Source organism: Coregonus clupeaformis, chromosome 27 (assembly GCF_020615455.1).
Source record: "Coregonus clupeaformis isolate EN_2021a chromosome 27, ASM2061545v1, whole genome shotgun sequence".
NCBI lineage: Eukaryota > Metazoa > Chordata > Actinopteri > Salmoniformes > Salmonidae > Coregonus > Coregonus clupeaformis.
The window spans coordinates 19,374,742-19,446,830 of NC_059218.1; the positions used below are offsets into that span (position 1 = coordinate 19,374,742).

Here is a 72,089-nt window from a genome sequence, read left to right on the forward strand (position 1 = left end):
ATTAAAAAACAAGAAAATCGTGCAGTCTGGTTTGCTTAATATAAGGAATTTCAAATGATTTATACTTTTACTTTTGATACTTAAGTATATTTTGGCAATTACATTTACTTTTGATACTTAAGTATATTTAAAACAAAATTATTTTTAACCTTTTACTGGGTGACTTTCACTTTTACTTGAGTCATTTTCTATTAAGGTGTCTTTACTGTTACTCAAGTATGATGATTGGGTACTTTTTCTACCACTCTGAAATGGCATCCGTGATTTCTGACACTCCCGAAAAAGGGGGAATAGAAGAGGAAAACTTTAGCAAAGCCATGGATGCGCTAAAATAAGCGCACAACCAATCTACCAATTTGGCTTGAGTATGGGGAAATTGAGCAAATTGGATAAAATTGGTCAGCATTTCCCTGCTGACGGAAAATTCCAATCAAATAAAGAACCCAGAGATGCTGTTGTGGTATGGAACAATGACATCAATGAGAAATCACAAGCTCAATATACAAGCGTTTTGATGTTGGTGTTTTATCAACAGAAAAGTAGAACCAATGAAGCTCAAATTAAAGATATGCAGGGTCATCTTGTCCAGGCGACTGGCAAGTATGAGGCAACTAGTAAAGAATTAGGAATAGCAGAAGGGCGGGCTCATAAATTGGATGAACAGAACCAGGACCTCGGGAGGTCCCTGGAAAAGAATCAAAATCAAATCTAACAACTTATGGGTACCCTCCAGTAGTAACAGAACACATATGGACAGGTATATGCTCTCACCACTTCCCCGCCGTTCGCCCCGGGATATCATGTATCCCAGGCTAAACAGGTCATGTATCCGCTATATCCCTCTCTTATAGAGGAAAAAGGGCGTAACGGGTTGAGAGAGGCAGAAGAGGGAAGTATCACCAGTGCAGACAAAATATTCCCGGACTGGATCATAGAGAGGTGCGCCCAGTTCGTACTCATGCAGTTGCGATGACTTATTATCCCGGGCAGATACTCCCAGAGGGAGGGAACCCCATAATCCAAATTCAACACCAACACCAGCCGCTGAGTATTGGTGGAATTCATAGCATAATGAAAGAAGCGTCTGACCCGGTTAAAAGATGGTCAGGAATATATCAGTTTCCTGAGGAAACAGGGACACATTTTTGGATTCCACGCTGGTGATTATGATCATGTTGTCCGTTCCCTATTGCCAAGATCAATGTTGGCACAATTAGTCGGAAACTATCGTACTCCCGCCTGGTCGTCCGCTCGTGAGGCATGTGACCCAGCAACCTCGCAGGAACTATTTGTGACAGCTATTGGAAATCTTTTGTTCCTCCCTGACCTTAGCAAAATTAGTAGATGCACTCAGAGTTAAAATTAGGGGTGTGTGAGTATGTTGATAGGATGGAAGATGCGTCGAGCACTAATCTGGCACTAGCAGTTCATTTGAAAGAAGATGCAGGAATTTGTACCTCCGCTCTGATGGCAGGGTTGAAACATACCGTCAAAACTGCTATTGCAGGGGTGGTGGACCAACACTCCACATGGGCGGAGATAGTTCAAGCCGCATTGAGAATGAAATCTAATTCCGCTCACTTTGCAGTGCGTGCAGTCACTGCTAAACATACCCCAGGACTTTGGTAATGAGTTCAAGAGTAAGAAAAATAAAATCAAGCAGAGGTAAATCTGACAACAAATACATTTGGCAGCGAAAAGCCACCGAACCTTGTCACCAATGCAGCACATTTGGCCATTGGGTGAGAGACTATACGGTGGTGCCTGAGCCCTCTGAACCAGCTCATTCCAGGTAAGTGTGGCTGTGCAGACATTTTCTTCACTGACTAGTGAGCAACAGCAAGCACTCCTGAAAGCGGCTGGAGTTGGGAGTAATGCATACGGGTATTTGGCCTCTGTGCGGTCGTCAAATTGGCTAAATTTACGACGGAAAAGTATTACATTTAGCGGGGTAACAGGGACAGAATCTAAAGCTATGCAATTACTACCCATGCTGTTTACAATAGGTCCAGTAATAATACCGGGCTCATTCTTTATGGTAGCAGGGGTAGAACCAATTTTCGGTTTGGATAATCTTTGCGAAATACCAGGGCAATGGATTCTAAAAGGTAACAAATTACACAATTGGCCAGACCAAACACTCCTCGCAAGCTCAGAAAACCTTGTTTTTTTATTTATTTAGTGAGACAATTTATTCCGTCTTATTCTGAAATAGCTTTACAGAATTGACGAAAGGGAGGAGGGGTCCTCACGAGAAATTATAGTGTAGTTAGGTAATATTGTGAACAATTGTTTGTGAGTTAAAGAAACAATTGTAATTGTAGAGTTTAAAAAAGCAATTGTGTCAAGCGCCAGCATTGGTGTTACCAAACCCAAAATAAATTAAAAAATAAAATTAAAATTTGAGCAAGAAGGGCATTGTAGTGCGGTGGTTACGCAAAATCCTGGGGGAAAGAGAGGAATGCCTCCGTGTCTGAGGGCAGTACAGGCGACAGAAATTGTTTTGCATAACACTGCTTTGATTACAATGGGCCAAAAAGTAGATCTGTCTCGATTTAATGCATATTAATCTTTAAATAGTAGACATTAATGAGTGTGACGCAAATAGTGAATATCCAACGGAGATTGGTAATTGGATATACAGTAAACGTTGGGATGGATTAACACACAAACGATTAAAGAGTGGGGGGGGCAGTGGCCTCCCTGTGAACAGAAGTTATCATGTTTTGTTTTGTCTGTAATTAAAACCTTTTTGTTGCTGGATAAGATTTAGCATAGTGAAATCTAACATAGGGTGTCCCTATCTCTCCCTTTGAAATGTTTCCCGAGGCCTGGTTCATCCTTGGGAGCAATTTCCAAATGCCTGAAGGTACCACGTTCATCTGTAAAAACAATAGTACGCAAGTATAAACACCATGGGACCACGCAGTCATCATACTGCTCAGGCAGGAGACGCGTTCTGTCTCCTTGAGATTATCGTACTTTGGTGCAAAAAGTGCAAATCAATCCCAGAACAACAGCAAAGGACCTTGGGAAGATGCTGGAGGAAACAGGTACAAAAGTATCTATATCCACAGTAAAACGAGTCCTATATTGACATAACCTGAAAGGCCGCTCAGCAAGGAAGAAGCCACTGCTCCAAAACCGCCATAAAAAGCCAGACTATGGTTTGCAACTGCACATGGGGACAAAGATCGTACTTTTTGGAGAAATGTCCTCTGGTCTGATGAAACAAAAATATAACTGTTTGGCCATAATGACCATCGTTATGTTTGGAGGAAAAAATGGGGCTTGCAAGCCGAAGAACACCATCCCAACTGTGAAGCACGGGGTGGCAGCATCATGCTGTGGGGGTGCTTTGCTGCAGGAGGGACTGGTGCACTTCACAAAATAGATGGCATCATGAGGAAGGAAAATTATGTGGATATTATATAGCAACATCTCAAGACATCAGTCAGGAAGTTAAAGCTTGGTCGCAAATGGGTCTTCCAAATGGACATAACCCCAAGCATACTTCCAAAGTTGTTGCAAAATGGCTTAAGGACAACCAAGTCAAGGTATTGGAGTGGCCATCACAAAGCCCTGACCTCAATATTATAGAAAATGTGTGGGCAGAAATGAAAAAGTGTGTGCGAGCAAGGAGCCCTACAAACCTGACTCAGTTACACCAGCTCTGTCAGGAGGAATGGGCCAAAATTCACCCAACTTATTGTGGGAAGCTTATGGAAGGCTACCCGAAACATTTGACCCATGTTAAACCATTTAAAGGCAATGCTACCAAATACTAATTGAGTGTATGTAAACTTCTGACCCACTGGGAATGTGATGAAAGAAATAAAAGCTGAAATAAATCATTCTCTCTACTATTATTCTGACATTTCACATTCTTAAAATAAAGTGGTGATCCTAACTGACCTAAGACAGGGGATTTTTACTAGGATTAAATGTCAGGAATTGTGAAAAACTGAGTTTAAATGTATTTGGTTAGGTGTATGTAAACTTCCGACTTCAACTGTATTTGGCTAAGGTGTATGTAAACTTCCGACTTCAACTGTACACGACCACCTGGCAGTCGAGCATGTCCCTGAACACCTCGTTCACGAATGCCTGGAACACTGACGGAGCATTGGCTAAGCCATATGGCATTACCAAGTACTCGTAGTGACCAGACATCGTGCTAAATGCAGTCTTCCACTCATCCCCCTCCCGGATGCGGATGAGATTGTATGCACTCCGCAGGTCCAGTTTGGTAAAGAACCGGGACCCGCGGAGCTGCTCGATGGCTGACGACACCAATGGGAGAGGGTACCGATACTTTGAGGTGACTTCGTTGTCCTCTGTAGTCAATGCAGGGACGTAACCCTCCATCCTTCTTGGCCACGAAGAAGAAACCAGTCGACGCAGGGGAAGTGGACGTGCGGATGAAACCTTGTTGGAGCGCCTCTTGGATGTAATCCTCCATGGCCTGGGTCTCAGCCACCGACAGAGGGTAGAGCGTCTGCGTGGAGGCGCAGAACCTGAAAGCAGGTCTATGGCACAGTCCCAGGGGCGATGAGGAGGAAGACAGGTGGCGCGGATCTTGGAGAATACCTCCCGCAGGTCCTGGTATACCTCCGGGATGTTGGGCTGAAGGGCAACCACAGGACTCTCAACCGACGTGGAGCCACAGGGGACAGAGAAGCAGGTCCTCCAGCATTCGAGTGACCAGTCTGTAATTCTCATTCTCAACCATGAGATGGTAGGGTTGTGGCGTTGAAGCCAAGGGAGGCCGAGGATGATCTTGTGGACTGGTGCACTGGTAATGAAGAAGGGAATGTTCTCCTGATGAATGGACTCCACGGTGAAGGTGAGTGGTTGAGTGATGTGGGTGACGGTTCCGGATCCTAAAGGCCGACCAGAAAAGGAGAGGAGAGCGGGTATGAGTTGATGTTAAGAGAGGAGGCAAGGGTCTGGTCAATAAAGTTCCCCGCGGCACCGGAATCCACTAATGCTGTAGACACAGTACATGAGGGACAGTCAGATAGTGTAATGGACACCAAAAAGAGCCTAGTAGACAGTGATGAAGATGGAATACTCACTACTGCTCTAGGGGGTGGAAGATCACGTGACCGTCCCTCTGCTCTTGTGGATCCTGGATTCGGACATGTCGGACACCTCTGGAGCTTGTGCCATCCCTCTCCACAGTACAGACAGAGCCCCAGCTGTATCCATCTGCGGGGAGACGAGTGACCCCTACCTCCATGGGTTCAGACTCTGATTCTGAGTGTTCACTGAGGGAGGGAGAGAAGCGATGAGAGTATCGTCGCTCCCGAAGTAGGTTATCCAGACGGATGGCCGTCGCAATGAGTGCGTCCAAGGAGAGGTTGTCGTCTCGACAGGCCAGTTCCGTCTGGACCACTTCACACAAACCTCTTCTAAATAGCGTACGAAGCTCCTGCTCATTCCATCCACTGGATGCTGCTACTGTCCGAAAGGTGAGTGCGTACTCAGCAGCCATCTGGATACCCTGCCGTAATTGCAGTAGCCGCTCACCTCCCTCTCTGCCCTCCGGGGAATTATCAAAAATACATTTAAAACAGAGCCATGAACCCCTCATAAGAATCAAGTCCCTCCTCTCCTCTCTCCTAGACAGCCGTAGCCCACTCCAACGCCCGCCCAGTCAGCAGAGAAATCACCGTGGCAACCTTTCGGTGGTGGGAGCTCCCGTCTGATGTGAAAAATAGAGAGAGCGCTGAAGTAGGAAGCCACAGCATTTTGATGGTGTACCGTCATATTTATCCAGGAGGGATACATGGGCATCGCTGACCTGAGCGGGTTGCTGAATGGGCTGATATGCTGGCTTGTTGGGTCGACTGGTTGTAGAGTATCCTCCGCTGGATGAAGACAACGTCTCCTGGGTGTGTTCGAGACGTTGCACACTGCGAAGAACCTCCTCCATAACCGATCCCAGTTGTGCCAGCTGGTCATGGTGTTGACGTAGAAGATAACCCTGTTCATCGACCGTCTGAGAGATATTCAAATTTCCTGCTGCTTCCGTGGTTTGAGTCGGTATTCTGTAACAATGACGCTGTGAATCGAGAAGCAGGTGAAATGTTTAATAAAACAACAAACATGAAACGAGACAGCGTAACAGTGGCGATATAGCATAAACACAGGAACAACAACACCTGAGGACTAAACGTAAGGGAGGGACATATAAAGGGGAGGTAATGAGGAAGGTAATGAAGTTCAGGTGTGAATCATAATGATCTGCAGGTGCGCGTAATGATGGATGCCAGGTGTGCGTAATGATGAATCCCAGGACAGGTGGTTAGTATTCTGGCGATGTCGCATGCCGGAGGGGAGGAGCAGGAGTAGACGTGACAATTTATAAGTAATTTCAAAGTTTATATAAATGTTGAACAGTATGGAGTTACTATTAAAAAAAGAAGGACTGTTGGATTCTAGCTTGAAATATACTTATTCATGTTACCATACTAGAACTTATAGATTACTTTACATGTATAAGGAATGTATATGATGGGGTCAATGAAGGGTAGATAGGGACTGGGTGTATGGAAAGTTACTGAGTGCAGAAAGTCTATATTCTGTTCCATGTTTCTAAGGAGGGAGGCAAATGGCGATAGTTAGTCTCTGATAAGACAGGCCAGCTGTGGAACTAGGGAGGAGCGAGGAATCCGTCTCGAGGTCACGTCAACAGATGAAGTGAGAAGAAACCTCTGGGAGGGGCCCACCACAACGGCTCTCCTACTACAGTCTTATCTCACACATACACTTCCACGCCCACAAAGGTTCTACAGTAGTATCAGGCAGGGCTATGACTACACCAGTGAGAGGAACCTAGCAACAGAGATGTATTGGCTGTATATACAGTATGTGTAAGGAGTTGACCCCGCCTATTAGAAGGTTATACATATACAGTGGGGAAAAAAAGTATTTAGTCAGCCACCAATTGTGCAAGTTCTCCCACTTAAAAAGATGAGAGAGGCCTGTAATTTTCATCATAGGTACACGTCAACTATGACAGACAAATTGATTTTAAAAAATCCAGAAAATCACATTGTAGGATTTTTTATGAATTTATTTGCAAATTATGGTGGAAAATAAGTATTTGGTCACCTACAAACAAGCAAGATTTCTGGCTCTCACAGACCTGTATCTTCTTCTTTAAGAGGCTCCTCTGTCCTCCACTCGTTACCTGTATTAATGGCACCTGTTTGAACTTGTTATCAGTATAAAAGACACCTGTCCACAACCTCACACAGTCACACTCCAAACTCCACTATGGCCAAGACCAAAGAGCTGTCAAAGGACACCAGAAACAAAACTGTAGACCTGCACCAGGCTGGGAAGACTGAATCTGCAATAGGTAAGCAGCTTGGTTTGAAGAAATCAACTGTGGGAGCAATTATTAGGAAATGGAAGACATACAAGACCACTGATAATCTCCCCTCGATCTGGGGCTCCACGCAAGATCTCACCCCGTGGGGTCAAAATGATCACAAGAACGGTGAGCAAAAATCCCAGAACCACTCGGGGGGACCTAGTGAATGACCTGCAGAGAGCTGGGACCAAAGTAACAAAGCCTACCATCAGTAACACACTACGCCGCCAGGGACTCAAATCCTGCAGTGCCACACATGTCCCCCTGCTTAAGCCAGTACATGTCCAGGCCCATCTGAAGTTTGCTAGAGTGCATTTGGATGATCCAGAAGAGGATTGGGAGAATGTCATATGGTCAGATGAAACCAAAATATAACTTTTTGGTAAAAACTCAACTCGTCGTGTTTGGAGGACAAAGAATGCTGAGTTGCATCCAAAGAACACCATACCTACTATGAAGCATGGGGGTGGAAACATCATCCTTTGGGGCTGTTTTTCTGCAAAGGGACCAGGACGACTGATCCGTGTAAAGGAAAGAATGAATGGGGCCATGTATCGTGACATTTTGAGTGAAAACCTCCTTCCATCAGCAAGGGCATTGAAGATGAAACGTGGCTGGGTCTTTCAGCATGACAATGATCCCAAACACACCGCCCGGGCAACGAAGGAGTGGCTTCGTAAGAAGCATTTCAAGGTCCTGGAGTGGCCTAGCCAGTCTCCAGATCTCAACCCCATAGAAAATCTTTGGAGGGAGTTGAAAGTCCGTGTTGCCCAGCGACAGCCCCAAAACATCACTGCTCTAGAGGAGATCTGCATGGAGGAATGGGCCAAAATACCAGCAACAGTGTGTGAAAACCTTGTGAAGACTTACAGAAAACATTTGACCTGTGTCATTGCCAACAAAGGGTATATAACAAAGTATTGAGAAACTTTTGTTATTGACCAAATACTTATTTTCCACCATAATTTGCAAATAAATTCATAAAAAATCATATGATGAAAATTACAGGCCTCTCTCATCTTTTTAAGTGGGAGAACTTGCACAATTGGTGGCTGACTAAATACTTTTTTCCCCCACTGTATGTGCTTGTGTAATCATACCTTGTCTTTGCAGCTGTATGACCCAGTGGGTGAATAAACTTGGTTTGAGCTTTTTCTAGTCGTCTGTTTGAGTTTTTACTCCGTTTGTTCAGAACTTAACAGCACAAAACGTATAAACAAAAGCATTCACTGTGAAAGTTGATACATGTAGGTCCGTCATACTATAGGCTATGCGCAGCACTTAGTTCCATTTATCAAATCAGTTATTGTTTTCTTGCTCAAACTGCGAAACTCAGACACCTGTCAAACTCAAGACATTTCTCTCAAAACACAGGGATGTCGATTCGCACGGGACTTGGAGTTTGGAGTATGCCAAAAAAACAGGTTATTTTGGCTGGAATTGTGACTCTCCTGCTATGTAAAAATGACTGCCATGCCAGATTTGGATGGGACTAAAATGACATGTGGTGTTTTGTGCTCGTTCGCATAATTACATTACCCGACCTCCCCCAGTAAAACGAATCCCGTCCGAATAGGGCTATATGTCATGGAAAGAGCAGGTGTTCCTAATGTTTTGTACACTCAGTGTAAGTACACCTATCATTCTATATAAATTTGCCCATAATCACAGATTTGACATCTGTGGTCATAAATCCTGCCTCCTGGGCCTCCTGAGTGGCGCAGCGGTCTAAGGCAGTCCAAGCGCTTTTCTGTCCTGTCATCCCAATGGTGGAACCAGCTTCCCCCTGAAGCCAGGACAGCAGAGTCCCTGCCCAGCTTCAGAAAATATCTGAAACCCTAACTCTTCAAAGATACCTTAAATAATCCTACAGCACCCCCTCCTCACCCCAGGCCTTTACAGTTTTAGCAGGAATAACTGGTTAACCTGCCTCCTATAACCCTTATGTCCCTCACATGACTCACAACACACTCCCAAACAACTGACATACAAGCAATGATATACTATACGCATTCTTGAAAGTCAGGAAAAAACCAAAACATTTCCCCATAACATTAACAAAATGTTAAATATTTGTATTTTATTTATTGATATTTCTATTGACCGAAGTACCAGCTACCACATCATGTAAAGGCGCAACAAGTTAACTTTTAAAAAGCTTTTCATTAAAATGCACTTAAGTGGATTTATGTCAACTCTGTAAGACACAATAAAAGGGATTTCGATGTATTGTCCAACAAGTGTTTAAAGGCCTTGATTGATTAATTCTAACACAATCTCCAAACGTCTCTTTCTTTTAATACCACTATATAATGCTCCAGCTCTAATTTCGTAACCACTGTGGCATGTTTCTCTTAATTCCGAACAACAGGTACAGTGTATTCGGAAAGTATTCAGACCCCTTCAATTTTTTGTTACGTTACAGCCTTATTCTAAAATGGACAAAAAAATATATATCATCAATCTACACACAATACCCCATAATGACAAAGCAAAAACAGGTTTTTAGAAATGTTTGCATATATTTAGACCCTTTTCTCAGTACTTTGTTGAAACACCTTTGGCAGCGATTACAGCCTTGAGTCTTCTTGGGTATGACGCTACAAGCTTGGCACACCTGTATTTGGGGTGTACCTATATTTCTCCCAATATTCTCTGTAGATCCTCTCAAGCTCTGTCAGTTTGGATGGGGAGCGTTGCTGCACATCTATTTTCAGGTCTCTCCAGAGATGTTAGAATGGGTTCAAGTCCGGGATCTGGCTGGGCCACTCAAAGACATTCAGAGACTTGTCCCGAAGCCACTCTTGCATTTTCTTGACTGTGTGCTTAGGGTCATTGTCCTGTTGGAAGGTTAACCTTCATCCCAGTCTGAGGTCCTGAGTGCTCTGGAGCAGGTTTTCATCAAGGATCTCTTTCCTCTGTTCATCTTTTCCTTCCCTCGAGCCTGACTAGTCTCCCAGTCCCTGCCGCTGAAAAACGTCCCCACAGCATGATGCTGCCACCACCATGCTTCACCGTAGTTATGATATTGGCCAGGTGATGAGTGGTGCCTGGTTTCCTCCAGACGTGACGCTTGGCATTCAGGCCAAAGAGTTCAATCTTGGTTTCATCAGACCAGAGAATCTTGTTTCTCATGGTCTGAGTCCTTTTGGTGCCTTTTGGCCAACTCCAAGCGGGCTGTCATGTGCCTGAGGAGCTGCTTCCGTCTGGCCACTCTACCATAAAGGCCTGATTGCTGGAGTGCTGCAGAGATGGCTGTCCTTCAAGAAGGTTCTCCCATCTCCACAGAGAAACTCTAGAGCTCTGTCAGAGTGACCATCGGGTTCTTGGTCACCTCCCTGACCAAGGCCCTTCTCCCGATTGATCAGTTTGACTGGTCGGCCAGCTCTAGGAAGAGTTTGGTGGTTCCAAACTTCTTCCATTGAAGAATGATGGAGGCCAATGTGTTCTTGGGGACCTTCAATACTGCACACATCTTTTGTTTACCTTCCCCAGATCTGTGCCTCGACAAAATCCTGTCTCGGAGCTCTATGGAAAAGGTTAAGGGGTCTGAATACTTTCCGAATGCACTGTATTTCCTTAGGTTTAGCACAGCAAATACTTTAAAGATTCAATGCAGCAGTTTTATCCTCAGTATCAAATCATTTCTGAGTAACAATGAAGTACATTAAAGTGATTGTTTTCAATTCATATGGTCAAAAATAAAGAAATTGCTTTTCTCAAGCAAGAATTTTGCCAGGACTGTCTGGGAGTGGTCTAGGGGAAAACTGAACATTTGCTGTTATTGGCAGAGAAGTTTGTAACTCTTTCTTATTAGTATATTAACTAATTTACTGTCTGGTGATGTCACCAGGCAGGCCAAAACTTCATCCCAACAAAACAGGCTGACATTTCAGGCTGTCTTTTCAAACAGCTCTTACACTAAAAGGGCATTATCATTTTCAGAATTTCACAGTATTATTCCAACCTCATAGTTATTAAATATATATAAAGAACAGGAAAATCACATTTTGACTGCACTGGACCTTTAATAGTTGATGCATAAACTACAGAACAGTGAATATGACAACAATTTGGGTAGCCATCAATGAGAGAGTTGACACGCCACTGACGGAGGTGACAGTTTATGACAACAATCGGAAGACATACAAATAAAGGGTTTTAGGTTTTTATTGCCATCCTACATGCTTTGCATTGCAATCATATTGCATTTTTGTGTCAGAAAAAAACAACAGTCTAATTTAAATAGTAAGAGAAAGGCTAAAGACTAAAAGTAAGACTATAAGTACCAAAATCAAACAGACATATTTTTACCCTTTAAAATCAATAAAACTGCATTTTAGAGCCGATTGGGTTTGGTGAAGAGAAGAGTGAAGTGTCCTATAAAACATTGAGTCTGGACTAGAAAAGGTCAAGGCTGCATTACCAGAATAACTCAAGTGTGTGGAATGCTACAATTAGCAATAGTGTGTGATTGCAGCCCGCAATTTGGGGCATTCCTGGAGAGGAGTGACTAGCCAGCTAAACATTTACAAAAACCCGGGGGAAGGAGAGCATGAGGGGTGCGTTGCTAAGGCTGACTGTCTCTCTGACGCCGACTAACCGGCTCCCATAAAGATCATCAACGCTTCCTCTGCTCTCAATACTTTCTGAACCGCTTCAACTCCCGGGGAAATTACCATCTATCCTTCAGCTCCCATCCTGACCGACACTTTTACAATTGTTTTTGTTTATGTTTCTTGTATTTTTATTGATATTTTGTATGTTCATATACTTCAGTTTGTATTTACTGCTATATGAGTGTAATAAAAAACTTGAACTTGATTTAAGTAAAGCTCTATAAGGACCTGGCAGCCTCTAAGTCCTGTTTGGTTAGATAAGGCTGAGTGGCAATCATATTGGAATGCGTCAGGCCACTGTGTGTGATTCATATCAAAACAAATAAATGTCCCTAAGTAACAGATACTAATGTTCACAACTTTCATTAAGTTTTGATGGAGTGGTGTGTTCAGTAAATATGCATGGGAGGGCAAAGTGGATGCATGTCTGTCAACTCGACTGGATAAGTTCAGTGGTGAGTTCAACAGGGTGCAGCACTGATCCATGTTGTGAAGGGGTAGCAGCCAATGAACCCAGCCCAGAGGGTTTAGCTTGACCAGCAACCTCTTGTGGCTGTTTTGTGCTATTATAGGACAGTAATAGGTACAGTACAGAGACACTGTGTCATGGGAGAGGTGGGTGTCACTGCACGTCACTCCCAAGAACAGGAGTACAATTGGGGGGTGGGGGGGTGCTGGAGATTGGTAAGAGGTGGATCCTGTCCTGGATGATGCAGTTGCCTGATGATGGTCCACTTGACTGGGACAACCTGGCAATCATGGAGGGTCCTTCAACTACACCGGTACCACAGGAATGAATAAATATATAGAGGGGGGGTAGACAGCGAGAGTGAGAGAGAAGACAGAAAAAGAGAGACAGAAAGAGAGAGACATCCATTTAAAAACAAAGATCACAATCCTATTATTCCACTCCATTTAATGTGTCCCTTTATAACAGTACTGTTATACCATAGAGAATAACTACTGGCTGGCCAATTATTAATCTAGCTGCACGTGCCAAAGGGGACCTGTGATGGGGACCTTGGATAGTCAGGGCTGGCACCAGACTGAATCAGTTGGACGGGCATTTGATGTCGATAGGTGGGCACGTTTTTTTCACGGGTCCGCCTATGTGTGCATGTTGCCATACTTTTTTGGCCAGACAGAATCAGATACATGGGCTACACATACTGAGAGGCGCATTGTTTCGCTTGCTCGGATGCTTTATCAGAGATTGGCGCTTCTTTCTGTCGGCGAGCAGGGAGGTATGGTAGAGCGGGTCAGGCCCCCTAAGGCCCACCCATAACGAAAGCCCTGTGGAGAGTACAGGTTCATGCTTTATCACAATAGCAGGTGCAGCTCTGAGGGTGGCTGCATGCCAATATTAAATTACCTGTAAGAAAGAATAACACAAACAGAAGGCTAAACATCTCTGTCTGACGTTAACCTCTTGAACGTTACGGCAAGATTTAGATTTTTGCCTAAATAGACTAGTAATGCTGCATAGTTCTAGAAAGTTCTGGAACTCACCTTTCTGGTAAAAAATTGTTATACATTGCTGAGGTGCACTCACTTTTGAAGACACAAGCTCAAATACACAGTACAAATATTATTAAAAAAATATATATTTTTTAAACATACAGTCCCTTCAGAAAGTGTCCATACCCCTTGACGTGTTCCACATTTTGTTGTGTTACAGCCTGAATTCAAAATGGATTAAATAAATTTTTCTTCTCACCCATCTACACACAATACCCCATAATGACAAATTGAAAACATGTTTTTTATAAATGTTTATCTCATTTCCATAAGTATTCACACCCCTGAGTCTAATTCAGACTTTGTAGAAGCACCTTTGGCAGTGATTACAGCGGTGAGTCTCTAAGAGCTTTCCACACCTGGATTGTGCAACATTTACACATTATTATTTTCTAAATTCTTCAAGCTCTGTCAAATTGATTGTTGATCCTTGCTAGAAAACCATTTTCATGTCTTGCCAGAGATGTTCAAGTAGATTTAAGTCAAAACTGTAACTCGGCCACTCAGGAACATTCAATGTCGTCTTGGTAAGCAACTCCAGTGTAGATTTGGCCTTGTGCTTTATTGGATTTCAGGACAAAAAGATAATAAGTATTACTTTAGTGCCTTGTTGCAAGCAGGATGCATGTTTTGGAATATTTTTATTCTGTACAGGCTTCCTTCTTTTCACTCTGTCAATTAGGTTACTATTGTGGAGTAACTAAAATGTTGTTGATCCATCATCAGTTTTCTCCTATCACAGCCACTAAACTCTGTAACTGTTTTAAAGTCAACATTGGCCTCATGGTGAAATCCCTGAGCGGTTTCCTTCCTCTCCGGCAACTGAGTTAGGAAGGACGCCTGTATCTTTGTAGTGACTGGGTATATTGATACACCATCCAAAGTGTAATTAATAACTTCACCATGCTCAAAGGGATATTTAATGTCTGCTTTTTAAATGTTTTACCCATCTACCAATAGGTGCCCCTCTTTGCGAGGCATTGGAAAACCTCCCTGGACTCTGTGGTTGAATCTGTGTTTGAAATTCACTGCTCGCCTGAGGGACCTTACAGATAATTGTATGTGTGGGGTACAGTGATGAGGTAGTCATTAAATAATCATGTTAAAAACTATTAATACACACAGAGTGAGTCTATGCAACTTATTATGTGACTTGTTAAGCACATTTTTACTCCTGAACTTATTTAGACTTGCCATAACAAAGGGGTTGAATACTTATTGACTGGCATTTCAGCTTTTCAGTTTTAATTCATTTGTAAAACAAATTTAAAAAACATAATTCCACTTTGACATTATGGGGTATTGTGCATAGGCCACTGACAGAAAAATCTCAATTTAATCAATTTTAAATGCAGGCTGTAACACACAAAATGTGGAAAAGGTCAAGGGGTGTGAATACTTTCTGAAGGCACTGTATATGATTTTTTTCCTATTCAACAAAAGCGGGGCAATAGGGCTTGAAATGACTGAAACACTTTCTAAATATAGTAACTATCAAATTATAAATGCCTTACTATAACATTTGACCTGTTTTATAACTGTAAAATAAATATGATCATATTTAGTGACAGTACAAATTTGGCACCATTTCATATAACTGACATAGCATTTTCTGCAAAGCCTCCTCTGAGCGACGCAGAGACACCATTCGAATGTCTGCTGACTCGATAAAACTTCAGCTTCAGAAAGTGGTTGTGTTTCAATTCTACGAAATTATTACAAGTATTTCTTCATGTTGAGAGCTCTAAATCCGGCTGAGAATATCACAGCGATCCCCAAAATCCCCCACCTCCAAGCCCCCCTCCATAAACCCACAAGCACGCACACACACACACACACACACTCACCCAAACCCCCACCCCGCCCAACAGATACCTCGCCAAACAGCTTTGTGGGAATGTTGCACAACACAAGTGCCACCACACACAGTGGAGTACCGGTCTAAGATTTCAGTTCAGCAGCATTCTTTTGACTCCCCCAGTTTCAGTGATTACTGATGTTGAGAAGCTGCCAACCTGCCAGCAACCTGCCAGATAGGCGGGGTGGATGGCATGTCTCAGGGGTAATGTGTGGGACAAGGTAGTACATAAGCCTGGGATCATAAATAATCAGATGACAGACAAGAAAAACAAAGCTCAGAACTATAGTTAATGTGATTCGATCAGGATTAAGGAATTAAGGAGTGTGTTGACTCCAATATTTATATATGTTTACTTTAATCCATCATAACAATAAGGTACCATATGACACGGTTGAAATCCACAATATAAAGAATGCAAAACCTACACACAGCCATCCATTGTCCATTGTTGTACCAGACTCATATGCATTACATCACCTAGCTCCGGTATAAACACGCCAACGCATCCGATACTATGACTATGGCATAATTCAGACTTTGTAACCATTTTGACCCATCCCTGGCCTTTCTTTAAACATCCATCAGCTATCCATCAGTGAGATATTTGGAGTGTTTGGCACATTGACTTGGATTAGGCCCTGGCTTAGTCAGTGTTTACAATGACTGAGTCAGTCGAACACTCTACCAAGCAAAACAGTTCACGTTTGATGTTGTACATTGTCTCCCAGGAACAGTGTGTCTCGGGCTTGTTGACAGTAGAGCTATTAGTTCTGGTTTCAGATGACTGTAGGAAATCACAGTTGCTGCTGACCTGACCTGGTTCACTGTGGTCAAAAGTGTACTGCAGTTTGCGGCCAATGTTCTATACCAACTGATTCAGCTGATCACCAATACTTTGATTAGCTGAATCAGGGGTATAACTGCTGGGCTGAAATAAAAGCTCTCCAGGACTAGGAGAGAAGAACACAAGCCTACAGTCCCGTGTAGCTCAGTTGGTAGAGCATGGCGTTTGCAACGCCAGGGTTGTGGGTTCATTTCCCACAAAAAAAAAAAAAAAAAATGTATGCACTCACTAACTGTAAGTCGCTCTGGATAAGAGCATCTGCTATATGACTAAAATGTAAAAAAAATGTACAGTAGAACTCGAGCTGAACTATTAACCTGCCCAGTGCAGTAGCTGTGACAACTGTCTCACAAAGCAGTGGTAATATTCTAGAGATTAGTGTCAGTCTGGTAAGCTGACAGATCAGACGGGTGAATAAACATTTAATGTTCATGTCAAAATGATTTTGGATGTCTCAGAGTCAATGGAGTGTTCTAATGTGGCCTGGTTTTGGCAGGTTTCCCCTACCATATGAGCGCAAGTCCCAACTGCAATCACCCCATTAGCACTTTGTGGTTTGTTTCTAGTAAGTCTGTAGTTGCCATGCCAAGACTGGTTGGCATGGCAGGTGAAAGTTGTGTATTGTTGCTGGCACATTATTTACACTTCCACTGTGACTCATGTTGTGAAGTTGAAGTGCCGGTTTCCTCTGTGTGTGTGTGGTGCCGTTACTGTTGGAGGTACTCTACCTGTGGTTATAGTAGAAGGAGAGCAGGCCCACACCTCAGCAGACACAGAGTTATCCTGGAATACCACACTCTCACCTGGGGAAGATGGAGTGACTGAGGAAAAGGAGGAGAGGAAGAAAGGAGGAGGAGGAAGGGGATGATGAGTAGTGGGTGTGTGTAGAGAGGTATAGTATAGTTGTATAAAAAAATTGACAATATGATAGATGATAATTGAGAAGGAAAGGAGAGAGGAGAGAAGGAGTGAGGGAGTAGAGAAAATGAGGTGTGGGTGGAAAGAGGTGGAGAAAAAAAAAATTACATACAGAAGTTCTAGTGAATCTATTAAAATAGCCCCAAGCTTATGATCAGGCATGCAGAAGGAACAAATCAATTATGATCAGGCATGCGGAAGGAACAAATCAATTCTGATCCATTTTCCTCCAGCACTTCCTTGAAATAATGCCTCCTAACATTCTTCTCTACCCCTCATCTTTCACAGTGCCCTAACTGCGTCATAGGTATTGATGCATTCTGGTTCCCCTTGGCTAGCTAGGTACAGAGACTAGAGTTGAATAGGGCCTTGATCCATCTGAGTCATTGTGGTATACTTAACAGGTGTTGGAGATAATGCCACCATTGTGCTTCTATGTACACTGTCGTATCGGTTAAAGTAATTTAAAAATAAAAATGTTTTATTGCCATTTGTGCTCAAAACAGGTTTTTCATCCCAGTCTCTATTGGAGCAGGTTTCATTCAATCCATCTTCCTTAAAAGTAGAGAGGGGTTTCAATACCTTGGGATCTTTCACCAGCTCTATGAAGACACTCTGTCTGTTGCTCTTTATGCTCATTTTATCCCTCGCTTTACCTTAAAGCCCGAAATGTGTGGTAATGGTGATCAACTGTATTTTCACTTCTTTAGAGCTTGTGGGGAAATAAGTTAGTTTAGAAGATTCACAAAAGATCAATTTACTAAGAAATCGCACTACTGCACTGTTGTACAAGGACTACTTAAAATATTGATGACAACAATATCATCTTTTGAGAGCAATCTTTTATTTCCCCACATCCAATGTCTAAGAATTTAGAGAAAATTCTAGCAGGTCTGCAGACTAATATTAGAATCATTCAAACTGTGTTAAGTGTAAGTGAGTGTGTAGACCTATGTGATGGTGGTGTGTGTTATTGAATAGTTACCCATTTCGTGGTAAAGCGACCCCTGCTTCGCTGTGACCAAATGGGATTTTCTGGGCGAGGGCACCTCGATCTTCATCAGGTCATCACAACACTGCTTCCACTGACCTGCAGAGTGAGAAGTAGACATGTCTTTGTAAAATAGATTTATTGAAATGTTACTATTATTTTCTTTGTAGCATATGTTCAGCTTCTTGGTGAAATGTACCCCTTATCCACTTCAATTTAAATACAGTTAATTTACATTGTCTTTATGTGTTCTTTACCCCACACAATCCATCCCTTTTTCCAAGAAGGAAGAAGACCGAGTAGTATGGCAAGGAGATTATTTAATTTCAGTATAATGCCAATCAAGCAACATTCTCCAGACAGATTTTCATAATTAATCTGCATTGGCATGGCCTTGCGCATGCATTACCCCTGTATTCCAGAAGTCAGGCCTCTCTCAGCATATTAAGACAAACCTCAACACCTGTCGCTATACGTGTGCCAGATAATTCAGTGTCTGTATTAACACTAAGTAATTTACCCTCCAAATACCTAATAGCACCGTTTCAGAAGAACAGAAGAATTTTCAGCTCCAGAATGATTGCGGTGATGGCGCAGGTAAAGTGTGTGTGGATATGTTTGTGTGCGTGTGTGTGCGTGCATTTGTGTGCATGTGCAAGCAAATTCTGGTATGTGTGTAATAATGCATGCCATCTCTGAGATACACACATATTCCACCAGGGCTGCTTTTTTATGATGAACATTTGTATCGATTTTTCACAGACAACAAAAACGGACACCAACAATTAGGACACACCACCAGGTTTTTTTTATATCCCTTAACTCTTCAGAACCTTTTTATTTCCCAGCCATTTCCCTGCTTCTATTGGAATGCTGCTCTGGCTTGGCTTCAGCTTCCAAACAAGGCGGAGAACAAAAATGCTACAGAAGGAATGCAGGAAGTGAAACCCAGAAAGACCTGGTCAAAATAGCATCTTGGGTTTAACAGACAATCTGTGTACATTGCATGCTTCAAGATTCCCACCATTGTTCCTGTACCCAAGAAAGCAAAGGTAACTGAACTAAATTACTATCGCCCCGTAGCACTCACTTCTGTTATCATGAAGTGCTCTGAGAGACTAGTCAAGGATCATATCACCTCAACCTCACCTGACAATCTAGACCCACTTCAATTTGTTTACCGCCCCAATAGATCTACAGATGATGCAATCGCCATCACACTGCCCTGTCCCATCTGGACAAGAGGAATACCTATGTCAGAATGCTGTTCATTGACTTTAGCTCAGCCTTCAACACCATAGTACCCTCCAAGCTCATTATTAAGCTCAGGGCCTTGGGTCTGAACCCCGCCCTGTGCAACTGGGTCCTGGACTTCCTGACGGGACGGGACGGGACCCTTGTGGGGTCCCTGTGTTGCGGATCAGCGAAGTGGAGGTGTTGTTTCCTACCTTCACCACCGGGGGATGGCAGATGAGACCAAAATGGAGCTCTTTGGCATCAACTCAACTCGCCATATTTGGAGGAGGAGGAATACTGCCTATGACCCCGAGAACACCATCCCCACCGTCAAACATGGAGGTGGAAACAATATGCTTTGGGGGTGTTTCTGCTAAGGGCACAAAACTTCACCGCATCAAAGGGACGATGGACGGGGCCATGTACCGTCAAATCGTGGGTGATACCTCCTTCCCTCAGCCAGGGCATTGAAAATGTGTCGTGGATGGGTATTCCAGCATGACAATGACCCAAAACACACGGCCAAGGCAACAAAGGAGTGGCTCAAGAAGAAGCACATTAAGGTCCTGGAGTGGCCTAGCCAGTCTCTAGACCTTAATCCCATAGAAAATCTGTGGAGGGAGCTGAAGGTTCGAGTTGCCAAACGTCAGCCTCGAAACCTTAATGACTTGGAGAAGATCTGCAAAGAGGAGTGGGACAAAATCCCTCCTGAGATGTGTGCAAACCTGGTGGCTAACTACAAGAAACGTCTGACCTCTGTGATTGCCAACAAGGGTTTTGCCACCAAGTATTAAGTCATGTTTTGCAGAGGGGTCAAATACTTATTTCCCTCATTAAAATCCAAATCAATTTATAACATTTTTGACATGTGTTTTTCTGGATATTTTTGTTGTTATTCTGTCTCTCACTGTTCAAATAAACCTACCATTAAAATGATAGCCTGATCATTTCTTTGTCAGTGAGCAAACGTACAAAATCAAATACTTTTTTCCCCTCACTGTATATACACTGGGGCATGGTCAGAAATTACTATAGGACCAATAGTACATGACTGGACAACATGCATGTAACTAGAGGGCATAAGAAAATAGTCCAATCTAGAATATTAATTATGGGGTCTAGAGTAGAAAGTATAGTCTCTGACATTTGGATTTAGCTCTCTCCATACGTCTACTAAACCAGATGAATCACAAACGCTTCGGAGAGCATTTGAGGCTCTATGATTCGAGACTGGAGCAGTTGATGATTTATCCAATGTACCCAAAGTACAATTCAAATCTCCTGAAATAAACCCAAGTCCCTTGCAGTGTTGATTAAATAATAAAATCATATCAGACATACATTTGGGGGGAGTCAGAGTTCAGGCTTTATACATTTAGTATAGTAATATGTTGACCAAGTATATTACCTGTAATCAAAATAAATCATCCTTAAGGGTCTGTATCTTGGTGCTCAAATATAAATGGGACATTTTTAATTTACAAGGATGGCAGTGCATCTTTTGTTTGAACTAAAATAAGAAAAGTACACCTGGCTCACCCAGTCCCTCTTCAGCTTAGCATGTTCTGTTGAAGATAAATGGGTCTCCTATAGCATAGCATTTGAAACCCTTTCCTTTTTTAAGAATGATAGAATTGTCTTCCTCTTGACCACATGCCCACTGCCCCAAACATTCCAGGAGACTGCTTTAAATGAACTGTTTGTGTTACAGTAGTATTAAAGAATAACTTAACCCAGACTGAGTAGTGCATCACAAAAACAAAATAATGAATAAGACATTTGTGTAATCCCAAACAAAATTTTTGAAAACCCCTACTGCAGAGTCCCCAAATGAAACGACAGACCCCAAAAACAGTACCTACCCTGTTTTCTGTCACATTACTAACAGGAAGCCCACTAAGGGTTTTTAAGAAGAAAAAAAAGTTTAACTATGTCCTATGTTGAATAAAGGGGAATTAACATAGATCTATGAACGTGGATGAAAAATGAATAACCTAATCTTTTAAATTGTCCTAAGCATTAAATCGCTATTGCACTCATATGCACTTGCCCAAACACACACACACACCATACAGTCACATGTAGCCTAGCCTATATAAATCAATACAAAAATACAAATTGCAGGCATAAAGTAAATGAATATAGCCTAGTAATTATGCCTCTTTGCCTACCTTGAGGCCCAACTAAAGGAGCAAATTAACAGGAACGTCATTGGGCTTTGGCTTATTCATTCATGAAAAAGAACCTCAGTTCTATAAATCAAAAGCTTAGTTACATTACACCATAACACTCATTAACGATGACTTTGTATACCATGGCATGGTAGACGGTTCCATCCCGAGGTAGTCATCTATATGCGGTGCATGGACTGCCCAAATAAGGCAAATAAAAGTTACGCACGTTCACGTCCATAAACTGACCATGTGTGCACCCTAATAACATAACTAGCAGCCTTCACGGATCTGGGTTCTGTGCCGCTGTTGAGTGGATATTGTCCCGATAGAAGTTGAGCGCAGACTGGGGGTCGTCAAATGTGTGGCTAGCCCCCGGAAAGTAATCCTCAATTTATCTGGGTGTATCAGGCCAAATCTGACTCCTGCCTTGTGAAGGTGGGCTTTCACATCTTTGTATGCAGCTCTGCGTCTTGCCAGGTTGGAAGAGTAATATGGGAAGATATGGATCCGCTTGCCATTGTAGTTCAGCTGTCCCCTTTCTCGGGAGGTCTGAAGAATTTTCTCTTTGGTCTGGAAGTAATATAGGCAGACCAGCATTGCTCTGGGAGGGCGACCGGGCTGTGGTTTTGCCGCTAGAGTGCGATGCGCCCTGTCAATGACTGGAGGCCTGTCAAACGTCTCTCCGTCGAGGACGTCTTGCAGGACAGAAGCCATGAACTCAGTAGGATTGCGCCCCTCCGTCCCTTCTGGGATTCCGACCACACGTATGTTCTGTCTCCGGGAACGGTTTTCCTGTTCATCGAGACTAACCTTTAACTTCACGTTCTCTGAGGTAAGCTCATCGTTTTTGGTCTCCAATTCGGTAAGCCACTTATCGATGTCGGTAAACGACGTTTCCATATCCTTTATTTTTTGGGTTTGTGTCGCGATAGTTGTTTGTAGTGTCGCCATAGTTGACTGGACTTCTGTCATAATTTCAGCTTGTAGACTTGACACAGAGGAACGAATTTCGGTCATGAAATCAGAGCGTAATGTAGCCATTTCTGCACGAATGGTGAATAGCATCACCAATACGTTAGCATCCGCCATCTTGTTGCTAGTCTTCGTCGTGTCTTCTTGTTTACCGTTTCATCTCAATTTCCCGGTTCCAGACAGATCCAAGAATGGCACCCAAAATTAAACGGGCCTATTTATATAATGAATATGAATTTGGAGGACAGAAATGATTAAATATTAAAGCATTAGACCTATCACTAAAAGCTTCAGTCATACAAAAGTTATACTTAATTCCGAAATGGTTCTCTAGCAAATTAGTAAGATTGTCTCACCCAATGTTCAAGAATGGCCTTTTTCCCTTTATTCAGATTACAACCACTCACTTTCAGTTATTTGAAAAGGAAATAATCTCCCAAATATCACTATTTGTAAAACAAGCCATAGAAAGTTGGTTGCAATTTCAATTTAATCCTCCAGAAACGACAGAACAAATAATGCAACAAATATTGTGGTTAAAGTCAAATATACTAATTGACCAAAAAACTTCTTTTTTTTTAACAAAAATAAAAATAAAAAGGCATAATCTTCATAAATGATATCATCGGTAGGACTGGTGGAGTTATGTCGCACATGCAGCTAACAAAAACATATGGAAATGTCTGCTCTACCCAAAACTACAACCAAATAATTGCAGCCTTACCGCAAAAAAGGAAGAGGAAAGTAGAAGGGGGAGAAAGTAAGGAACTTGTCTGTCGGCCTTGCATTAAAGAACATAATTGGTTAAGGAAAACTGTGATAAATAAAAAAGTATATCAGTTTCTTGCTACCAATAGAATGTTATTTATATGGGGGATCCAATCTTCCCAGCTCTGCAGATTTTGCTGCGAAGAGACAGAATCATTAGATCATTTGTTTTGGTACTGTCCATTTGTAGCTTGTTTTTGGACACAGGTCCAGGAATGGCTGAAGGATTGCAGTGTTTACCTGGAGCTAACCTTGCAGATAGCATTACTGGGTGATCTGAAAAGTCATAGTCAATCGATCAATAACATAATAATACTTTTAGCAAAAATGTTTATTTTCAATTCACAATCTGTAGAAACAATGAGAATAGAAAGGTTCAGAACTTTTGCAAGACATCACAGTACAGTTGAAATATATATGGCAAATAGAAATCCTATATGGATGGTGTTAAAAGATAGATGGGAGGTGTTGAATGGAATTGAAGGATGGGACTAATAACAACTAACAACAAATAATAACAAGATAACTAATAATGTAAGCATACTGTGTCCATAATAAGTATATAGGTTGTAGGTTGGGAGCTTTTGTGAAAGAGCACAGTTAGAAAGATATGGCATATAGAAGCAAACCGGATGGACATCATGAAAATGATCAGCGAGATTGAGAGTAGAGGAAGTTCAGGAGAAAAAAACAAACAAAATATAATTATTTTAAAATTGACTGTGTCCATTAAATTTAGATAGTAGGTATAAGCTGGAAGTAGAGGCCTAAGCTTTGTTGTTCACTAGTTTACTCGAAGTAGGGAAAGGGTGGCGGGGTTGGAAAGTAATAAAGGGGAATATATATATATATATTTTTTTAAGGATATATATGTGTATGTATGTATGTAGGTGTGTATGTATGTGTGTATACAGTGCTATGAAAAAGTATTTGCCCCCTTTCTAATTTTCTCTACTTTTGCATATTTGTGATACTGAATGTTATCAGATAAAGGGAACCTAAGTGAACAAATAACACGAAAACCAAACACTGCATTCCACAGTAAGAACATCATACCAAAGGTCAAGCATGGTGGTGGTGGTGTGCTGGTTTGGGGATGCTTTGCTGCCTCAGGACCTGGACGACTTGCCTTAATAGAAGGAACCATGAATTCTGCTCTGTATCAGAGAATTCTACAGGAGAATGTCAGTCCATTCGTCTGTGAGCTGAAGCTGAAGCGCAGCTGGGTCATGCAGCAAGACAATGATCCAAAACACACAATCAAGTCTACATGAAAATAGCTAAAAAGCAACAAATTGGAAGTTTTGGAATGGCCTAGTCAAAGTCCAGACCTAATCCCAATTGAGATGTTGTGGCAGGACTTGAAACGAGCAGTTCATGCTTGAAAACCCACACAGTTCTGCATGGAAGAGTGGGCCAAAATTCCTCCACAGTGACGTGAGAGACTGATCAACAACTACAGGAAGCATTTGGTTGGAGTCATTGCAGCTAAAGGTGGCACAACCAGATATTGAGTGTAAGGGGGCAATTACGTTTTCACACAGGGGAATTGGGTGTTGCATAACTTTGTTTATGAAATAAATGAAATAAATGTAATTGTTGTGTTATTTGTTCACTTATGTTCCCTTTATCTAATATTAGGTTTTGGTTGAAGATCTGATAACATTCAGTATCACAAATATGCAAAAGTAGAGAAAATTAGAAAAGGGGCAAATACTTTTTCATAGCACTGTATATTATATATATATATATATATATATATATACGAAAAAAAGAAAAAAAACATATGGGGGATTGGAAGTGATGCAGACAATTACATTGATGGAAGTTACAATCTATCTGCAATATTAAAGCTGATCTACCCATAAAAAAAAAAGAAAGAAAAAAAGATATGGAGGTTGTAACCAAAAGTCTCACATTTGGACAGATTTCCACCGGTCTAATGTCCATTGCTCGTGTTTCTTGGCCCAAGCAAGTCTCTTCTTATTGGTGTCCTTTAGTAGTGGTTTCTTTGCAGCAATTAGACCATGAAGGCCTGATTCACACAGTCTCCTCTGAACAGTTGATGTTGAGATGTGTCTGATACTTGAACTCTGTGAAGCATTTATTTGGGCTGCAATCTGAGGTGCAGTTAACTCTAATGAACTTATCCTCTGCAGCAGAGGTAACTCTGGGTCTTCCTTTCCTGTGGTGGTCCTCATGAGAGCCAGTTTCATCATGGCGGGTGATGGTTTTTGCAACTGCACTTGAAGAAACGTTCCAAGTTCTTGACATTTTCTGGATTGACTGACCTTCACGTCTTAAAGTAATGATGGTCTGTCGTTTCTCTTTGCATATTTGAGCTGTTCTTGCCATAATATGGACTTGGTCTTTTACCAAATAGGGCTATCTTCTGTATACCACCCCTACCTTGTCACAACACAACTGATTGGCTCAAATGCAAGAAATTCGACAAATTAACTTTTAACATGGCACACCTGTTAATTGAAATGCATTCCAGGTGACTACCTCATGAAGCTGGTTTAGAGAATGCCAAGAGTGTGCAAAGCTGTCATCAAGGCAAAGGGTGGCTACTTTGAAGAATCTCAAATATAACTTATATTTTGATTTATTTATGTGTTATTTCATAGTTTTGATGTCTTCACTATTATTCTACAATGTAGAAAATAGTAAAAATAATGAAAAACCCTTGAATGAGTAGGTGTGTCCAAACCTTTGACTGGTACTGTACATAGGCATAAATACCCTAGAATCAGAAGACTTTGAAAGTGTGCAACAAATGTTTCAAGAGATTTTGTTACTACACACAAGAGACACAAAAATATTCCACAGCCTTCAAATACAGATAGAACATGCGAGTGTGTTTAAGTCTCCTGTCTGTGTTCCAGTTTTGGCATCCATATTATACAGTGGACACACATAGTGGCGGTCCATTACAACATACCATAACAAGTATCTTTGAGCTGGTCTATTTTACAATAAAGTACAGGTATGTTGCATGCTCTTATGTCTAAATGCCCCTGTTCTGAGTTAATTATGGTTTAAATGACACAGATAAGACCAGGACTATTTTTGTATTGATGAGTGCGTAGCGTGAATAATACACCTGCAATACCAGATCTCAATCTGCTACAGCACACTTCTCTGTCAAATGGCACACACACACATGCAAACAGACACACAGATGACAGAGACACACACGTTGAGTGGGAGTCTCAGTCACTGCCTTCTCACGTCTCAGTATGTGGACTATTATTTGACATGTCCCCTTTCAGAAGGTCATACAAGCTTGCATAGTTCTGTAATCAATATAATCCTATAAGAGAGCAGGTGAACAAGTTCACTGTGGTCAAACCAGACCCTTCGTCCCCCATAGTGACCATAGTTAGGGCTGTTGCAGTGACCGTATTACCGCCACACCGACAGTCTTGAGTCATGACCAATGTTCCCTCTAAACTGCGCGCAGTAGCCCGAAGACTGCAGTGCAGCTCCCTGAGACTGCTGTGTAGAATAAATATCTGCCCATGGAGAGAAGCATGAGATTGAACTTTCTAGTTTTCCCTGTTAGTTAACACTATCAAAGTTTCCCTTTACAGTGGCAATTGTGATCAAATCAACGCAATATTAGCTACTTGCAATGCAACATACCGAAACAAAACAAACTATGCAAGAGATTTTGTTGTAGGCAGAATGCATCCGAGTAGGATTCTACTGCATTGACAAGCACTACTCAGCCCGTACTCTACGCAGACCAGTGCAGCATAACCAATCAGAGCTGTAGTACATTTTACATTTTAGTCATTACATGAGCAATTAGGGTTAAGTGCCTTTCTCAAGGGCACATCGACAGATTTTTCACCTAGTCAGCTCAAGGATTAGAACCAGCGACCTTTCGGTTACTGGCACAACACTCTTAACCACTAAGCTACCTGCCGCCTATATCCAAATAGACCATTGCCATATATGGATCTGTGTCATTTACTTTGAACTGGACTGTGTTTACACTACAGCATGAGTGGTCGGGAGCAGATTCGCATGTTTTGAGATCAAAGCGAGAGCTGCATGTAGCCAAGTGTGCACATTTTGTTCATATCCCCTGCTAGTTAGTGAGTTATTAGCCCAATTATAGATCATTTGTAGTCAGCAATAGGGGAGTGACTGCTTCCTACAAGAGCACAAAACATGTACATTTCTAAACATCTTTGAAAAGCGAGTCATGTAAAGATATTATTTTTGTCTTAAAGCGGCAGTGTTGTATTTTGAGACAGGCTTGAATAAACTAAGTAGCCAATAGGCAGTGGGTAGCATAATTTGTCTGATTCTCTGTGATAATGGTATGGGAATAGTAATTCATTTTATTTTGTTATTTTCTTGCATCAAACAACATTTTCAGTCGCCTCCTTGTCTGAAAGACAAGTGGATAAACAGGTTAATGTCGAGCCCTACATGTTTTCTTTCAAAAGCTATTTCCATGTTAAAATGTTATGGGATGCATTTTCTCCATTGTTGTTGATGGTAGGCCACTCTGGTAGGCCTACATTATGATCAAATAGCCACAGTAGCCTACTTCGCCACTGTAAAAAATGTACCTTAAAGCGGGTACAGTCTCAGTGTTCACAGTAAACGCGCGCTGGAAGTTGCACAGAACATTCACAATGTTCAAGTTTGCACTCAGCAGACCTGACATTTGCTTGGTGCTGGAAAAAATGTGAGGGTACATTGGTAATGACCACAGTAAAATTCAATGTGAGTAAAATTCAATGTTGAGTCACGATAATCTTCATCTTATGCACTCTGTACATGTGTTAGCAGTACCCAACTCGCCAATGATCATCAGTTCGCTAATGGCCTGGTATTCAGGGCTATATTGTCCCTCTAACCACTCTTACATCAATGCATCTAAAATCACATCAAACACTTACCAAAACATTATGTGCAAAAAAATTATAATAATTTGAAGAAAGAAGTTCAACAACCGGTTGAAACTGAGCTGAAAACATGGTAGTTGTGGATGTTGTTTCAAAGCCTAACACAACGAAAAGGACAGTGCTTTCTAAGGTGATGATTCATTAAAAACACCCATATACTGTACATACAGTATTAGAGCTTATGCATTGAATTGGCCTATATGAGCCCAAGCCCGAAAAAATACCTGAATTAAACAAATTCAGAGTTAGCCTACAAATATAGTGAATTTGTATTTGATTTTGAATAGCCTAGTAATAGGCAATTTTTTATATTTTCATAATTAACAGGCTGACAAATTACCTTTAGCTATACAGAATATCTCACCACCGTGTTCCATCTCCACCCCTCTCTCATTCATCACTTTCTCCAGCGCGGAGAGAGGGGCTGTCAACAGTTTAATGAAATATATTTTGTTGTAAAAACATGTTACTATCAATGTTTGGGGAGTTGTCTGCAGATTCTCTCAAGCGCTGTCAGATTGAATGTGGAGTGCCGCTGCACAGCTATTTTCAGGTCTCTCCAGAGATGTTCAATCAGGTTCAAGTCCGGGCTCTGGCTGGGCCACTCAAAGACTTGTTCCGAAGCCACTCCTGAGTTGTCTTGGCTGTGTGCTTAGGATCTTTGTCCTGTGGGAAGGTGAACCTTCACCCCAGTCTGACATCCTGAGCGCTCTTGGAGCAGGTTTTAATCAAGGATCTCTCTGTACTTTGCTCCATTCATCTTTCCCTCGATCCTGACTTGTCTCCCAGTCTCTGCCGCTGAAAAACATCGCCACAGCAGGATGCTGCCACCCCCATACTTCACCGTAGGGATGGTGCCAGGTTTCCTCCAGACGTGACGCTTGGCATTCAGGCCAAAGAGTTCAATCCTGGTTTCATCAGACCAGAGGATCTTGTTTCTCATGGTCTGAGAGTCCTTTAGGTGCCTTTTGGCAAACTCCAAGTGGGCTCTCATGTGCCTTTTACTGAGGAGTGTCTTTCATCTGGCCACTCTACCATAAAGGCCTGATTGGTGGAGTGCTGCAGAGATGGTTGTCCTTCTGGAAGGTTCTCCCATCTCCACAGAGGAACTCTGGAGCTCTGTCAGAGTGACCATCGGGTTCTTGGTCACCTCCCTGACCAAAGCCCTTCTCCCCCAATTGCTCAGTTTGGCCGTGTGGCCTGCTCTTGTAACAGTATTGGTGGTTCCAAACTTCTTCCATTTAAGAATGATGGAGGCCATTGTGTTCTTGGGTACCTTGAATGCTACAGAAATGTTTTGGTACTCTTCCCCAGATCTGTGCCTCGACACAATCCTGTCTCGGAGCTCTACGGACAATTCCTTTGACCTAATGGCTTGGTTTTTGCTTTGACATGCACTGTAAACTGTGGGACCTTATAAAGACATGTGTGTGCCTTTCCAAATCATGTCCAATCAATTGAATTTACCACAGATGGACTCCAATCAAGTTCTAGAAACATCAAGGATGATCATTGGAAATAGGATGCACCGGAGCTCAATTTCGAGTCTCATAGCAAAGGGTCTGAATACTTACGTAAATAAGGAATCTGTTTTTAATTTTTTGTATAAAAAGATTGATGAGGGGGAAAAAATATTTAATACATTTTAGAATTAGGCTGTAACATAACAACATTGGGAAATGGGAAGGGGTCTGAATACTTTCCGAATGCACTGTATACTTTATCTACACAAAGAGCCGTTTACCCCTCCTAGAGGGAGGTAAGCGTAAAAAAGAGATGAGGGGTAATTAGCTCTACTCCCTCAAAGCATTAAAACAAATAAAACCAGGTTCTAACCAGTTCTCACAGCCTGTGTGTCTAAGATAGGGGACTGATAAGATCTTTAGAGCCTAAACTGACAGGAGAATAATTCAGCCTGGCTGGCTTTTAGTGCCCCAGAGATAAGGGCCAATAACAAATCCCTCCTGTGTGGCTGTATGAAGAAGTTACTTGACAGCAGGAAAAATTACCAGTGAATAGCACTACTCAACTCAAGTATTTTCAAAGCATTTAGACTGTAACAAAACCATTTTGCCCCCACAGTGTGTATAAGGATGACATGTCTTATTTCTCTTGCCCATTTTGGCCATTCTAAATCTAAACTAATTTTACTGTACATATTAGTAAAGACAAGATTAAATTGAGAAAAGTCTGATGGGTGAAAATATGATCACCTGATGAGAGCAGCGTGTGTAGCCTGAGGCAAGGAACAGAGCGCAAGCGCTTAAACAAAATCATCAATAGTCTATAATTCGGATCATGCAGCCCATAAATCTTTTGATTTCTAAAGGCATTCTATGGTTTGTATCATTCGTAACTAAAGTTGCCAAATAACTCTTAATCTAGCGTATAGGACCTGTTTCAAATGATCACTTTTACGCTGAACATAGCCACTTCATATGCTCGCTCAGGAATTAGACAAATATCCTTTGTATTTTATTCAGCGAAGTTCAATTATATTCTTCTTACTATAAAATCATATAATATAAAATAATGGCTTGGGACTTATAAGCATATCTTGTCTGCTAAATGAACAAGCCTACAGCCTATGGCACGACGCATTGCCAGATAACATACAGTAGGCCAGCTCATATTCTGAAATACATTTTCTTCATATGATTTTTCTTTAGACCTGCCTAAAATAAATAATGGATTTATTGTGATGGTGTTATATTCAATTGATTTATTAGACTTTTTTAAATGTAGATGTTCCAAAGGCGCACATCAGCAGCCTGTATGCGGCTTGTATGAGTGGAGGCCTGGAGATGCCAAACATGTTTATGTTAATTAACGGTCAATTACCGTGAGATCGGCAGTATTTTGCATGACGATAACCGGCGGACAACCTTTCATGACCACCACAGCCCTAACCGTACGTACATATCCCAACCAGAAGCCATGGATTACAGGCAACATCTGCACTGAGTTAAAGGCTAGAGCTGCCGCTTTCAAGGAGTGGGACAGTAATCCGGACACTTATAAGAAAACCCGCTACGACCTCCGACGAGCCATCAAACAGTCAAAACGTCAATACAGAGCTAAGATTGAATCCTACTACGCCGGTTCTAACGCTCGTCAGATGTGGCAGGGCTTGCAAACTATCACGTATTACAAAAGGGAAACCCAGCCGCGAGCTGCACAGTGACGTGAGCCTACCAGACAATCTAAATTCCTTCTACGTTCAATTCGAGGCAAGCAACACTGAACCGTGTATGAGAACACCAGCTGTTCCAGACGACTGTGTGATGTCGCTCTCCCACCTGGACAAGAGGAACACCTATGTGAGAATGCTGTTCATTTACTATAGCTCAGCTTTCAACACCATAGTGCCCTCCAAGTTCATCACTAAGCTAAGGACCCTGGGACTGAACACCAAGCTCTGCAACTGGATCCTGGACTTCCTGATGGGCCGCTCCCAGGTGGTAAGGGCAGGCAACAACACTTCTGCCACGCTGACCCTCAACACAGTGGCCCCTCAGGGGTGCTTGCTTAGTCTTCTCCTGTACTCACTGTTCACCACGACTGCTGGCACGACAAACACCATCATTAAGTTTCCTGACGACACGACGGTGGTTGGCCTGATCACCGACAATGATGAGACTGCCTATAGGGAGGAGGTCAGTGACCTGGCAGTGTGCCAGGACAACAAAAACCTCTCCCTCAACATCAGCATGACAAAGGAGCTGATTGTGGACTACAGGAAACGGAGGGCCGAGCACGCACCCACCCACATTGACAGGGCTGTAGTGGAGCGGGTCGAGAGCTTTAAGTTCCTCGGTGTCCACCTCACTAAGGAATTATCATGGTCCACACACATCAACACAGTTGTGAAGAAGGCATGACAACGCCTCTTCCCTCTCAGGAGGCTGAAAATATTTGGCATGGGGCCTCAGATCCTCAAAAGGTTCTACAGCTGCCCCATTGAGAACATCTTGACTGGCTGCATCACCGCTTGGTATGGCAACTGTTTGCCATCCGACCACAAGGCGCTACAGAGGGTAGTTTGTGCGGCCCTGTACATCATACCAGGCGGTGTCAGAGGAAGGCCCTAAAACTTGTCAAAGACCGATGCACCAAGTCTGGAACCAACAGGACCCTGAACAGCTTCTATCCCCAAGCCATAAGAATGCTAAATAGTTAAATAGTTAACCAAATATCTTCCTGGACTTTGACTCACATACGCTGCTGCTGCTACTGTTTATTATCTATCCTGTTGCATATGTACAGTTGAAGTCGGAATTTACATACACCTTCGCCAAATACATTTACACTCAGTTTTTCACAATTCCTGACATTTAATCATAGTCAAAATTCCCTGTCATAGGTCAGTTAGGATCACCACTTTATTTTAAGAATGTGAAATGTCAGAATAATAGTAGAGAGAATTAATTATTTCAGCTTTTATTTCTTTCATCACATTCCCAGTGGGTCAGAAGTTTACATATACTCAATTAGTATTTGGTAGCATTGCCTTTAAATTGTTTAACTTGGGTCAAACGTCAGGTTTGTAGGCCTCCTTGCTCGCACACGCTTTTTCAGTTCTGCCCACAACTTTTCTATAGTATTGAGGTCAGGGCTTTGTGATGGCCACTCCAATACCTTGACTTTGTTGTCCTTAAACCATTTTGCCACAACATTGGAAGTATGCTTGGGGTCATTGTCCATTTGGAAGACCATTTGCGACCAAGCTTTAACTTCCTGACTGATGTTTTGAGATGTTGCTTCAACATATCTATGTAATTTTCCTTCCTCATGATGCCATCTATTTTGTGAAGTGCACCAGTCCCTCCTGCAGCAAAGCACCCCCACAGCATGATGCTGCCACCCCGTGCTTCACGGTTGGGATGGTGTTTTTCAGCTTGCAAGCGACCCCCTTTTTTCCTCCAAACATAACAATGGTCATTATGGCCAAACAGTTCTATTTTTGTTTCATCGGACCAGAGGACATTTCTCCAAAAAGTACGATCTTTGTCCCATGGGCAGTTGCAAACCGTAGTCTGGCTTTTTTATGGCGGTTTTGGAGCAGTGGCTTCTTCCTTGCTGAGCGGCCTTTCAGCTTATGTCGATTATAGGACTCGTTTTACAGTGATATATAAATACTTATGTACCTGTTTCCTCCAGCATCTTCACAATGTCCTTTGCTGTTGTTCTGGGATTGATTTGCACTTTTCACACCAAAATACGTTAATCTCTAGGAGACAGAACGCGTCTCCTTCCTGAGCGGTATGACAGCTGCGTGGTCCCATGGTGTTTATACTTGCGTACTATTGTTTGTACAGATGAACGTGGTACCTTCAGGCGTTTGGAAATTGCTCCCAAGGATGAACCAGACTTGTGGAGGTCTACAATTGTTTTCTGAGGTCTTGGCTGATTTTCTTTGATTTTCCCATGATGTCAAGCAAAGAGGCACTGAGTTTGAAGGTAGGCCTTGAAATAGATCCACAGGTACACCTCCAATTGACTCAAATGATGTCAATTAGCCTATCAGAAGCTTCTAAAGCCATGACATCATTTTCTAGAATTTTTCAAGCTGTTTAAAAAGGCACAGTCAACATAGTGTATGTAAACTTCTTACCCACTGGAATTGTGATACAGTGAATTAGAAGTGAAATAATCTGTCTGTAAACAATTGTTGGAAAAATGACTTGTGTCATGCACAAAGTAGATGTCCTAACCGACTTGTTAAAAATATAGTTTGTTAACAATACATTTGTGGAGTGGTTGAAAAATAAGTTTTAATGACTCCAACCTAAGTGCATGTAAACTTCCGACTTCAACTGTACATACAGTATCAACCTCAATTACCTTGTACCTCTGCACATCGACTCGGTACTAGTACCCCTTGTATATAGCCAAGTTATCGTTACTCATTGTGTATTTTTTGCTAGTTATTATTTTTCAATTATACGGTCTCTCTTTTTTTTCTCTCTGCATTTTTGGGAAGGGCCCGTAAGCATTTCACTCTTAGTCTACACATATTTACGAAGCATATGACAAATAAAATCTTACTGCACAATAAACATAACATTATTGTGAATGAAACATCCAAACACTTACAAAGCAAGTTAAGCAACACATATTCAACATTGCTATCCATACAAGACCATTCTAACAATGAAATACACTGTAAGCACTTACAGGGGAACATAAATTCAATACATGGTAGAAGCGCTTACAGAAGTGACAAGCAAGGCAAAGTCATTTTAGATTTACAGTGGGGGGGAAAAGTATTTAGTCAGCCACCAATTGTGCAAATTCTCCCACTTAAAAAGATGAGAGAGGCCTGTAATTTTCATCATAGGTACACGTCAACTATGACAGACAAAATGAGGAGAAAAAAATCCAGAAAATCACATTGTAGGATTGTTAATTAATTAATTAATTTGCAAATTATGGTGGAAAATAAGTATTTGGTCAATAACAAAAGTTTCTCAATACTTTGTTATATACCCTTTGTTGGCAATGACACAGGTCAAACGTTTTTTGTAAGTCTTCACAAGGTTTTCACACACTGTTGCTGGTATTTTGGCCCATTGCTCCATGCAGATCTCCTCTAGAGCAGTGATGTTTTGGGGCTGTCGCTGGGCAACACGGACTTTCAACTCCCTCCAAAGATTTTCTATGGGGTTGAGATCTGGAGACTGGCTAGGCCACCCAGGACCTTGAAATGCTTCTTACGAAGCCACTCCTTCGTTGCCCGGGCGGTGTGTTTGGGATCATTGTCATGCTGAAAGACCCAGCCACGTTTCATCTTCAATGCCCTTGCTGATGGAAGGAGGTTTTCACTCAAAATCTCACGATACATGGCCCCATTCATTCTTTCCTTTAGACGGATCAGTCGTCCTGGTCCCTTTGCAGAAAAACAGCCCCAAAGCATGATGTTTCCACCCCCATGCTTCACAGTAGGTATGGTGTTCTTTGGATGCAACTCAGCATTCTTTGTCCTCCAAACACGACGAGTTGAGTTTTTACCAAAAAAGTTCTATTTTGGTTTCATCTGACCATATGACATTCTCCCAATCCTCTTCTGGATCATCCAAATGCACTCTAGCAAACTTCAGACGGGCCTGGACATGTACTGGCTTAAGCAGGGGGACACATCTGGCACTGCAGAATTTGAGTCCCTGGCGGCGTAGTGTGTTACTGATGGTAGGCTTTGTTACTTTGGTCCTAGCTCTCTGCAGGTCATTCACTAGGTCCCCCGTGTGGTTCTGGGATTTTTGCTCACCGTTCTTGTGATCATTTTGACCCCACGGGGTGAGATCTTGCGTGGAGCCCCAGATCGAGGGAGATTATCAGTGGTCTTGTATGTCTTCCATTTCCTAATAATTGCTCCCACAGTTGATTTCTTCAAACCAAGCTGCTTACCTATTGCAGATTCAGTCTTCCCAGCCTGGTGCAGGTCTACAATTTTGTTTCTGGTGAATTTTGACAGCTCTTTGGTCTTGGCCATAGTGGAGTTTGGAGTGTGACTGTTTGAGGTTGTGGACAGGTGTCTTTTATACTGATAACAAGTTCAAACAGGTGCCATTAATACAGGTAACGAGTGGAGGACAGAGGAGCCTCTTAAAGAAGAAGTTACAGGTCTGTGAGAGCCAGAAATCTTGCTTGTTTGTAGGTGACCAAATACTTATTTTCCACCATAATTTGCAAATAAATTCATTAAAAATCCTACAATGGGATTTTCTGGATTTTTTTCTCCTCAATTTTTCTGTCATAGTTGACGTGTACCTATGATGAAAATTACAGGCCTCTCTCATCTTTTTAAGTGGGAGAACTTGCACAATTGGTGGCTGACTAAATACTTTTTCCCCCACTGTATAACCAAGGTGGATTTAACCTTTCAATCTGTATTTGATAGATGGGCCCTAAAACTGTATTCTCTGATCAAAGCCCTAAAGGTGTGTTTACTAGGCGTAGGTGTGTACTGTATACTAGGACTTGGCTAGCAGGTTGGCATTTATTGTCATGAGTCTTGCCCTGTAGGCACAGACACAAAGTAATAAAATCAGATTTTAAACCTAACCATAACCCCGCTGCTAACCCTAAGGCCTAACTCTAACTGAAGACCAAAAAGCTAATTTTTGTTTTCATAAATGTTTAAGATATAGACAATTTTGACTTTGCAGCTGGTCCATCTAGCAGAAACAGCTCCGTTCTGCCTCCAGGGCAAGACTCATGAAAATAAACAACATGCAGATGGTTACAGGCAGAGAATATTTCAAATGTTCTTAATTTTAGACAATCGTGTGGCCTTGAATTTAGGTTAATGACCCGACCCCGCCCTCTCAGCAGAACAATGTGTGTGTTGTGTTTGGTGACTCATCTTCATAATCTGGCTATAGGCTCAACAATAGCATTTCCCAATCGTTACAACATATACACATACAGTTCATACAAAGGAACAAATCACAACGACAGGTTATCTATTCTCTGACATTCCTCTGGAATCGGAGGAATTGAAAGCCACGAAAAGCTTTGTGCAGTGTCTGGGATTGTATAGCATGTTAAATATGTGAGTGAGTAACTGGAATTTGTGTATTATAAGGAGCAGGATCCTGAGATAATGCTGTTAAAAGCTGTTTGAGGTTGAGGGAAATTGTTGGGAATTATTCTCTCAGTGTACAGTAAAAACTGACAATATACTATGCTCAATTAATTGTTAAAAAAATATGTTATAATAATGCAATTGCTCAGAGAAAGAGATTCTGTTTAACAAGTAATATCTTTTTGAGAAAAGAATGTGGGGTAACAAATATTGCCAGCCCTGTTTTCCACCCTCCCCTTGCAAGGATAATGGCACTGAGCCTTTTTATAAAATGTTTTATGAGATTGGAGAACACATTTGGAGCAATCTTAGAATATCAAGGTCATTCGCTTATAAATCAACTTCTGTTAGGCCAAATCGCTTCACGACAGTTCTGTCTGACAGCCCCGCATCATTGCTTCAATTCAGTTGGCCTCGAAACACTGGGGTATCAGCTTACATATCCACAGCCATTGGAGGCTCGAAAGTCCCGCTTTAACGCTCCTTCGCTGATCGGAATGTCCGTCAATTTGTGGCGGAACAGTACATCTCAGGCACACAAGCTGCATAGTGCTGCAAAGCTGAGCGTCTACTGCAGTGATAGCAAACACACATTGATTTATATCTAATTAAAAATTTTACAAAAACATGAACACAATTTGAAGATGTGAAACAAAACCACGGTGTTCATCACAGAGGGAGAACTTTATATTAGATGAAAGCTGAGATCGTGACGAATCAGTAGATTCACTGGGCAACTCTGTGGTATGTTCACAGGGGGAGAGAGAACAATGAATAAGAGCAGTCCACTAGAAATGCGTCAGATTTTCCTTGACCACTAGCTATATAAAAAAGTATTACAGTAATAAGGCAGCTGAAATCTTATAGCATGTCAATTGTAAAGTTGATTGTGAATATATTTAGAGTATAATTATTATTTTTTTTTTATAATGAATAGGTTGTTCATAGCATATTACATTTTTTAATGAAATCTACTATAGCAGGTAACACTTGTGCAAAAAGTGCATACAAATCATAGATAAATAATACATTAAATAATATTCAATCTGAGCTTTCTAACAGTATAATGGCCCTCTCATGAAGATAAGTGGATGGTCTTATGAAACCTAACATTAAAATTCAACAATAATGATCATCATGTAACTGGAAATGTCCCTTCCATCTGTCCCTGTCGGATTAAAGAAGAGCGGGCAAGTAGCGTGTAATGCAAGACCAGGGATGGTGCCCACTAGTATACAGCAAATCGATAAGCATTTAAATTGAATCAAATAAAATATCCAAATAGAATTTAATCAAACTTAATCAAATTGAACTAAATTGAATCAGTACGACTCACTCATGTCGTAGAAGTGCTGCCAGAAGGCCTCCACCCAGCGCTGTGTGTCCTGGGGTGTGTGTGTGGCCAGAGTGTGTGTGACAGCTTCGTCACCTCGGGTGTGTGTGCTGATGGATATACTCTGGGTATGGTGGAGAGGCCCTCTCTCGGACACACGGACACGGGTCTCCTTAGAAGGAGACAAACACACAACACAACACATGGAGAAAAGTAATGGCTTGTAGTACTATCACAGTATAGCTGGTAACAGCTAAAGGCAACAGAGATATTTATGCTTCTGTAGTTGTGTGTCTACCTGTGCATCATGCTTGTATGACAGCAAGGGATAGATGGGTGCATACTACAGTTGGTTCAGTGAGTAAACTGCATGTGATGTGTTGTGCACGTGGCTTATGTGTTGTGCACGTATACTATATATACAAAAGTATGTGGACACCCTTTCAAATGAGTGGATTCGGCTATTTCAGCCACACCCATTGCTGACAGGTGTGTGAAATCAATAGACAAACACTGGCAGTAGAATGACCTTACTGAAGAGCTCAGTGACTTTCAACATGGCACCGTCATAGGATGCCACCTTTCCAACAAATCAGTTCGTCAACCCTGGTCATCTGTAAGTGCTGTTATTGTGAAGTGGAAACGTCTAGGAGAAACAACGGCTCAGCCGCGAAGTGGTAGGCCACACAAGCTCATAGAACGGGACTGCCGAGTGCTGAAGCGCGTAACGCCTAAAAATCATCTGTCCTCGGTTGCAACACTCACCACGAGTTCCAAACTACCTCTGGAAGCAACGTCAGCACAAGAACTGTTCGTCAGGAGCTTCATGAAATGGGTTTCCATGGCCGAGCAGCTGCACACAAGACTAAGATCACCAAGCGTTGGCTGGAGTGGTGTAAAGCTTGACGCCATTGGTCTCTGGAGCACTGTAAACGCGTTCTCTGGAGTGATTAATCACGCTTCACCATCTGGCAGTCCTACAGAAGAATCTGGGTTTGGCAGATGCCAGGAGAACGCTACCTGCCCGAAAGCATAGTGCCAACTGTAAAGTTTGGTGGAGGAGGAATAATGGTCTGGGGCTGTTTTTCCATGGTTCGGGCTAGGCCCGTTACTTCCAGTGAATGGAAATCTTAACACTACAGCATACAATGACAATCTAGACGAGTCTGTGCTTCCAACTTTGTGGCAACAGTTTGGAAAAGGCCCTTTCCTGTTTCAGCATTATAATGCCCCCGTGCACAAAGCGAAGTCAATACAGAAATGGTTTGTGGAGATCGGTGTGGAAGAACTTGACTGGCCTGCACAGAGTAACTAGATTTTCTGTATTATAAGGAGCAGGATCCTGAGATAATGTTGTTAAAAGCTGCTTGAGGTTTGGGGTTGAGGGAAATCGTTGGGAATTAACCTCTCAGTATACAGTAAAAACAGACAATATACCATGCTCAATTCATTGTTAAAAAAATATGTTATAATAATGCAATTGCTCAGAGAAAGAGACTTGAGAAAATGTTTTTGGGGTAGCAAATATTACCACCCCTGTTTTCCACCCTCCCCTTGCAAGGATAATGGCATTGAGCCTTTTCATAAAATGTTTTATGAGATTGGAGAACACATTCGGAGCAATCTTAGATCATTCCTCTGTAGTTCAATTGGTAGAGCATGGCGCTTGTAACGCCAGGGTAGTGGGTTCGATCCCCGGGACCACCCATACATAAAAATGTATGCACACATGACTGTAAGTCGCTTTGGATAAAAGCGTCTGCTAAATGGCATATTAATTAATTAATATATTATTATTAATATTAATACAGAATCTTTCTAGATCCTTGATATCCTTTGTCGTCTGCACTTTTGGACTCCCCTCTTCAATTCAAACCAATTGAAAGCCACGAAAAGCTTTGTGCAGTGTCTGGGATTGTATAGCATGTTAAATATGAGTGAGTGAGTAACTGGAATTTGTGTATTATAAGGAGCAGGATCCTGAGATAATGCTGTTAAAAGCTGTTCAAGGTTTGGGGTTGAGGGAAATTGTTGGGAATTAATCTCTCAGTGTACAGTAAAAACTGACAATATACTATGCTCAATTAATTGTTAAAAAAATATGTTATAATAATGCAATTGCTCAGAGAAAGAGATTCTGTTTAACAAGTAATATCTTCTTGAGAAAAAAATGTGGGGTAACAAATATTGCCAGCCCTGTTTTCCACCCTCCCCTTGCAAGGATAACGGCACTGAGCCTTTTTATAAAATGTTTTATGAGATTGGAGAACACATTTGGAGCAATCTTAGATCATTCCTCCATACAGAATCTTTCCAGATCCTTGATATCCTTTGTCGTCTGCGCTTTTGGACTGCCCTCTTCAATTCAAACCACAGGTTTTCAATGGGGTTCAAGTCCGGAGACTGAGATGGCCATTGCAATATGTTGATTATGTGGTCAAGTAATCATTTCTTTGTGGATTTTGATGTCTGCTTGGGGTTATTGTCTTGCTGGAAGATCTACTTGTGGCCAAGTTTCAGCCTCCTGGCAGAGGCAACCAGGTTTTTGGCTAAAAAGTCCTGGTATTGGTGCCGTTGACCTTAACAAATGGCCCCAGGACCAGTGGAAGCAAAATAGCCCCATAACATCAAAGATCTACCACCACATTTTACAGTAGGTATGGGGTTCATTTCTGTATATAATTGACATGCTTCTTTTGCCAAACCTACCACTGGTATGCGTGGCCAAAGAGCTCTATTTCCATGTTATCCAACAAATGTAAATGGCTTGAGTTTGCTAAACAGCATTGGCACTTGAATTGGAACTGGTGCTATGGTCAGATGACATGAAAATAACGCTCTTTGGCCATGCACACCAGTGGTGGGTTTGGCACAGCAGGAGATGTGTGTGTGTGTGACAGGAGATTAAAGCAACAGGTCTCATCTCTGTCTTCTCACAGACTGGCAAGATAAAAGCAGGTATTAGAGAGACAAAGGAATTGGGTAGAGCCAGTCTTGGCAGCTGATTTGTTGTGCACATGGCTGATGTGTCAGGCTGATAAGCACCGACATTGCATGAAATAGCTGGCTTCATTGTGAGAGAATGTGCGAAGGGTTAAATAGCAGGCAAACAGAATTCCATTCCTGTAATTCACAAAGCAAGATCCCCAGGCAAGGGGTGTCTTTGGGTTACACCGACAGTGCTCTCTAATGGACTGATCAAGAAGCTGCAGCAGACTTCAAAGACAAATCAAATTTGTCGCATGCGCCGAATACAACAGGTACTTACCATGAAATGCTTACTTATGAGCCCTTAACCAACAATGATTTAAAAATATTAAGTAAGAAAAGTTGGAAGCACAGAATCGTCTAGAATGTCATTGTATGCTGTAGCGTTAAGATTTCCCTTCACTGGAACTAAGGGGCCTAGCCCGAACCATGAATAACAGCCCCAGACCATCATTCCTCCTCCACCAAACTTTACAGTTGGCACTATGCATTCGGGCAGACAGCGTTCTCCTGGTATCCACCAAACCCAGAGTCGTCTGTTGGACTGCCAGATGATAAAGTGTGATTCATCACTCCAGAGAACGCGTTTCCACTGCTCCAGAGTCCAATGGCGGCAAGCTTTACACCACTCCAGTCGATGCTTAGCATTGCGCATAGTGATCCTAGGCTTGTGTGCGGCCCATGGAAACCCATTTCATGAAGCTCCCGATGAACAGTTCTTGTGCTGACGTTGCTTCCAGAGGCAGTTTGGATCTCGGTAGTGAGTGTTGCAACCGAGGACAGATGATTTTTAGGCGCCACGCACTTCAGCAGTCCCGTTCTGTGAGCTTGTGCGGCCTACCACTTCACGAATGAGCCGATGTTGGTCCTACTCGTTTCCACTTCACAATAACAGCACTTACAGTTGACTTGGGCAGCTCTAGCAGGACAGATATTTGACGAACTGACTTGTTGGAAAGGTGGCATCCGATGGCAGTCCCACGTTGAAAGTCACTGAGCTCTTCAGTAAGGCCATTCTACTGCCAATGTTTCTCTATGGAGATTGCATGGCTGTGTGCTAGATTTTTTACACGTCAGCAACAGGTGTGACTGAAATAGCCGAAACCACTCATTTGAAGGGTTTTCCACATACTTTTGGCCATGTAGTGTGTGTATGTGTGTGTGTGTGTGTGCGGCGTCAATATGCATGTGTGTGTTTTGTGTGTGTGTTTGTGTGTGTTTGTATTAGTGTGTGGATAAAGTCCAGTGAGTGTACACCGAGCCTGTGCAAAAATAAGAATACAAAATAATAAAATAAGGGGGTCAATGCAAATAGTCCAGGCAGCCATTTGATGAATTGTTCAGCAGTCTTATTGCTTGGGGGTAGAAGCTGTTAAGGAGCCTTTTAGTCCCAGACTTGGCGCTCCGGTACTGCTTGCCGTGCAGTAGCAGAGAGAACAGTCTATGACTTGGGTGGCTGGAGTCTGACAATTTTTAGGGCCTTCCTCTGACACCGCCTGGTATAGAGGTCCTGGATGGCAGGAAGCTCAGCCCCAGTGATGTACTGGGCTGTAAGTAGAGTGGTGTTGTGCTGTTATATCTTGCTACAAGGGACGTACACCTCTAATAAAAATAAATAACAAAATGTCCTTTTGTGGGGGCTAAATGGTGTTATAGTTCAGTATTTATGCAAAGTTGCGTCAGTCTCTGCATGTTTATGGATGACTGTGAGTGTGAATATGCTAAGTAATCAACCTTGTTGATGGCGATGGTGAATAACGGCTCCTCTTGGGCCACCATCCTCTCTTGACTGTGGTAACAGATAAGACTTGTCCCTCTGAGGACAGCGTAGATGTCGGTCCAGCACTCAGGCTCCATCTCAAGCTGATTATGAGAATGGTAAGAATGATTATAACGATGCATTTGACTAAACTACAATGCATTCGTAATGTTTTCAGTGTTATTCTAAAATGGATTAAATTAATTGTTTTCCTCATCAATCTACACACAATACCCCATAACGACAAAGAGAAAACAGGTTTAGACATCAAATAAAAACAAATACGTTATTTACATAAGTATTCAGACCCTTTGCTATGAGACTCGAAATTGAGTTCAGGTGCATCCTGTTTCCATTGATCTTCCTTGAGATGTTTCTACAACTTGATTGGAGTCAACCTGTGGTAAATTCAATTGATTGGACATGATTTGGAAAGGCACACACCTGTCTATTTAAGGTCCCACAGTTGACAGTCCATGTCAGAGCAAAAACAAAGCCAAGAGGTTGAAGGAATTGTCCATAGAGCTCCGAGACAGGATTGTGTCGAGGTACAGATCTGGGGAAGGGTACCAAAACATTTCTGCAGCATTGAAGGTCCCCAAGAACACAGTGGCCTCCATCATTCTTAAACAAAGTTTGGAACCACCAAGACTCTTCCTAGAGCTGGCCGCCCGGCCAAACTGAGCAATCGGGGAGAAGGGCCTTGGTCAGGGAGGTGACCAAGAACCCGATTGTCAGTCTGGCAGAGCTCCAGTGTTCCTCTGTGGAGATAGGAGAACCTTCCAGATGGACAACCATATCTGCAGCACTCCACCAATCAGGCCTTTATGGTAGATTGGCCAGACGGAAGCTACTCCTCAGTAAAAGGCACATGACAGCCCTTTTGGAATTTGCCAAAAGGCACTTAAAGGACTCAGAGCATGAGAAACAAAATTCTCTGGTCTGAACAAACCATGATTTAACTATTTGGCCTGAATGCCAAGCGTCACGTCTGGAGGAAAGATGGCACGATCTCTATGGTGACGCAAGGTGGTGGCAGCATCATGCTGTGGGGATGTTTTTCAGCGGCAGGGACTGGGAGACTAGTCAGGATCGAGGTAAAGATGAACGGAGAAAAGTACAGAGAGATCCTTGATGAAAACCTGCTCCAGAACGCTCAGGATCTCAGACTGGGGCGAAGGTTCACCTTCCAACAGGACAACGACCCTAAACACACAGACCGTGTAGCTCAGTTGGTAGAGCATGGCGCTTGCAACGCCAGGGTTGTGGGTTCGATTCCCACGGGGGACCAGTATGAAAATGTATGCACTCACTAACTAAGTCCCTCTGGATAAGAGCGTCTGCTAAAAAAGGACAAAAAAAAGACAACTCAGGAGTTGCTTCAGGACAAGTCTCTGAATGTCCTTGAGTGGCCCAGCCAGAGCTCGGACTTGATCCCGATCGAACATCTCTGGAGAGACCTGAAAATAGCTGTGCAGCGACGCTCCCCATCTAACCCGACAGAGCTTGAGAGGATCTGCAGAGAAGAATGGATGAAACTCCCCAAATACAGGTGTGCCAAGCTTGTAGCGTCATACCCAAGAAGACTCTAGGCTGTAATCGCTGCCAAAGGTGCTTCAACAAAGTACTGAGTAAAGGGTCTGAAAACGTATGTAAATGTTTCATAATTTTTTTATTACATTTGCAAAAAATCTAAAAACCTATTTTTGCTTTCTCATTATAGGGTATTGTGTGTAGATTGATGAGGGGAAAAAACGATTACATCCATTTTAGAATAAGGCTGAAACATAACAAAATGTGGAAAAAGTATTGGGGTATGAAGACATTCTGAATGCACTGTAATTACGACACTAATGATCATACTAAAGCTGAGGATTAGGATGATTAAACAAATGATGCGAATGATGATGGTGGGTGTGATACTAATGACGATGATGAAGAGTTAACTCACCTTGATCTTGAGCCTGCCGCTGATAACATGCTGGGTCATACAGAGGGGCTGGGCGGCCAGACGGCAACACAAACTGCCATAGAGAGGCAGCCAGAATGCATTGTCCTCTGGAACACAATGGGTTAATGAGTCTGTTGCTTGCTATACAAGTACAGTATACGGCGAAAGGAGAGGAGTCGCCGCTCACCTGTGGCTGATATGGACAGGTCGTGTGTTCTGAAGCTGTCCTGAACATGTGCCATTTTCAGTGTGGTGTGGGCCAGAAGGTGATACTTTGGCCCCCTGCAGACAGACACCACACACAATCAACAGTTCGTCGGAATGTACTGCATGTACAGTGCCTTGCAAAAGTATTCATCCCCCTTGGCGTTTTTCCTATTTTGTTGCATTACAACATGTAATTTAAATGGATATTTATTTGGATTTCATGTAATAGACATACACAAAATAGTCCAAATTGGTGAAGTGAAATGAAAAAAATTACTTTTTTCAAAATATTCAAAAAAAGTAATAATGGAAAAGTGGTGCGTGCATATGTATTCACCCCCTTTGCTATGAAGCCCCTAAATAAGATCTGGTGCAACCAATTACCTTCAGAAGTCACATAATTAGTTAAATAAAGTCCACCTGTGTGCAATCTAAGTGTCACATGATCTCAGTATATATACACCTGTTCTGAAAGGCCCCAGACTCTGCAACACCACTAAGCAAGGGGCACCACCAAGCAAGCGGCACCATGAAGACCAAGGAGCTCTCCAAACAGGTCAGGGACAAAGTTGTGGAGAAGTACAGATCAGGGTTGGGTTATAAAAAAATATCTGAAACTTTGAACATCCCACGGAGCACCATTAAATCCATTATTTAAAAAAATGGAAAGAATATGGCACCACAACAAACCTGCCAAGAGAGGGCCGCCCACCAAAACTCACGGACCAGGCAAGGAGGGCATTAATCAGAGGCAACAAAGAGACCAAAGATAACCCTGAAGGAGCTGTAAAGCTCCACAGCGGAGATTGGAGTATCTGTCCATGGGACCACTTTAAGCTGTACACTCCACAGAGCTGGGCTTTACGGAAGAGTGGCCAGAAAAAAGCCATTGCTTAAAGAAAAAAATAAGCAAACACGTTTGGTGTTCGCCAAACGCATGTGGGAGACTCCCCAAACATATGGAAGAAGGTACTCTGGTCAGATGAGACTAAAATTTATATTTTTGGCCATCAAGGAAAACGCTATGTCTGGCGCAAACCCAACACCTCTCATCACCCGAGAACGCCATGGTGGTGGCAGCATCAGGCTGTGGGGATTTCTTTCCATTGGCAGGGACTGGGAAACTGGTCAGAATTGAAGGAATGATGGATGGCATTAAATACAGGGAAATTCTTGAGGGAAACCTGTTTCAGTCTTCCAGAGATTTGAGACTGGGACGGAGGTTCACCTTCCAGCAGGAAAATGACCCTAAGCATCCTGCTAAAGCAACACTTTAGTGGTTTAAGGGGAAACATTTAAAATGTCTTGGAATGGCCTAGTCAAAGCCCAGACCTCAATACAATTGAGAATCTGTGGTATGACTTAAAGATTGCTGTACACCAGTGGAACCCATCCAACTTGAAGGAGCTGAAGCAGTTTTGCCTTGAAGAATGGGCAAAAATCCCAGTGGCTAGATGTGCCAAGCTTATAGAGACATACCCCAAGAGACTTACAGCTGTAACTGCTGCAAAAGGTGACTCTACAAAGTATTGACCTTGGGGGTTGTGAATAGTTATGCACACTCAAGTTCTTTTTTCGGTCTTATTTCTTTGTTTGTTTCACACCAATAATATTTTGCATCTTCAAAGTGGTAGGCAGGTTGTGTAAATCAAATGATACAAAACCCAAAAAAATCCATTTGAATTCCAGGTTGTAAGGCAACAAAATAGGAAAAATGCCAAGGGGGGTGAATACTTTCGCAAGCCACTAAGTATGCATATTTGAGGACTTGTGTGCAAGTTTGAGTTGACATTATGTGTATCATCGTTGCATGTGATTCCAGTTGTGTGTGTGTATCATGCGTGTGTGTGTGTATGTGCAGCTGCTACATCAACACTCACTGTGTACAGAGAGCAGGCAGCAGAGATGGTGGAGACCCTCCTCCATCGCCTCCCTCTACGTTGGGTATGGTACCACAGGCTGCAGACTCCAGAGCTGCCCTGATCCTCCTCCCAGAGGTGCAGCCCAGGGAGCTGCTGAGGCGGTTCAGTCTCCTGGGTCCTAGTGCCCCTGGGCCCGGAGAAAAGTCCTCCACCACACAGGTACTGTACAGCTCCACACGGAGCTCAAAGCACGGGCTCGCCTCCTTACTGGATCATATACAGGAACCCACACACGTACACAGATGAATACAGCAACAAATATTAACAAAGAGACATGGACATAGTAAAATACAGAATTACACACAAATAACATCATTAAACTGAAGCAAATATTAAAACCACAGACAAAATGCTACATCATATGTTAGGTAGACAAAATGAGAGCAACTCGAGCAGCCACTTGCAATATGATGGTGTCCTCGAAGCAGATGTCAGTCAAAGTCCTGTCCACCATCACCAGGTCTGTGTCATAGATCTCTCTGCCACACTGGAGCAGACAGAACACAGCACAGCGATGCAGCTCTGAAAGAGAGCGAGAGCAAGAGAGAGAGAAGAGCAAGATAGATAGAGAAAGAATGGAGATGGATAGAGTGGGTGATGGGGAGGATGGAGTTTAGAGAAAGGAAGATGGGCAGAGAGAGCAGAAAGAAAACAGGACAGAGATGGCAGAAAAATAGTGAGAAGGTAGTGAGAGTAGGCTAGGTAAAAGTCCAATAACTTCACCTTTACAGGATTAACCCGTGTGACCTCTAAATCTGACCTGATTTCAGTTGTAGCTCTGAGAGGAGCCACGATTATACAAGTGTTTTTAGAAACAAACAGGAGGCGGTGCATAGCATGCGCTGACCCCACATGCACGAGTCATATCATCTGCATGGATTAGCCACGTAACTGGTTTAGACAGGATTATAGATTGAGACCTTGGATTTACTCCATCAATGGAATGTATGTACTCAGGCCACCCTGGTAGTGGTGGGAGAGCTATGACTCAAATGAAACTCTGATGAAGTACCGGCCGGGTACACTTAAATACAAATAGCCAATAGAGACTCAACTCTCTCAATATGCACCATTTGCATTCTAATCTAACCCTAGGGTTTCCAGTAGCTGTTCCATTCAATTCAAACATTATTGTTAGGAGCTAGATGCTATCAAGTGCTATTATTGCCTAATGTTGTTATTGGATGCGAGATGTTCATGACCGATGTCGAGGAACACCGATTTAATCCCAAAGAATCCTGTGATTCTAGGCATGACCACATGATGTGTTGTCATGACAGGCTTAGTGACAGCACCATTAAAGTTATATGGGACTCACCTCCTTTGTTCTTGAAGTACTCTGAGTCTTTCCACATGAGTGGGATACGCAGGTCTAGAGTGGAAGAGGAAGAGGGGAGAATGGATGGATTGAGGAATAGAGGGACAGCGAGAGAGAGAATGAGCTATTTCTGTCTGATAGAGTATTCCTTCCTGTATCTGTTGGTGTCTGTGTGTGCATGTGTACACACTCACCTGAGATCGCCACATTACCCATGCAGGGCAGCCTCTCATCCAGTGACCCACCAATAGAGGACCTGCAGCGGAGAACAGGGTGGAGCTCATTTATCCTTCCATCTGTTCCTCCATTCACCCATCCATTTATTTATTTTCTAAATACATATGACAGCAAACCGCCCCCACCCACCCCCTCTCTCTCTCCTACCTGCGGCCTACTCTCTGCAGGACCTGGGCCTCCCTCATCCTCTGCAACTGGCTGAGCAGGGCCAGGATGCGGGTGTTGCAAGTGAGCAGGCTCTTGGAGGCCTCCAGGGCCTGGTCTCTCTGGGAGCACGCAGCCAGCAGCTTACTGGCCCCCTCACGCATCCGCACCTCGCGGTCTATCTGACGCTGCACCTCACCGTCCTGAGTGGTTCAGAGTGAGAGAGAGGAGAGAAGGAACGATAGGGAGAGAAAGATTAGAGAAAGGATAGAGATGGATAGAGTGGCTCAGCTCTGATTTACTAATCAACTACTATGGGATTGTGTACAGCTAAGTGACCCTTCCTCCACATTCAACAATGCCATATATAACTGTGAATCATACAACAGCTCTCAACACAACAGAAGTCAGAGGTCTTGGACCAGGCCCAGTCAGGAGGATGAGGGCAGTAAGGATCTATTCTGTCCTGCTTACCAGAAACCCTAGACAAACAAGCAGCTCGGTATTTCCACTTCAAAAAGCACATGAAATAGGATTGACACCCACCATCTCAGATTTTTCTGAAATTGTTTCTGTAGTTAGAAAAATATAAAATGAGCATTCCTGTTGGAATATAATCTGATCTCTGAGATATTAAGATAATTGATTGCTCCCAAATTGGCCATTTTAATTTATAGGATTCATATAATATTCAATAAATATAGTACCTAACATTCGATTTGGGCCAAACCTTTTCTTTACAATCAATAAGACATGAGGAATCCCAAAAAAGTAAAAAGCCTCCCACGGAAGCCCCACACCCCCGCCTATCCCACCCCAACAAGTACACAGTATCAGTTCTCTATGTCTGACAAGTAGTATGGAGCTGCAGCTCTGACTATTGTTTCTTCATGTTATGTAATGTATTCCCAGTGAATGTGGTGATGTTTTTTCCAACTGTTCAGAGAAATGTGTCTTTGAAGTAGTTAGATTTATGTCCCATCAGACATCCTGATATTACCAGGTTCTGACCCCTAGATGATGCCATTCCTGCTATTAGGTGAAAAGTGTGAAACATTTCCTGGGTATACAACATCATTTAAGTCATAAGAGTGATCTTGTCCCAGTTTTCTGCATCAGGGTCATCCTGCAGCCCACTAAGAGTTGGATTGTGATATCATCACTTTCAGCAGTTTCCCCCTAAAACATTTGGCATATTTGTTGTTAGGAAGATCAGTCCAAATAGGATGTTTGGTACTATATTTATTGGCCATGACCCCACTGTCTGAGGGTGTCTCAGGGGGAGTTGGGATATGCAAAAAACATATTTCCAATTCACATATGTATAATACACACTTGTACATGTGTGAAATAGGACAAATAAGTACCCACCAAATAATAATAATAATAATTATTATTATTACTACTACACTGAACAACAATATAAATGCAACGTGTAAAGTGTTGGTCCCATGTTTCATGAGCTGAAATAAAAAATCCCAGACATTTTCCATATGCACAAAAAGCTTATTTCTCTTAAGTTTTGTGCTATTTATTTATATCCCTGTTAGTGAGCATTTCTCCTTTGCCAAGATAATCCATCCACCTGACTGGTGTGGCATATCAAGAAGCTGATTAAACAGCATGATCATTACACAGGTGCACCTTGTGCTGAGGACAATAAAAGGCCACTCTAAAATGTGCAGTTTTGTCACACAACACAATGCCACAGATGTCTCAAGTTGAGGGAGGGTGCAATTGGCATGCTGACTGCAGGAATGTCCACTCTGAAAGACCCGGTCAAAATAGCATCTTGGGTTAAACAGACAATCTGTGATTACCATTTGTACATACACTACCAGTCAAACGTTTGGACACACCTACTCATTCAAGGGTTTTTCATTATTTTTACCATTTTCTACATTGTAGAATAATAGTGAAGACATCAAAACTATGAAATAACACATATGGAATCATGTAGTAACCAAAAAAGTGTTAAACAAATCAAAATATATTTTATATTTGAGATTCTTCAAATAGCCACCCTTTGCCTTGATGACAGCTTTGCACACTCTTGGCATTCTCTCAACCAGCTTCATGAGGTAGTCACCTGGAATGCATTTCAATTAACAGGTGTGCCTTGTTAAAAGTTAATTTGTGGAATTTCTTTCCTTAATGCGTTTGAGCCAATCAGTTGTGTTGTGACAAGGTAGGGGGGTATACAGAAGATAGCCCTATTTGGTAAAAGACCAAGTCCATATTATGTCAAGAACAGCTCAAATAAGCAAAGAGAAACGACAGTCCATCATTACTTTAAGACATGAAGGTCAGTCATTACGGAACATTTCAAGAACTTTGAAAGTTTCTTCAAGTGCAGTCGCAAAAACCATCAAGCGCTATGATGAAACAGGCTCTCATGAGGACCGCCACAGGAATGGAATACCCAGAGTTACCTCTGCTGCAGAGGATAAGTTCGTTAGAGTTACCAGCCTCAGAAATTGCAGCCCAAATAAATGTTCCTTCTTTTAGAAACGTTCATGGCCCAGTTCCAGCATTTCCAAATCATACAACAAATGAGGGCATTTGTCAGTATTATTTCTCTCAAATGTTGGCAAAAATGTGTTTACATCCCTGTTAGTGAGAATTTCTCCTTTGCCAAGATAATCCATCCACCTGACATGCGTGGCATATCAAGAACCTGATTAAACGGCATGATCATTACACAGGTGCACCTTGTGCCGGGGACAATAAAAGGCCACTTAAAAATGTGCAGTTTTGTCACACAACACAATGCCACAGATGTCTCAAGTTTTGAGGGAGTGTGCAATTGGCATGCTGACTGCAGGAATGTCCACCAGAGCTGTTGCCAGAGAAATTAATGTTCAACATCATTTTAGAGAATTTGGCAGTACATTCAACCGGCCTCGCAACAGCAGAACAAGTGTAACCATGCCAACCCAGGACCTCCACATCAGTCTTCTTAAACTGCGGGATCGTCTGAGACCAGCCACCCAGACAGCTGATGAAACTGTTGGTTTGCATAACCGAAGTATTTCTCCACAAACTGTCAGAAACCATCCCAGGGAAGCTCATCTGCGTGCTCTTCGTCCTCACCAGGGTCTTGACCTGACTGCAGTTTGGCGTCATAACCGACTTCAGTGGGCAAATGCTCAACATCGATGGACACTGGCACGCTGGAGGTGTGCTCTTCACAGATGAATCCCGGTTTCAACTATACCAGGCAGATGGCAGACAGCATGTATGGGGTTGTGTGGATGAGCGGTTTGCTGATGTCAACGTTGTGAACAGAGTGCTTCATTGTGGCGGTGGGGTTATGGTATTGGCAGGCATAAGCTACGCAATTTGAATGCACAGAGATACTGTGACGAGATCCTGAGGCCCATTGTCGTGCCATTCATCCACCGCAATCATCTTATGTTTCAGCATGATAATGCATGGCCCCATATCGCAATGATCTGTACACAATTCCTGGAAGCTGAAAATGTTCCAGTTCTTCCATGGCCTGCATACTCACCAGACATGTCACCCATTGAGCATGTTTGGTATGCTCTGGAACAACATTTACAACAGCATGTTCCAGTTCCAAACAATATCCACAACTTTGCACAGCCATTGAAGAATAGTGGGACAACATTCCACAGGCCACAATCAACAGCGTGATCAACTCTATGCAAAGGAGATGTGTAGCGCTGCATGAAGCAAATGGTGGTCACACCAGATACTGACTGGTTTTCTGATCCACGACCAACAGATGCATATCTTTATTCCCAGTCATGTGAAATCCATAGATAAGGCATTAATGAATTTATTTAAATTGACTGATTTCAATATATGAACTGTAACTCAGTACTCTGAAATTGTTGCATTTTGAGTGTATATTTTTGTTCAGGGTATTATATTTGTTGAATATTATATGAATCCTATCAATTAAAATTGCCAATTTGGGTGCAATGAATTAGCTGAATTATATTTCAGCAAAATAATGTTGCAGAAATGTTAATCTTATCTGTGGTGGGTGTCATGGCTTGCTGAAATGACATGGAACAACCCAGCTAAAGTATCAGGGTTTGGGGGGGCATTGGTACCAGGCAGGATAAATTAATCAGATCAGACTGCCAAAACAATACCTTGTGGTACAAAATGTGCTCACATTATCTAGGTCCAAAAGACTTCTCAACAGCTTCTACCCCCAAGCCATAAGACTCCTGAACAGCTAATCATGGCTACCCGGACTATTTGCACTGCCCCCCCACCCCATCCTTTTTACGCTGCTGCTACTCTGTTAAGTATTTATGCATAGTCACTTTAACTCTACCCACATGTACATATTACCTCAACTACCTCAACTAGCCGGTGCCCCCGCACATTGACTCTGCAACGGTACCCCCCTGTATATATAGCCTCCCTACTGTCACTTTATTTCACTTCTGCTCTTTTTTTCTCAACACTTTTTTTGTTGTTGTTTTATTCTTACTTTTTTTGTTTAAAATAAATGCACTGTTGGTTAAGGGCTGTAAGTAAGCATTTCACTGTAATGTCTGCACCTGTTGTATTCGGCGCATGTGACCAATAAAATTTGATTTGATTTGATTTGATTTGATTTGATTTGCCATGTGACTTATGCTGTATTGTTTTAGGTTTTGTTGCAGCATTGGTTTAACTCTATACACATTCAAGCCAGGTTAAGATTGGAGGAGATTAATGATCATGCTTTGTGCTGCTACGTCATTTAATTCATGTATTTTTTACCATAACCCTCAATGGTATGTTATGTTTCTGTAAGCATGGATAGATCCCATTAACCTTCAGTTCAGTGTAACTTCTATGCTCCCTTCGAGGCAAGCATCACTGAAGCATGCAAGAGAGCACCAGCTGTTCCGGATGACTATGTGATCACGCTCACCGTAGCCGATGTGAGTAAGACTTTTAAGCAGGTCAACATTCACAAGGCCGCAGGGCCAGACGGATTACCAGGACATGTACTCCAAGCATGTGCTGACCAACTGGCAAGTGTCTTCACTGACATTTTCAACATGTCCCTGACTGAGTCTGTAATACCAACATGTTTCAAGCAGACCACCATAGTCCCCGTGCCCAAGGACACTAAGAACCTGCCTAAATGACTACCGACCCGTACAACTGACGTCTGTAGCCATGAAGTTCTTTGAAAGGCTGGTCATGGCTCACATCAACACCATTATCCCAGAAACCCTAGACCCATTCCAATTTGCATACCGCCACAACAGATCCACAGATTATGCAATCTCTATTGCACTCCACACTGCCCTTTCCCACCTGGACAAGAGGAACACCTACGTGAGAATGCTATTCATTGACTACAGCTCAGTGTTCAATACCATAGTGCCCTCAAAGCTCATCACTAAGCTAAGGATCCTGGGACTAAACACCTCCCTCTGCAACTGGATCCTGGACTTCCTGACGGGCCGCCCCCAGGTGGTAAGGGTGGGTAACAACACATCTGCCACGCTGATCCTCAACACGGGGGCCCCTCAGGGGTGCGTGCTCAGTCCCCTCCTGTACTCCCTGTTCACCCATGACTGCATGGCCAGGCACGACTCCAACACCATCATTAAGTTTGCCGACGACACAACAGTGGTAGGCCTGATCACCGACAACGATGAGACAGCCTATAGGGAGGAGGTCAGAGACCTGGCCGTGTGGTGCCAGGATAACAACCTCTCCCCCAACGTGACCAAGACAAAGGAGATGATTGTGGACTACAGGAAAAAAAAGAGGACTGAGCACGCCCCCATTTTCATCGACGGGGCTGTAGTGGTACAGGTTGAGAGCTTCAAGTTCCTTGGTGTCCACATCACCAATGAACTATCATGGTCCAAACACACCAAGACAGTCGTGAAGAGGGCACGACAAAGCCTATTCCCCCTCAGGAGACTGAAAACATTTGGCATGGGTCCTCAGATCCTCAAAAAGTTATACAGCTGCACCACCGAGAGCATCCTGACTGGTTGCATCACCGCCTGGTATGGCAACTGCTCGGCCTCCGACGGCAAGGCACTACAGAGGGTAGTGCATACAGCCCAGTACTTCACTGGGGCCAAGCTTCCTGCCATCCAGGACCTCTATACCAGGCGGTGTCAGAGGAAGGCCCTCAAAATTGTCAAAGACTCCAGCCACACTAGTCATAGACTGTTCTCTCTGCTACCGCACGGCAAGCGATACCGGAGCGCCAAGTCTAGGTCCAAAAGGCTTCTCAACAGCTTCTACCCCCAAGCCATAAGACTCCTGAACAGCTAATCATGGCTACCCGGACTATTTGCATTGCCCCCACCCCATCTTTTTATGCTGCTGGTACTCTTAATTATTTATGCATAGTCACTTTAACTCTACCCACATGTACATATTACCTCAACTAACCGGTGCCCCTGCACATTGACTCTGCACCGGTACCCCCCTGTATATAGCCTCCCTACTGTTATTTTATTTTACTTCTGCTCTTTTTTTCCCTCAACACTTTTTTGTTGTTGTTGTTTTATTTTACTTTTTTATGAAACAATAAATGCATTGTTGGTTAAGGGCTGTAAGTAAGCATTTCACGGTAATGTCTACACCTGTTGTATTCGGCGCATGTGGCAAATAAAATTTGATTTGATTTGATTGATCAACAAAATCCCCATGTGACAGTAATAAAGACTACAAATAATTTGTCCAAGCATATCCAAATGAACTGTGTCATGTCTGACGTCTCTTCCCTCTAACATCTACCAGTTACCTACCAGGATGTAGCACACCTGACAAAGAGTCCCTGATTACCATATCTGTACAGAAACATAAGAAACATAATTATTCCTATCCAGACCCAATTTGCCTTCTAATAGGTGTCTACACAGCCCAAACTCCAACTAGACTCCATATTCCTTCCAATACATTAATCAGATTCTTCACGATTGATGTACATACATAAATACATGATCCTAAATACATGATGATGGGCGCTCCTGACAAAGATTGTATTAGTATATTCACGCATGTACACCATATATTACAAGCATCCTTACGCAACGACCAAGCTACCCCTTAGTAAAAAGGTCCTTAGTAAAAAGGTCTGGTGCTGCCACTGTACCAACACTGTTCTGTACACTCACCTGGTCATTTTCAAAGATGTTCATGTTCCTCAGTCCCTCATAAAGCTCCACTCTCTACTTTATGAATGACTTCACCAGTGTTATAATACAGAGCATCCAGTACAGTCTAGTTTCGGAGTTATTAAAGCTACAGTCAGTCAGCCAGAGAGACGAGAGAAGGTCCAGTCAACAGGGAGTGGAGGCAGGGATTTTAAATGGATTAGTATGCCTTGTTATTTCAAGTCCCAGACTAGTCCCACCTCTGGGAAGATTAACGTAATACCTGGATGAGCTTTACGTGACAACATGTAATATACAGGCTATAGTCATATGTCATATAAACAGATATCTTAACACCATATGCAGCTCTGACTTATTGTCAGCATGCAGATTTTATCATGGCTCAGACTGGTAGTATTATTCAACTATTTGCATGTACTGTACTGTAATATGCCTTAGTACATTTGAGAAAACAGTGCCCTCTCCTGGACTGTTTTGTACTATATCCAATGGCCTTTCTTACAGTTGTTCATAGAGCACATGGTTACGGACCTCAGATATTGACTATGCATAGTGTGACAGCATTGTCAAATCTATTCAGCTCCAGAGGGGGAGGGTTGGGGCCAATAATGTATAAAGGGTTTGGACTGCCTAGTGGGTTACTAGTCAGTAAAAACCCAATGAAATAATGTCCAATCTGATGTTGGGAGCTGCAGCACTACATAGAGGTGTTAATGTGTGGTAGAGCTAGTTCACTCTGGCCTACTGATCTTAGGTCAGTCAACTGCACAGGAGGACAGGTCAGGGATCATGACTCTCTGTTCCATTACATTACACACAGGAGTCATTGGACAAAGACGTCTTCTGTACGGGGGAGTTTTGGTAAGAGCCGCAACGCTCGGTCTGAACATTAACACGCACCGCTTGCGGTATGGTTTTGGAAGCATAAGGACCATACCTTTCATATCAGCAAGCAATCATTTTCAAAAACGAAAGGTTAAACTGATACACACCTTAATAGGGTTAGGGTTCCAACACAGCCATATTTCCATGTTTGAGCGCTTGTTTATGGAAAACAGATGGAAGACAGAGTGGACTACCTGTGCTAATTAGCTAGCTATCTGCGTCTCCAAACACCTGTGTGTAAACGGAAGGCAGACACCACAAACGTGTTGTCACCGAAAAATACTGTCTGCGGTGAAACCAGTTAAAACAGTGTACAGTAAGTGTATATTTTGCATCTGTGAAATTATTTTGATGTGATATGAAGGTAGAGGGACTTGTTTTGAGAACCGTACAGCAATTGGATGGAGTATTTGGCTGTTTTGGCTTCCAGAGCCAACTCTCCCTTTAAACAGAACATGTAAGGTCCTTGGACTAAGGAGTAACGTTAGGCTCCTTTAGTCCAATATTGGGCTAGGATTATCTATGATCCACGCAAAACCTCTGGATGAGTGGTTCCCATATGTTTTCTCATACTGTAGTTTTCAGCTACATTTGAACCAAACCAATGTTCTTAACCAAGACCCATGTCTTAAGCCGTGACCCAAAAATAATTGAGCCAGCAACCAACTTGTGGACATTACACATGGACGGTCATGATTTGGTCAATATTAGGCTTACTACACAGGAGGACACAGGGTAGTTTCCCCAATCGCAGGCCACGACCCACTGAGCAGTATCCAAGGAAAACCCCACGCTGCACTCAGACAGAACAGTCATTGTTTGAGACTGACCGCATAGTTATAGAATTAACAGAAGTTATGGATCACTCATTCACTGTGACAAATCTACACACTGGAGCTGTCTGGACTTGCGTCACTTGAGCAATGATAGAGTCACCGTCTGGTCTGGTCTGCTCTCCTCCCACTCCCTGGCGTTAGGTCAGGTGTGTGTCTGTGTGTGTGTGTGTGTGTGTGTGTGTGTTGGGGTGTCAACTCTTCCTCTCCCATCTTCTCTCTATATCTCCTTCTCCCCTCCGTCTATTCTTCAATTCACCTGCAGATGCCCCTTGGTCTAGTCTTGGTTGGTGACTTTATAATGTAATCAGTTGATTCTGTGAGTCTGAAAAAACATTCCACATTTTTATGCATCTAATAAAAGTGTTAAATGAGTCTGATAAGAAATCTGGCTGTGCCAAGTATACAGAGTAGAGGGCAAAGAGCTCGGATAAAGAATGCCATCATGTCAGAGTAAATGCTTGTGAAAGGGTTGCATTTCCCATGGGAGGGAAGAATGGGGAGAAAGAGAATCTGTATATTAACTATATATTATTTCAATAATCTTATCACCTCTTATTAGTGACTTAAGGAGTTTCTGTTACATAATTTGAAGGCCAGGAAGCAATATGTACCTTCCAACTAGATTACTCATGCATGAGTCATTTCACGAGTCCTGAGAATCATTTAGGTTTTTGGTCATTTCCTGTGTGCTATGGCATTGTATCATGGGAAAAAAGTGTTATCATTAAAGGGGCAATCCGCATTTGCTACATACATTTTTGGGGGTCTTATAAATGAATGATATACACTAATTGATTCTTGAAGAATGTTCTTTATAAATACCTCCTGAGCTAAGTTCAACTGTCATACCCCATCAGAGCTATAACTTTGATATATTGGATGGTCAGTCCTTTCATCAATACCGCTGTCTATGAATTTATGAGTGTAACATTTCTCCAGGCCCATCCCTGAGTTTTTTAAATTACCAAAACAGGGGCGGGGTGCACTTTGTTATTGTTTCAAATGCGAGTTGCCCCTTTACGCTATAGTTGTCATGAACAGAGCACATTACTTATTTCAAATAGCCTGATTATGGTGATCCAATTTATCATAGAGAACCCAAATACACCGTATCAACAGCAGAAAACAGGAAAATATGGTATAATGCACTCTCACAGGCCGGGAGGATCGCTTTGTGTGGCGAAACGTTACCTCTCCACTCACCTGTGCCGTTTCCGTAAGAGTGTTGAAATGCCCACGTCGTCGTATTTCCAGATCCAATGCTGATCCCCTTGCTATCGTGGTTCTCGACACCTGATTTCGGCAAAACATTGTAATAGCCTACCATGTACAGTTACAAGTTCAAAGGAATCTTGAAAGGCTATGTCAATTGGTAGCCTTAAAACGATAACGATTCGCACTATGACTACTGTTTTATAGTAGAAGCTATCGAGAAATGAATAAAATATTCGAGAAGTTCTAGTAAGTATTTTATCGGCGTGTTCGTACAACAATCGGCCAGGTTTGAGGTTGGGTTGGGTTGGGTTGGGGGCGAGAAGGAGGATAACTCTTCTTCTTCTTTGGTACCATGGCGTTCGCACATTTGTTTGTGCATGCCGCCACCTACTGATCACGTTACACTTTGTAATAATAAAATAAAATGGAAGGGGGAAAATAAAAATAATTGCACTACCATCTAACCCTACACCTATATACCACTATTTTAAATAAATAATAATAATAATTACAAATAAAATACAATAAAAAAAAAAAAACATTCCACTACTTTGACCCTAACTGATCCTACACCAACCTGACGGCCTGGGAGGATGGGACTCTTTCGATCAACACACCTTGTAACTCTGCAGTAAAACCTCATACACCCAAGTACTTCTCTGCAGCTGCCATCACCACATCTATTCTCTTTGATTTACATTCCATTGCTGCGGTACAGTTGATAACCATAGCAATGAATGCTAAGGAGCCAACCTTACTGAAGCACAAATTTGTATCACTCTGTATTGGCCTAGGACTACTACTCACCCTTGACCCATCATCCTCTACTCTCTTCATTGCCTCAGCATACGACACCTTCTGTTCTACTCTGACCCTGGCAACCTCAACCTGTCTCTCTCAAACTGGACACTTCTGATCCCCAGCAACATGGGCACCCCCACAACTGACACACACAGTTGTTTCTACCGATACTACACATTCCTTTTTCCCATGCCCTCATGCACACTTCTCACATCTCGGAATCTTCCTACACACTGCTGCAACATGACCATATGCTTAGCATCTAAAACACCTTAGTGGGTTCGGCACAAAAGCTCTCACGGGATAACTGAAATATCCTTCCAGAGAGACATCAGGGACTGTAACATACTCTGTTTCACGGAATCATGGCTCTGTCCCCATCCATACAGTCAGCTGGGTTCTCAGTACATCGCGCAGACAGGAATAAAGAACTCTCAGAGAAGAAGAAAGGCGGTGGTGTATGTTTCTTGATTAACTACTCATGGTGTGATTGTGATAACGTACAGGAACTCAAGTCCTTTTGTTCACCCGACCTAGACTACCTCACAATTAAATGCCAACCGTACTACCTTCCAAGATAATTATCTTTGGTTATAGTCACAGTCGTGTATATTCCCCCTCAAGCCGATACCACGACGGCCCTCAAGGAACTACACTGGACTTTGTGCAAACTGGAAATAACATATCCTGAGGCCACATTTATTGTAGCTGGGGATATTGTAGCTACTGAAGTTCTATCAACACATTGCCTGCAGTACTCGCCCTTCAAAAACTCTCAACCATTGTTACTGCCCCTTCCGGGATGGCTACAAGGCCCTCCCCCGCCTTCCCTTCGGCAAATCAGATCACGACTCCATTCTGCTACTCCATTCCTATAGGCAGGAACTCAAACAGGAAGTACCCGAGCTAAGGTCTATTCAACGCTGGTCTGACCAATAGGAATCCATGCTTCAAGATTGTTTTGATCACGCGGACTGGGATATATTCCGGGTTGCCTCTGAGAATAACATTGACGTATACGTGGACACGGTGACTGAGTTAATCAGGAAGTGTATAGGGGATGTTGTTCCCACTGTGACTATTAAAACCTACCCAAACCAAAAAACGTGGATGGATGGCAGCATTTGCACATAACTGAAATCGCAAACCACCGCATTTAACCACAGCAAGGTGATTGGGAATATGGTTAACAGATTACAAAGGGTTAACCAGCCACATCACGGACACCGGCATCTTGCTCCAGGACAAGCTAAACACGTTCTTCGCCTGCTTTGAGGATAACACAGTGCCACCAACGTGGCCCGCTCCCAAGGACTGTGGGCTCTCGCCGAGGTGAATAAGACATTTAACCGTGTTAACCCTCGCAAGGCTGCCGGCCCAGACAGCATCCCTAGCCGCGTCCTCAGAGCATGCGCTGACCAGCTGGCTGGAATGTTTACGGACATATTCAATCTCTCCCTATCCCAGTCTGCTGTCCCACTTGCTTCAAGATGTCCACCATTGTTCCTGTACCCAAGAAAGCAAAGGTAACTGAACTAAATGACTATCTCTCCGTAGCACTCACTTCTGTCATCATGAAGTGATTTGAGAGGCTAGTTAAGGATCATGTCACCTCCACCTTACCTGACACCCTAGACCCACTCAATTTGCATACCGCCCCAATAGATCCATAGACGATGCAATCGCCATCACACTGCACACTGCCCTATCCCACCTGGACAAGAGGAATACCTATGTAGGAATGCTGTTCATTGACTATAGCTCAGCCTTCAACACCATAGTACCCTCCACGCTCATCATTAAGCTCGGGGCCCTGGGTTTGAACCCCGCCCTGTGCAACTGGGTCCTGGACTTCCTGACAGGCCGCCCCCAGGTGGTGAAGGTAGGAAACAACACCTCCACTACACTGATCCTTAACACATGGGCCCGACTAGGGTGCGTGCTCAGCCCCCTCCTGTACTCTTTGTTCACCCATGACTGAGTGGCCACGCATGCCTCCAACTCAATCATCAAGTTTGCAGACGACACAACAGTAGTAGGCCTGATTACCAACAATGACGAAACAGCCTACAGGGAGGAGGTGAGGGCGCTGGCGGAGTGGTGCCAGGAAAATAACCTCTCCCTCAATGTCAACAAAACAAAGGAGCTGATATTGGACTTCAGGAGACAGCAGAGGGAGCACGCCCCTATCCACATCGACGGGACTGCAGTGGAGACGGTGAAAAGCTTCAAGTTCCTCGGCGTAGACATCAGTGACAACCTGAAATGGTCCACCTACACAGACAGTGTGGTGAAGAAGGCGCAACAGAGCCTCTTCAACCTCAGGAGGCTGAAGAAATTCGGCTTGGCCATTAAGACCATCACAAACTTTTACAGATGCACAATTAAGAGCATCCTGTCGGGCTGTATCACCACCTGGTACGGCAACTGCACCGCCCGCAACCGCAGGGCTCTCCAGAGGGTGATGTGGTCTGCCCAACGCATCGCCGGGGGCACACTGCCTGCCCTCCAGGACACCTACAGCACTCGATGTCACAGGAATGCCAAAAGGATCATCAAGGACATCAACCACCCGAGCCACGGTCTGTTCACTCCGCTATCATCCAGAAGGTGAGGTCAGTACAGGTGCATCAAAGCTGAGACCGAGAGACTGAAAAACAGCTTCTATCTCAAGGCCATCAGACTGTTAAATAGCCATCACTAGCCGGCTACCATCCGGTTACTCAACCCTGCACCTTAGAGGCTGCTGCTATATGTACGTAGACATGGAATCACTGGTCACTTTAATAATGGAACACTAGTTGCTTTAATAATGTTTACATACGGTTTACTCATTTCATACTGTATGTGTATACTCTATTCTACTGTATTTTAGTCAATGCCACTCCGACATTGCTCATCCTAATATTCATATATTTCTTAATTCCATTATTTTACTTTTAGATGTGTTTGTATTGTTGTGAATTGTTAGATACTACTGCACTGTTGTAGCTAGCAACACAAGCATTTCACTACACCCACAATAACATCTGCTAAATATGTGAATGTGACCAGTAAAATTTGATTTGATATCCTAACATGACTTTGTTGTCACAACGGCTGATGTAGATGTGGTGAAGTCAAACGCAGACACAGAAGCTAAGTCCAATACTTTACTGAACACGACCAAAAATATACAAAACACTGGCCTCCAAACAAACAAGAGGCGGACGATGCGCAACAATGTGCAAAAGGCTAGTATCCCAAGGCGCACGAAAACAGTACAGTGCGACGACAGGGAAAACAACTAACAACGAGCCGACCTGATGACAGGCGAACAATAACACACAACACAAGACTAACCAAACGAGAAACTTATAGGAGACATAATTAACCAAACAGGAAACAGGTGTACACAATCAGACAAAACCAAACAGACATCGAAAACATCAAACGGTGATAGCTAGTACTCCGGGGACGACGACCGCCGAAGCCTGCCCGAACAAGGAGGAGGAGCAGCCTCGGCCGAAACCGTGACAGTACCCCCCCCTTGACGCGCGGCTCCAGCCGTGCGCCGACCCTGGCCTCGGGGACGACCAGGAGGATGCGGAGCAGGGCGCGTAGGGTGTCCACGGTGGAACTCCGTCAGGAGAGACGGGTCTAGGATGTCTCTCCTCGGCACCCAGCACCGCTCCTCCGGACCGTACCCCTCCCACTCCACGAGATATTGGAGACCCCCCATCCGACGTCTCGAATCCAAGAGGGACCGAACTGTGTACGCCGGAGCCCCCTCGATGTCCAGTGGGGGCGGAGGAGTCTCTCTTATCTCATCGTCCTGGAGTGGACCAGCTACCACCGGCCTGAGAAGAGACACATGAAACGAGGGGTTAATATTCTTATAATCAATAGGCAGTTGTAACCTGTAACACACCTCGTTCAATCTTCTCAGGACTTTAAAGGGCCCCACAAACCGCCGACCCAGTTTCCGGCAGGGCAGGCGGAGGGGTAGGTTTCTGGTAGAGAGCCAGACTCGATCACCAGGTGCGTACACCGGCCCCTCACTGCGGTGGAGATCGGCACTCGCTTTCTGACGACGGATGGCCCGCTGCAAGTGGACGTGTGCAGCGTTCCACGTCTCCTCTGAGCGCCGCACCCACTCATCCACCGCAGGAGCCTCGATCGGGCTCTGCTGCCACGGTGCCAGAACCGGCTGGTAACCTAACACACATTGGAAAGGGGTTAGATTGGTTGAGGAGTGGCGGAGAGAGTTCTGGGCCATCTCCGCCCAGGGTACATACCTCGCCCACTCCTCCGGCCGGCCCTGGCAATACGATCTAAGAAACCTACCCACATCCTGGTTCACACGTTCCACCTGCCCATTACTCTCCGGGTGGTAACCCGAGGTCAGGCTCACCGAGACCCCCAAACGCTCCATAAACGCCCTCCAGACTCTGGAGGTAAACTGGGGACCTCGATCAGACACTATATCCTCGGGTACCCCGTAGTGCCGGAACACGTGGGTGAATAGTGCTTCGGCGGTCTGTAGGGCAGTAGGAAGACCTGGCATTGGGAGCAGACGACAGGCCTTAGAGAACCGATCCACAACGACCAGTATAGTAGTATTCCCCTGTGAGGGGGGAAGGTCTGTGACGAAATCCACCGAGAGGTGAGACCATTGTCGTTGTGGAACGGGCAGGGGTTGTAACTTTCCCCTGGGCAGGTGTCTAGGCGCCTTACACTGGGCGCACACCGAGCAGGAGGAGACATAAACCCTCACATCCCTGGCTAACGTTGGCCACCAGTACTTAGCGCTAAGGCAGTGCACAGTCCGGCCAATACCAGGATGTCCAGAGGAGAGTGACGTGTGAGCCCAATATATCAGTCGATCCCGAACCTTGAGCGGAACGTACGTCCGACCCACCGGGCACTGTGGAGGACTAGGGTCGGTACGCAACGCCCGCTCGATTTCGGCATCGACCTCCCACACTACCGGTGCCACCAGACAAGACTCTGGCAGTATGGGAGTGGGCTCAACGGACCTCTCCTCTGTGTCATACCGCCGAGACAGTGCGTCTGCCTTACCATTCTGGGACCCAGGGATGTACGTGATCTTAAATACGAACCGGGCTAAAAACATGTTCCACCGCGCCTGGCGAGGGTTCAATCTCCTAGCTGCCCGGATGTACTCCAGGTTACGGTGGTCAGTCAAAATGAGAAAAGGGTGTTGAGCCCCCTCAAGCCAATGCCTCCACACCTTTAGGGCCTGTACCACGGCTAACAGCTCCCTGTCCCCTACGTCATAATTTCGCTCCACCGGGCTGAGCTTTTTGGAGTAAAAAGCACAGGGGCGGAGTTTAGGTGGCGTGCCGGACCGTTGCGAAAGTACGGCCCCAATACCGGCCTCTGACGCGTCAACCTCTACCTGAAATGGTAAAGCGGGATCCGGATGCGCCAGCACCGAGCCGAGTAAACAGGTCCTTCAGTCTCCCAAAAGCCCTGTCCGCCTCGGCTGACCACTGCAAACGCACCGGACCCCCCTTCAACAGAGACGTTATGGGAGCTGCCACCTGTCCAAAACCCCGGATAATCCTCCGGTAGTAATTTGCAAACCCCAAAAACCGCTGCACCTCTTTAACAGTGGTTGGAGTTTGCCAATTACGCACGGCTGACACTCGGTCAACCTCCATCTTCACCCCTGACGCAGACAACTGATAACCCAAAAAGGAGATCGACTCCTGGAAAAACAGACATTTCTCTGCCTTGACATACAGGTCGTGCTCCAACAGCCTCCTCAACACTCGGCGCACCAGGGCTACATGCTCGGCTCGGGTAGAAGAGTACACAAGAATGTCATCAATGTACACGACCACACCCTGCCCCTGCATGTCCCTGAAGATCTCATCTACGAAGGATTGGAAGACTGAAGGAGCGTTCATCAACCCGTATGGCATGACGAGATACTCGTAATGACCTGAGGTGGTACTAAATGCTGTCTTCCATTCATCGCCCCCTCTAATGCGCACCAAGTTGTATGCGCTCCTGAGATCTAGTTTTGTGAAGAAACGCGCCCCGTGCAATGACTCCGTCATAGTCGCAATCGGCGGGAGTGGATAACTGTATTTCACCGTGATCTGATTGAGACTACGGTAATCAATGAACGGGCGCAAACCTCCATCCTTCTTCTTCACAAAAAAGAAGCTAGAGGACGCAGGGGAAGTGGATGGCCGTATGTATCCTTGTCTCAGAGATTTGGCTATGTAAGTCTCCATAGCTCTCTTCTCCTCTTGAGACAGAGGATACACATGGCTCCGTGGAAGCGCTGCTCCTGCCTGGAGGTCTATCGCACAATCTCCCTGCCTATGAGGAGGCAACTGCGTCGCCCTCGATTTACTGAACACGATTGCCAAATCCTCATACTCAGGGGGAATGTGCAGTGCGGGCACCTGGTTTGGACTCTCCACCGAGGTCGCCCCCACGGAAACACCTAGACATCGCCCCACACACTGGGCAGACCACTCCTTAAGAGCCCTCTGTTGCCACGAAATAGAAGGATTATGGGTAATCAACCAGGGAAGCCCCCAACACCACCGGATACGCAGGAGAGTCAATCAGATATAGCTGAATAGTTTCCTCATGACCCCCCTGCGTCCTCATCCTAAGTGGCGCTGTGACCTCCCTAATCAACCCCGATCCCAAGGGACGGCTGTCTAAAGCATGGACAGGAAATGGGGCGTCGACTGGAAGAAGGGGAATTCCTAGTTTTAAACAAAAATGTCGATCAACAAAATTCCCAGCTGCGCCTGAATCTACTAGCGCCTTATGCTGGGAATGAGGTGCAACCTGTGGAAAATGTACAGGTAAACAGACGTGCACAACAGAGAGCTCTGGGTAAGTGGGACGCCTACTCACCTGGAATGACTCCCCAGTGCGTGGCCGGTCGTCCTCTCCCCTAGGAGACCCTCCCCAGCACCGAGCCGCAGTGTGCCCTCCACGGCCACAGTTGGTGCAGGGAACAGCCCCCCTCGGGCTCCTCCTCCTCCTCTCTCTAGCGCCAGCACCTCAGAGCTCCATAGGGCTCGGCTCGGAAGTGCTGGAGGGTGGAATGGACGACCCCCACTCGGTGCGTCCGCGGGTAGCCAGCAGGGTGTCAAGCCGGATGGACATGTCCACCAGCTGGTCGAAGGTAAGATGGGAATCCCTGCAGGCCAACTCTCGACGGACGTCCTCCCGTAGACTACATCGGTAGTGGTCGATGAGGGCCCGCTCATTCCACCCTGCATCCGCTGCTAGAGTCCGGAACTCCAGGGCGAACTCCTGTGCGCTCCTCCTCCCCTGTTGAAGCAGACGCTCCCCCGCCGCCTTCCCCTCTGGTGGATGGTCGAACACGGCCCTGAAGCGGCGGGAGAACTCCCCGTAGGTGATGGGGGCGGCGTCAATTCCCCTCCATTCGGCGTTAGCCCACTCTAACGCCTTGCCGGTGAGACAGGAGATGAGGGCGGAGACGCTCTCGTATCCCGAGGGCGCCGGGTGTATGGTGGCCTGGTAGAGTTCCACCTGCAGGAGGAACCCCTGACATCCGGCTGCGGTACCATCATATGCCCTCGGGAGCGAGAGCCGAATACCGCTGAGTTCCGGTGCTGGAAGAGGAGGACTGGTCGATGTTGATGGTAAGGTGTGCGGAGGTGTGGGCACCTCTCTGGTGACCAAACGGTGCAGAGTGTTCGCCACCTCGTTCATGGCGGCCACAAGTCGCCAGATCATGGTGTCTTGACTTGGGTGCCGCCGCTGCTTCTGCTGACTCCATGGTGGTGTGTTATTCTGTCACAACGGCTGATGTAGATGTGGTGAAGTCAAACGCAGACACAGAAGCTAAGTCCAATACTTTACTGAACACGACCAAAAATATACAAAACACTGGCCACCAAACAAACAAGAGGCGGACGATGCGCAACAATGCGCAAAAGGCTAGTATCCCAAGGTGCACGAAAACAGTACAGTGCGACGACAGGGAAAACAACAAACAAACAACGAGCCGACCTGATGACAGGCGAACAATAACACACAACACAAGACTAACCAAACGAGAAACTTATAGGAGACATAATTAACCAAACAGGAAACAGGTGTACACAATCAGACAAAACCAAACAGACATCGAAAACATCAAACGGTGATAGCTAGTACTCCGAGGACGACGACCGCCGAAGCCTGCCCGAACAAGGAGGAGCAGCCTCGGCCGAAACCGTGACATTTGTCAGGTAAAGACTGTTTCAAAACTCGAAAAGACAGACAGTGTCTTCTCAGTTTCACCAAGCTCGCCGCCTGACCTCCAGGGGGGCCCTAATGATTTTGTTAGTCATTCTCACTCAGATATCATTAACATGGCATAGGTCATGGCAAAATGGGTAGAATTGCAGGAAATCAGCTGCAAAACTGATGTTTTTTTGTTTTTTTATTTCTGTCCCATGGCTAAATGAGTAGAATTGCATGAAATGTGTTATAAAATTGCAACATTTTCTCTCCCCTCCCATGGCAAAATGTGTAGAACTGTCCTTCAAAACTACTTACTGTTGAGAGTTAGAACAGTAAAATACACAAGGTGCAAGTTCTCTGCCCCATGGCAAATTGAGTAGAATTGCATGAAATTTGTTAGAAAAGTGCAAAAACAAATCTCTGCTCCATGGCAAAATGTGTAGTATATTTCTATCTGCAGTCAATCTTGCTTAGCGCCCCTAAAAGACCAGAGCCTTTCCTGTTTGCAGAACACGTACTGATGGCCTTTCTCCAATACCCAACTTCTGTTCCATAGCCCAATTTACTAGTCTGTCTATCTCTGGCTTCTCCATGCTCACAAAACGTGTCACTGTCATCAGCCAGGTCTCCTCCTCGTCATCCCCAGAACTCTCACTTGGAGTCGCCATGTTGGTTGATCCTAAACAGGAAGTTGAAACCCGACCACCCAGAGGAGGATGGCGGTACTGCAGTTTAACTGACGCCGATCCCAGAAAGACAATTCCCATAGAGAAGTCAATTTTAAAAATTCCTAAAAACACACTTTCATGGAAGAGCACATGATGAACGTTGAAATATTCTAACATCGGCTGATAAACTGTTAAGTACTTACAGTACCTTCCCAATGAGCCATGGACTTCCGGCTGAGGCAAGAATGGTGACCAAAACTTTGTTGAATCTCAAGCTAACGACAACAACACCACAGCTAACAGTCCCACACTGTTCCTCTCAGCAGCCACTTCTTAGTCTTCCGGAATGCTTGCTGCTCTCCTCCAGGAGAGTCAAGATGGTAACAAAGGCCTTTCACAAAAAATTGACAAGAAGTCGGCTGAACTTCATTATTCCATTGACGGCCTGAAATCCACCCTTAATGATCTTCTTTTGAGAACGACTGAGGCTGAGTTGCGCATCGGCACTGTTGAAGATACCGTCACCCGACATGACCAGGTGATCAAACAGCTGCAGAAGGACAATGCCTATCTCAAAAACAAGGTGGACCAGATGGAGAACCAGAGCAGACGTAGCAACATCCTTGTGGTGGGATTGAAGGAGGACAGCGAGGGCCGTGATCCTGTCTGTTTCTTCACTGAGTGGATCCCTGATGTCCTGGGCAATAACAGCTTCACCAAGCCGCTGGAAATTGAACACACCCACAAAACCTTTACGCCGAAACCCACACCAGATGAGCGCCCATGGGCCGTCCTGATCAGGTCCTCCGTTTCCAGGGCAGGGAGAAGATACTGCAACTTGCACGAGCCAAAGGGGACATCACCGTCAATGGCAAGAGGGTCAGTCTTTTCCCGGATATGAGAGCGGATCTCGCCAGACGTCGCAAGCAGTTCAAGCCAGCCACCAAAGCCCTGAAGGAGAAGAACATCACCGGCTACCTCATTCACCCTGCGCAGATGAAAGTTCAGTACAATGGCCGAAGCAATCTCTTCGACACACCGGGAGAACTGTTCACCTTTCTCAAAGAACTTAACTGCGTTTTAATTATGAAGGTCTATCCGTGGGATTTGACGCAGCTTATTGGATTTCCCTTGTTTGTGCTGTCCTGGGACTGAACTGCTGATGTCTATTTGGAACTGTTTACCCCAAACCCAACCCATGCTTAATCCACTAAAATATGTCACATTCAACGTAAAAGGTCTTAACAGCCCGGTTAATAGGAAAGGAGTCTACATACCTTAATCCTAGGGCTTAGTGGTCACATACGTGGACAGCACTTTTTAGCTCTTATGTCCACAATTTCATGGCTTATTCTGATTTAGATATTTATAAAAGCCTTGTATATTTGTCATGACATGCAAATTTGAAAAAAAAAGTGTAAAACTAGCAACTTTGTAGGTCGCTAAACATGAAGTACACGTAAGTGTACTTATGGACTGAGGCTCCTCGAAACAGCTAATATGCTTGTAAACATGCACACACGTAAAATGGGAAAAAAGCTAGCTCTAATGCAGCTAAAAAGCTGTACATGGTCCCAATGAAATAAATAACAATTAAATCACTAAATACATACATACATACTTAAATTAGTTGTGTTGAAAATGTTAGTAAAAATGTAATATGCTAGTAAAAATGTGCACATGTAAATTATATTTTGTTACAGACATACAATGTCATCCTGCAACTATTTTGCAGCATATCAAATGTTCCAAACACTATTTTTAACTGTCCAAAATGGGCAAAAATGCAATGTTTCCATATTATTTTTACTCTCCGATAGTCAAAACATGTTCAAAAAATATGTGTATGTGTTATTAATACATTAAAAAACAGTCAGCAAAAAAACTGCTGTGTTCAAGGCAGAAATGAAGAGTTTTTCATTCTATTACACAAAGGTGACTTTATTGTGTTTTATGGAAATTCGGACCATGAATCCACATATGTGGACATCATTTTTCTCTAAAAGTACATCATATCAAAAGATGATACTTAGTTTTTATTCTAATTAGGTTCCAATAAGCCCAAATAGCAAAGAGAAATAAAAAATGCATGTAAAAAAACAGCTTGGGCCTTAAGAGGTTAAGAATTTAAAGGCTGACATTGTGTTCTTACAAGAAACACATCTTACAGCCAGTGAAAACAAGAAATACAAGAGGTAATGGGTAGGACAAGTCTTTTCGTCCTCTTTTAACTCCAAAGCAAGTGAAGATGCAATTATGATAAGTAGAAACATCCCCTTTAGTGTCAGCAACACCATAGCAGGTTTGTTTTGGAGTCTTGGACCCTATTGAATATTTATGTTCCCAACTTTGATGACCATATGTTTATTCAGAATGTCTTCCTTTAGATTGCTTAAGTTCCAGGATGGCTACTGACTGGAGGAGATTTTAATTTTTGTTTAGATAAAGTTCTTGATAGGTCCTCTGATGAACCCTCCCCTCTTACCAAAGCCGCCAAACTCACCATGTCATTCATGAAGGATCTCAATTTACTAGACGTTTGGAGACAGATGCACCCACAGAACAGGGACTACTCTTTTTATTCACACCCACACAACACAGACACACGCATAGATAACTTTTTGCTATCAACCCAACTCTTTCATAGAGTGTAAGATACTGAATATCTCCCCATATTGCTTAATGACCGTTCTTCTCTGGTATTATCAATCTCCATCCCTACCAAGGTAAATGGAGCATATAGATGTAGTCTTAATTCTACACTCCTGAAGCAACCTGATATTTGTGCATTCATCAAAGAGCAGATCAATATTTTTACTTTGACAAACAAACCCTCTGCTCCTGACAGATTCATTCTTTGGGACGCATTGAAAGCCTATCTGAGGGGATAAATCATTTCCTATACTAAAGGGTTGAAGAAAAAACACAGTGCTGAACTAAGTGTCCTTGAATCGGAAATTCTTGAGCTAGAGAAAACCTACCAAAGAGGCCCGACTAAAGACCCATACAGGCTCTTGGTAAATAAAAACTGAAATATAATACTCTGAACACGTATCAAGCTGAGAGGGCCATTACAAGATCAAAACAGCGTTACTACAAACTTGGAAAGAAAGCACATAAAGTATTGCCATGGCAACTGGTAGCAGAGGAAAGTAAGACAATTAATGCTATAGAAACTCTTACTAATGAAATGTCTTTCGACCCTACTGAAATTAATGATACTTTAAGAAATACTACGAGGACCTCTATACTTCCCAATCAACCGATTATCTATCAGAGATCAACTAATTTCTCTCCTCTCTCAGCCTCCCATGCCTGTCAGAGGACAGAGAGCACCTGAGTGAACAGTTCTCATTCCCTGAATTGTTGGAGGCCATACAATCTTTACCTTCATATAAATCTCTTGGGGATGAGTTCTATAAAACATTTATGGAGCTGTTGGTACACTACCTTATGGAAGTACGTAAAACTTTAAAAAGCTGGGGAGGACAGCGATCTTTCTCTCAAACTGTGATTACAGTAATTGACAATAAAAAATATAAAAAATACCTGAGCCTCCTATAGGCCAATCTCTCTCCTTAATATAGATTGTAAACTGGTCACCAATATGCTAAGAGACTCGAATCATGCCTCCCCCTGCTGGTCAACCCAGATAAGACCGGCTTCATA

General features: G+C 43.6%; 1 protein-coding gene across 3 annotated transcripts; it reads right to left on the reverse strand.

Moving 5' to 3' along the window:
* Positions 1 to 11,536: 11,536 nt before the first annotated feature.
* Positions 11,537 to 59,046, reverse strand: LOC121541594 (rhotekin). 3 transcript variants are annotated; one of them, XM_041850726.2, is made up of 13 exons: positions 58,708 to 59,046; positions 48,663 to 48,862; positions 48,473 to 48,534; positions 48,279 to 48,332; positions 47,365 to 47,482; positions 46,919 to 47,167; positions 45,019 to 45,113; positions 44,832 to 44,938; positions 42,856 to 42,984; positions 38,137 to 38,305; positions 18,130 to 18,234; positions 16,955 to 17,047; positions 11,537 to 12,777 (listed from the first exon to the last, which is right to left on the reverse strand). In XM_041850726.2, exons 1-13 carry the CDS (start codon positions 58,813 to 58,815, stop codon positions 12,626 to 12,628), a joined length of 1,641 nt encoding a protein of 546 aa, XP_041706660.1. In that variant the 5' UTR covers positions 58,816 to 59,046; the 3' UTR covers positions 11,537 to 12,625. The 3 variants fall into 3 exon arrangements, with proteins under 3 accessions (XP_041706660.1, XP_041706659.1, XP_041706661.1); XM_041850725.2 differs by having other exon boundaries at positions 58,696 to 59,046; XM_041850727.2 differs by lacking the exon at positions 58,708 to 59,046 and adding an exon at positions 55,784 to 55,885.
* Between the last annotated feature and the right edge of the window lie 13,043 nt (positions 59,047 to 72,089).

Bases quoted from the DNA above. Each gene is read 5' to 3' on its own strand.
- LOC121541594 (XM_041850725.2), bottom strand. From the start codon at position 58,815: ATGTTTTGCCGAAATCAGGTGTCGAGAACCACGATAGCAAGGGGATCA. The intron at 42,985-44,831 runs GTGAGTTAACTC...TCTCATAATCAG, and splicing joins GCGGCAGGCTCAAGATCAAG to CTTGAGATGGAGCCTGAGTG. The intron at 12,778-16,954 runs GTAGAGTACCTC...GTACCGGTGTAG, and splicing joins TCCTTCTACTATAACCACAG to TTGAAGGACCCTCCATGATT.